General features: G+C 46.3%; 1 long non-coding RNA gene across 1 annotated transcript; it reads right to left on the reverse strand.

Moving 5' to 3' along the window:
• Positions 1 to 23,470: 23,470 nt before the first annotated feature.
• LOC111937637 (uncharacterized) lies at positions 23,471 to 32,875 on the reverse strand. The gene is made up of 5 exons (XR_002868685.2): positions 32,769 to 32,875; positions 31,782 to 31,899; positions 26,410 to 26,541; positions 25,141 to 25,312; positions 23,471 to 23,918 (listed from the first exon to the last, which is right to left on the reverse strand). It is a non-coding gene; the product is annotated as an uncharacterized LOC111937637 (long non-coding RNA).
• Positions 32,876 to 72,089: the final 39,214 nt, after the last annotated feature.

Raw genomic sequence — 72,089 nt, forward strand, 5'->3', positions numbered from 1 at the left:
AGCAAATACTTTTGTTCTTCTTTTGGAGAAATTGGAAGGAAAAAAATATACATAATATCCAAACATGATCTATCTACTTAAATAAAATGCCATAATACCCTGGAATGTAATCACTTTTGACACCCCAGCCTCATTATCAAATTTGCCTGAAATTAGACAATTCATTTGTGTTCTGCTGGAAAGGCAGAGGGTGGAAGAAAGCAGCTGTTACATTTCTTTGCAGAGCAAAAAAAGCCTTTCCCAGGCATCCAGGTTTACCCAGGCAGGCGAGACACATTTCAATCAAATATCTCATGGAGGGCTTTGACAACACATCAAGGTTCCCCTGAAGGTGGGGCACTGAATGGCAGAGAGACAGACAGAAAGAAGAAAGCCAAGAAATGCAGCATTAAATGCTAAACAGCCCCTGAGGTCTCCTGCTCTCTCACAAGGGTCCAGAGAGTGACAGAGGGAGGAAGGAGCAGGGGTGAGGGAGAGTGAGAGTGGCTCAACTTGTGGTGAGCAGAGCATCCCCACAGCTCCAAAGCCTCCTGAATCACCCTGCCCCTGTCTCAGCCAGCTTCTACCCCCAGGTAAACACAGGTGAGAGCCAGCCTCACACCTCACCTTGTCTCATTTGCACAAGCCACGCTGCGTGTTTCAGTTGTGCCCCTGCACACTTTTGGCAGCTGAGATTGGTCCAGGAATGTGCTAAAATTCCCTCTGAAATGACACTGCCATTCATTAGGAGACTGAGAGACTTGAACATGTCCTTAAGTGTTGGCTTTAGAGATATTTCAGCAGCTGATCATTACTTCTACATGTAAAAGGCAATAAAAAGGAAAAATTAAGCCAAGAGTGATGATCTCACTGGCTTTTATTAAGACAGCCATTAATTCTGGCATGATGTGGGTTGATAAAACCTGCTCTCACATGAGCACTGCTATTGTCTGAAGCAGTCCCAGGGAGCTGCTGGTCTGGCTCCAGCCTGGAAATGCAGGATGCAGGGAGAGATCAGAGCTCCTCAGCTCTCTGTAGGATGTGTAAGAACCAGACTCCTCTGATGGGGTCTGCACTCCCAAGAGAGGAAGGGAGCAAAGCTTGGAGAGATAAAGTGAGTTTTTGACTTATTTTACAGGCAGGGAAGAGGAGGTCTGAGAGTTACGGAGGATATTTGGGAAAAGCCTGAATCCAAGTCCTCTTTCCCCACAAAATGACAGAAAATTCCTTTGCAGGCCTGAGTTAATTCAGCTTTCCTTTGAACCCACCATGGGGTCATAGCCTGGTTCCTTAAACCTGTCTCATGGTAGTGTCCCACTACAAAACAGAGATTATCACCCTAGCCTAACTCAGCATTAATCCTTGCTAGATTGCAAAGCACTTTTTTTGTTTTCTCTCTAAAATTAGCAACACCCCTTACCCCCTCCCCCTGATACTATTACAGCAGATAGCAAAATACAAGAAATAACACCAATTGCAAGAGCAGCTCATTTTCTGCACCAGAAACGATACTTTCACGGAATTCCAGGTGTTAAGAGGCTGAGCAAACACCGTTTTCCTCTGACCTGCCTTGCTGCCTGTCTGGAAGGAAATGTCCTTGTCCATGCAGGTGTCTGAGCAGCTGCACCCAGGGGTGCAGTGCCTGCAGCTCCTGCCCCCTGCCCACCCAGCTGAGTTAGGTCTGCAAGGAGTTTTGTGCTGTCTCCATGCCTGCCCAGTGCCAGAGGAAAACCAGGATGTTTTATTAAGCATATTACAGCACTGTCTTGTTGGGATATTTCCTGGCAGTTAACATCTTGCTGGATCAAACACCTTCGGCTTTGCCTGGGGCCCTCAGATCATCCAGGCATTTCACTGCCAGGAAAAATACCCTCAGTGCTGGCGACTACAATTTAATTAGTGCAGCTTTTCTGAGGCAGGGAATCAGGAGACTGGCATTTGAAGAAACACCTTCACCCCTGCCAAATCATCCCAAACAGCTTCACAAAGCACTGAAGGACATTAACAGCAGCACCAAGTCCAGGTAAGCCAGCCCAGCAAGGGCCAGGCACTGCTCTCTCACTCAGCAGGAGTCAATGGGATTCCTGAGGAGTAGGATTGGCCTAAAAAATTAATATTTTGCAATCTAAAAATGTACCTTTCCACCACCCCATTTCACAGGCTGCAGACACACACCTTACACATCAGCTTTTGTGCCCTGAAATGGCCCAGGACAAATTTAATTTGTTAATCTTGGTCCAGGACACTTCCCAATCCAAATCCAAAAAATCCCAAGCCCCTGCTCTGGCATGCAGCAAACTCCAGCTTCTCTCAGCAGCTCTCCCAAATTTGGTGCATGTGGACAGAGGAGACCATGCAGCCTCCCAGCCCACAGCAGAAATTACAGAATGTATGGGACTGGAGATTGTCATTTAATAGAGCTGAGCCAATCTGTTCATTATTTAATGATTTCATTGATAACCACAGCAGAAAGCTGATAAATGCACAGCCCTGGCCTATAAACCACCTTGTGCTCTGCTTATTAAGAGCAGTGACACAACGTATTGAACTGAATATATTGGAATGTAAATAGGGCATACTTTAGCATACAGGTAATTATTGCATTTAGATCCTATTGCTGTTATAGGTGTCTTAGATTAATTTAGCACCACTCTGAGCAGAGGCAGAACAGGGTGTACACCCATGGTGGTGTGAGCAGCTGCTCCTCCTAATGCACATGAATTCATTCTGGCAGAGAGGAAGGGAACACAGCAGCTGCTTCGTGCCTCTCCATCATTATATCTGCCTTTTCTCAGAGCTCTAACCCAGAGCCAGTCACTGCTGTTCCTAAGCCATCCCAGGGCCACATCTCAGCCTCTCTTGTCACTCACTGCCAGGGCTGTCCCACCACAGCCAGCTCAGCAGACTGAGCTCAAATGCTGTCAGACCAGCAGGAGCGAGGTGGGAACCATAAAACACTTTGCTGATGGCAAATATGCTTTGGATTTGTTTAGAAAATGTAGTGGAGGGTGACTGGTTGCTATTTGCCTTTGTCCTTTGAGGAAACTCTGGTTCTGTTTTGCTCTGGGCTGGTTGTGGTGGCCCAATGCTGACAGTTCCACCTTGGTCAGTGCCCAGGGCTCCAGGACAGCACAGGGACGGCTCATCTGCCCTGTCACTGAACCAGTCCCCAGTGAAAAACTCTGCTCTGGCAGCCACCCCAGTCCTTCACTCCTCTCTCCATCCCAGAGTAATTCTGACTTTTCTACTGCCTGAGCAAACAGCCAGCCCTTATTTTTGGAACAGCCCCACAGGGCTGTAGAGCTGGACATTGCCCAGTGGAGCAGAGAGGGCTGGAGGCACTGAGAGCCCACACAAGCCTGGGGTAATGCAAACAGCAGCACAACTGCTGCAGCTCCCTCCTTCCCAGCCTGGACACGAGGGAATTTAAAGGCTTGTAGAACATCCTGTTGTTAAACAGGTGATGCTGCACCAGCAAAATATTTTGGGAGCATTGATGTTGCTCACAGCTGTGCCCAGAAGAGAGTTATTGTGCTCTGGCTATACTTTTAATGTCTCTTGTAATCTGAGTTGATGCTGAGCTGATGCAGGTGCTGACAATTCCCTCTTCCTTCCCCACCCCTGATCCTCTCCCTGCTCTCAGCCCTACTGCTGAATAAATTGCAAGACCAGGGTTCTCATCCTGCAGAAATTGGTAGGGAAATGTATTTGTTAGGGAGTGCTGAGATTGTGTTAGACACCCAGATTACGGGTGCAATTTGAATGGCAATACATTTTGACAAGATGCTGTTATGTATTTATTTGCACATGCTATAATAAAGATGACAATCAACAGATTGTGTCACAAGTGGGGAGGTTCAGAAAGGATTTCAATTTAGCAGAAGAGCCAGTGCCTTGTTAACTTGTGACATCTGAAAACAGCTCCCAGATGCTCACAGACTACCTTGGCCAGCCTGACACACCATCCTCATTTATCTCGTCCTAGTGCAGTGGTCAGAAGCACTCACTGACTGCCTAATGCCTCAAAGGAGAGAGAGATAAAGGTTCATAGAGTCAAAGGAAGCCCATTTCAGCTTCCCTCTGCTTCTCCCTGCCTTGAGAGGCCTGGGTGTCCAAAGCAGAGGTGACCCTGTGACAATGCTGTGGCTGGAGGAACCTGCACATCCTGCAAGCAGATATTCCCACCAGGATTTCAGGCTTACCTGGAAAGTCCTTTTGAGTTTGTGTCAGTAGCTGAGGGTGACTTTCAATTACAAACATGAATTCCTGTCAGCCCGAGGTGACAATGCCTGTGGCACCTTTGTGGCCATTTTCACAGGGAATTCTCTGGCAAACTCTCCCTTAGGGATGAAGGCTGCTGCCACCCCAGGGGGTGCTGATGGCTCAGGTATGATCCACCTGTCTGGGGATGTTCTCACCCCCCTGGCACACAGATGGGTGCTGCTGTCTCTGCTGCTGACAGAAGGAAGTGTGACTGATGGGTTACAGCCTCCAGTGTCCCTACACTACTCACTGCACACTTTGCACTGGGGAAACTGAGGCACTGGGTCTGGGGGTTGTTCTTTGTGCAGATAGGAACTTTTGGTCTTTGGCTACAGTCAGAGGCAAATGGCTGGGAATTCCTGTCCCACTCTGTACTAAACTGGTGGTGATGGCACCCTGGGCAGCCCAGCCTCCCCACACACAGCTCCTGGCCACAGCTGCCTCCCAGACCCCGTGTCTATGTGATTTTCCAAGCTCTGGACTTGCCTTGCACAGCTCTGAAGTCCTCACTATTCCCACAGTGTTCCAGGGAGGTGAAGGCAACATCTGATCTCCAGTCAGGCTCAGTTTCTGTACCTTAAAGGAGAGAACATAACACACCGGCCTACATTAAATTTCATTTCTCATCCTCCTAATGAATAAAGATTAATTAGAAATATCTAATTTCCACTGTTTATACAAAGCACTTTTGCTTTATTTCCTTTTGACTCTGTTTCCAGAACCCGTAGGAGTTCACAAAGCCCCTGGTCCCTCTGTGCAACAGGAAATACAATCAAATAAGGAAATTTGTGTAAACCTTGGGCTTGCAGGAGGAAGATGTGACTCCTGTGTGAGAGCTGGCAATGAACAGGCTCTCATAATGTATTCCTCATTGCTTTCCTCTTCCTTTGCAGACAGTCAATACCCTTGAGAGAAGTTAATTAGATCTGCTTCACTCTGTTTGGTCCTGAGTGCTGAATGCAGGGGAGAGGGAAATCCCAGCAAAGCAAATTGACTCGATTAGAGTAAGAGACCACTGAACAATTGTTGCCATTGTCTGTGATCACAGAGGATGATCTACTTGAAAAGCAAGCGTGAAAATGTTAAAACAATGACTTAAAAATGTGCAATACCCCAGTTCAGAAGCAGAATGTGAGTGTCAGCTTAAAAGGAGCTGTTTCCAAAGGTCCTGGCATCCACAGTGTCTTTGCAGAGCTCTGTGTGGAGAGCTTTGAAACCACTCACTGCAGATATTAAGTATCTCTAAGTAAGCATTTGCATATCAAACTAATGAAGGTGATTGTGTGTAGGAAGCCTGTGCATTCCTGGCTGTATCACAGAACGGATTGAAAACGTGCAATAAAAATCTCACCACACATAGGGTTTTCCTGAGAACTTGGGAATTCCCACCTCTGGTTTGGCTTTGCTTGCAGCAGGCAGTGATTTTGTCAGCCCACAATCACAGTATGCATCTACTGCATTTAATTACTCACCCTTTAGATATGGACTGGCCAGCTGGGAGATCAGCTCTGAGCTTTGGTTGGGACCTACAGAAAAGCTTTCTGTATCACAACTCCCAGGTGTGTTTGTATTGAACCAGCACATTTCACATTAAATCCCAAATCAGGGCCCTGTATGACCTGTGCACACACCTTGTCAAATCCCAGCTGGCTGTCGTTGACCTGGCTACACTAAAGGTGAATAAACATCAAAATGAGGGAAACTTGTCTCAAGTTGTTGAGGAAATCAGTGGGAAAACCTCAGATCCCAAATTCCACCAGCCCCACTCAGCTGCCTTTCCTTCCTGGGACAGGCTGTTACACAGTGCAAGCCTAAAATACACTTTATAGGGCAGAAGAGTCTTTATAAGGACAAACTTCATCTGGGGCTTTGGTGTGATGGGATCAAAGAGCATTTTAAAAGTGTTTTTTTCACACCTTAAAAGCCAAACTCATCCAGGTACCAGGGAGGTTCTAAAGGAGCTGCCTGCAGGTACCAGTACTCATTAGGAGAGATGAGCTGTGAGCAATTTGAACCAGATTTGACACAGGGCCAGAAGTCTCAGAGGCACTTAACTCCTACCAGTGCTGTATCTTGGGGCACAGCTTGTAGAAAAATGTCAGCTAAAGCCCAGGGACTGTGTCACTGTCGAGTTCAAGCTTGCTGGGAAAATCCAGGGGAAGAACTCAGCCTCTGGGAGTACAATCCCATTAGAGACAAGGACATAAAACATCATCTGAGAGGTACAAAGTGCTCACTGGTATTAAGAGGAAGTCATCTCTTATGAGATACTCAGAATATTTTACTGAAGCTCAGCACTGGGAAACTTTGTTATTTCTAGTCAGCTCCACCAAGGGGTAATGGAAATGGCCTTTGGGATTAATTGGAAATGATGGATGTTTGCCTGTTATAAAACACCTGGTGCAGACACAGAGCAAGAAGAATTGTGTGTCCAGCAGCTAAAGCTGAAGGGAGACCTTTTACCAGGAGACTCCACCCCATCTTCTGCCCTGGACCCATCATTTTGGGTAAACACCATAAATTAACTCTTGGGAGGAGATGAGCTGGATGGCTGGAGAGAAAACAAATCACCTGAAAATGCAGTTCCTTGGATGCACAGTATACATGTTCTGGTCCCCCTCGATGTCACTGCTCATCCATCACCCTGGCCTCCATCTGTTGCCTGGGGCCAGCAGTGCTGCAGCCCCAGCTGAGGCACCCCTCCCTCCCTCCCTCCCTCCCCTCAGCAGAGCCACCAGCACGTCTCCAGGCACATCTGCCACTTTTGCCTCTGGTTTCCAGCAAAATGCAAGCAGCTGTAATTCCTGATTGGTGTGACAAGTGTCCCAAGGAGGTACTGGATGACTCCAGTCCCTTTGTGTCCCCAAACTGTTCTAGCCCTTTCCCTCACTCCCAGGAACAGAGATCCTCAGCACCTGCTTGTTTCTTTATTTTTTATAGAATTCCAGAATGGTTTGGGTTGGAAAGGACATTAAAGCTTATCTTGTTCCACCCCCTGCCTTGGACAGGGACATCTTCTCCTACCCCAGGCTGCTCCAAGCCCTGTCCAGCCTGGTCCTGGACACTTCCAAGGATCCAGGGGCAGCCACAGCTGCTCTGAGCACCCTGTGCCAGGGCCTGCCCACCCTCACAGGGAGGAATTCCCTTCCAATATCCCACCCATGCCTGTCCTCTGGCAGTGGGAGCCATTCCCTGTGTCTTGGCACTCCAGGCCCTTGTCCCAAGTCCCTCTCCAGCTCTCTTGGAGCTCCTTTAGACACTGGAAGGGGCTCTAGGGTCTCCCTAAGCCTTCTCTTCTCTAGGCTGAACTCAGCCAGCTCTCCCAGCCTGTATTTTCTATACTTTATATATAAATAAATATTTAATATATATAAAATATTTTACACACACACACGTTTGCACACACACTATACACACACACACATATATATATATATATATATATATATATATATTTATAGTATTTTTCTATACTTGCTTCCCATCAAAGTTTTGTACCAGCAGCCACCACCCCTCTGGAGCAGAATTAGATCTCTATTTGTCTGAGTCCTTTTTAGCGAAAGTTTCAAAATGCTTCTTGCAGGGCTGGAGCCCCAGCTCGGCAGTGCCTCCCCAGCCCTTGAGACAAACCCTGAAGATGCTGCTCCCTTCAAGGCAGCAGGGCCATTAGAAGAGCTGGCTGCTTGCTTTTGCTGTTGTTTTCCAGAGCCAGGCACAAATATTCATTTCAAAAGGAATGCCAGAGGGCAGTCCTTAAGAAAATAAATAACCCACTCCAAACCTGAAAGGAAAGTCTGGGTCCTCTGGAACAAACTCAGTCCTGGAGAGCAGGGTGAAAAAGTAGCATCACCCTCAGGCTCAGCTTTGCTTTTATCAAAGCTTTATGTTGTAGAGGATTATTTTAGTGTTTCTGGGTTTTCTTTCTCTCTCTCTTTTTTTTTTTTTCACTTGTAAGCTATCATTTTCTTTCCTCATGCCTGCAAATCCTGCCTTGGAGAAGCAGTGTTTCTGGGCAGAGTGCAATAAAGAGAGAAACAGTTAGGATTATATTTGCACTTTCCATCTTGGCCTTTTACATTTCTGCTCTCTCATCAGGACTCACTCCAATTCCCAAAGCTCATTTCCTCTAGGAACAGGCTCATCTCCTCTCAGGGGCAGTGCTGGCACCATGGACTCCTGTGTGCTGGGGAGAGGTGACACTGAGGCACAGCAAGCCTTCCCAGAGCCCTGCTCTGCTCTTGGACATTCATGGATGTGGCTCCAGCCATCCCTGAAATGCCCTTTCCTCTCCCAGGCTGACAGCAATCAGGTCTGACTCTGGCATGGGGGGTGTCACAAACAGCACCTTTCAATTCCTGGATCAGCAGGATGCTCTCTTGCTTTGCCCTTTTCAGCATTTTATAGGCTCATTCACCTCCTCTACCCCCAAAGTCCCACTAACCTCTGGGGAAAGGGATGCAACAGCCAATAAAAACAGGAAATACTGAAAAGCTCGAATCATGCTATTACAATAAATTACCATAATTCAGAGTGTAAATCAGGCATTACAATGATGATATGCTGCAAGACAGAGATTGGCATTGGACCTAAAAATGGCACAGCATTAATGCAGTCTGAGGTCAAAGACTGGCTGGGAAATGGTGCACATTTTGTCACTAGACCCTCATCCCTATAATCCTGTGATCTCCTGAGGCTGTCGCTGAGTGATGGAGCAGCACACTGATTTATTTTCCATACTAAAGACCTTAAAGCCAACAAGTGGGGGTAATTGGAAATAGAGAAAGCAGCAGCACCGGGTAACCTTCGAGTGCTTACCTCAAGCCTCCTCCAGCTCTGCTCTGCAGTGTGGTCAGGGACACTTAATGCAATAATGACAACACTCATGGCAGCCCTACAGGGGTGGCAGGAAGGTCCTGCTGTACAGGGGCTGGGGGTCTGTGCTGGTGCCTCCTTCCCCCCTCCTTGGGGCACACCATGACCTCATAAATGCTCATTAGGCCTCATTCTTGATGAACTGCCCTTGGGATCAGCTCCTCTGTCAGCTCCCAGCAACTGCTGATGTCCAACGAGCTCCTTCTTTTTAACCAGGTCTTGGAAGCTCATTTTTCTTCCCTGAATAACAACCCTGGAATAACAATTTTGTCGTCAAAAATGCCTAAGGAAGACCTGAATTGCAGCCAGGATGGAAATGACAGTGACCAAAGCCCATCTCTGGTGACCCCTGTGACCAGCAGCGGTCCCCAGGGAGAGCCTTGGAACCCTCCTGGGCTGCAGCAGCTGCAGCAGCGACCTCCCTCTGCTGGGGCCTCTCCCAGCTCAGGAAATCTCAGGTTTCCTGTGCTTGGAGACCTGCTGAATGACACTGGTGGATCCTGGGCTGATCCCCCCTGCCCTGAGGCTCAAGCCTTTTCCATCTGTGCAAGCCCCAGGAGGGAACAGGTTTCCCAGTCCCCATCACAGAGATATGGGGTGGGGACATCTCCCACCTTTGAGCTGGCTCATGGAGAGAGAATCCACATGTATCCCCCAGCAGTGCTCACACCTGCCAAGGTTCTGCTCCCACGGAGCAGAGAAACCACCTGTCACCTGCAGATTGTAACCTGGGGGTGTCTGCAGCAAGATCAGCACCAAAACGAGCTTCCTCCCTTCTCCCAGGCTGCTGGGGTCATTGATAAACCCAAGGTATCAGCAGAAAACAGCAAGGACAACAGTGCTGCTCTGCTTACCAAGGGACAGTAACTGCTGGTGGCAAAAAATCCGCTGCCCCTCTTCTTTCTGGTTTGTATCAGGGGAGTGGGAAAAGGAGAGAGATGAAGTGGCTCATTTTCTGCAGCAGCAGCAGCCAACAAGTATTTTAATCCACAAGTCACTCAGCTGCAGAAACCTCCTGTTCTGAAAGGATTTTCCATCTTTTAAAATTTTTTATATCCCAGTAAAGCTCTCTCATTTCACACAGATTAAGAGTTAATTCAGGTCAAATAAGGATTAATTAGTCTGTGTAAACCAGCCCCAGACACTGATGCGCTGGAGATCTTTTTTAAATTAGTTGCTGTTACTGTAAGTCTGTATCTTCTGATGGCAAGACCTCTGGTGTATTATAAATTTGCAATCAGGTACCCCACGGGATGTGAGATGAGGGAAAATGTCAGTCTTAACAGTGTTTAAATCCCTCCTGCCGCTGAACTGCAGCCTCTTTCAAATTAGGTCCTGTTGGCAAAATCAGATAAAGAGATGGAAATAAATGATGTGAACAAAGGTCATCAAAGAGTATCATTTAAATTGTTATTGACTGTGGGCACAAAAAAAAAAAGCACAGCATGAAAACATACTTAATAAGAGGAGATAATAGGACCATGGAGACAGGTCTTTTTGATTCAGAGGAGAAACATCAAACAGTTGGTGTGTTTGTGTATGCTTTTTCATCTGGTTTACAGGTAAGGGGAAGATTAATCCAGAATATATTTCACAGACTGGGCCAAAAGCCTTTGATATGCCATATGCACTAACATCAGAGATCATTTGTTCAGACCTTATTGCAGGAGAAGGGCCCAAACCTGTTGCTGCTGGAGGGACTTCCAGGATCTCATGGTAATCTAAAAACATTGAACAGAGCTGCCAAAATCCCCCAAGTGAGTAAAACCTTTCAAACAAAGGCTCCTCCTCTATGCACTGATCTCCAAGCCATGGAGGGCTAAGAGATAAAGGAAGGGAATTTATCTGGCCCAGTAAATGCTCCTAAAGATTTGTCTTGCAGCTTTAGGGATCAAAGAATCTCCTGAACTCTTTGGATAAAAACATTTCTTCAGGTTCCTCAGTGCAGCCTTCCAATACCTCAATGGGACTTACAGACTGAGCACAGGGCTTCTTGTATGGGCTGGCAGTGGCAGGGCAGGAGGGAATGAACTGCCAAGGGCAGGGTTAGATGGGAGATTGGGAAGAAATTCCTCCCTCTGAGGGTGGAGAGGATGTGGTACAGGGAACAGCTGTGGCTGCTCCATCCCTGGAAGTTCCCAAGGCCAGGTTGGATGGGGCTGGGAGCAGCCTGGGATAGGGGAAGGTGTCCCTGCACCTGCTAGGGGGTGGGAGGAGATGAGCTTTAATGTCCCTTCCAACCCAAACCATTCTGTAACTCTGTGACATCTTGGGAGAGCTTGTGGGACTTTTCCTCTCCTGCACTGAAAGTGATGTCCAGCAGCCCAGAAACGGGGATTAAAGGGATGGGGCACCTTGGTGATTGTGCTAATGGAGAGCAGATTATAACTGCACCTTTGCTGGGATTCTTCATCCTCACTCTGAGTCACCACAAGAGCTCTGCTGTCATAACAAGGAGCAAACTTGAGCAGGGGCAGGTCAGGTGTGCAAGTTTTCTTTCAGTACACCAGTGTGATGCCTTAAGTTTTTAGCTTTTATGTTTTGCAGATTCTGTCCTGCATTACTGTGCAACTCTGAACTTTATGTGGAATGCTAGTTAGCTTTCTTCACATTCTGGTCAGACTAAACAATCCTTCTGGGCCTGGGAACCAAGGAAATCATCACAGCCTCAGGCCTGAAAAGTAGAAACAAAAGTGAATTGGGGGAAGAAGGAAACTGGGGGAATGTGACTTCATTACCTGAAGCTATAATTGCCCAATTAACCTCTGATATGCAAATAAACCAAACTTATATCTGCCTGAAAAACTTGTGACCACCATCCATCTCAGGTGTAGCCTCTGCCAGGCTTTTGTACTGCCCAAGGTGCATCCTTTTAATAAATACCCACTTTATTCTCTAACTCTGTCTAGCCTCTGTTCTAGGGAGCCTCTCCAGGCACCAAGTGAAGACAGAATGGCCCAAGGTTTTCCACAGTCCATTGCTCACTCTGGAAGATGTCACCTAAAATGGAAAGGAATAAAGTCCTGCTGGGGAGAATAGCTGACACACTGCTCTGGCTGTAAAGGCACCACTGAAATCACTCAGTGCTGTCCTGCTGGGGGTACAGCTCCTGGAAAAGACAGGAGGAGCCAGGAATTCAAGCCAGGAATTTGCAACATTTCTCCAGACCTCTCTCCTCTTCCCCAGAGTGGGTAAGGCATCCATTTCCACAGCTTGTCTGCAAACACTTGCATTTACCTTGGAAACAGGCCCAGCCCAGGAGAGAGACCAAGACACTTCCGTGCTTTGGAGCCTTTCTAATCTGGCCAGGACAGGAGTCCAGATGCAAATGCCTCTGTAATGGGGATGCACACTCAGCCCTGGGTGTGACCAGAGGAGCTGGGGCCCATTTCTGCTGCTGAGAGTGGAAGAAACAGGATCTGAACAGATTATCCATTTATAAATGACACATAAAATGCCAAAACAGCACGGTGAGACAGGCACACTCATGTCCTGTTAGCTCTCCCCTGCTGCTGCCATCATTTTATTGACAGTGCCCATGTGAGGCTGCAGGATCCTCAGCTCCTGAGCCAGCCAGGGTTGCAGGAAAGCTGAGATGCCACTTGAGCAGCACCTCAGCAGCTCACAGAGGCTTTTGTTCACAGGTTGTAGAAAGATGCCACTTCCCTTTGTTTTACCTACAAAGACAATGGGCAAAGCATTTGGCTTTTCAAAGCTAACCAGGGTAACGACAAGAGTTTGTGACATGGGAACTTGTATTCAGAAAGATCAAATAAAAGCCTTTTCATCTTGAAAATAAAGAGTACTGCTGCTCTGGAGAAGGCTGAGACCAACCTGCCAGGCAGTGGATGCCTCTCCCTGAACAGACTGCAGCAAAGATGAATGCACTGGGTTGGAAAAGCTCTTTCCTGAGATTTTTTGAGGCTGAACACCAGATTTTGCTCCAGGAAAAGGAGGTTCTTACTCTGTCTCTGGCCACTGAGAGCCAGAGACAAAGCAAAGCTTTTCCTTTCTGCCCTGGGATGCTATTCCAGACACAGGGTGGATTAGGCCAGGCATTTTATAGCCAGGTGTGCTGAAGTAACCCAGCACCAGCAGGGAGGTTGGTGCATGCTTTGGTCTCTTATTGTGATTTAGGAGCCACTTCTGCAGTGAGTCCTACCAGCAAATAGAGCCCCACAGAGAGGAGCACCAATGACCACAGCCACTGGAATTTAACCCCCTACAAAATGAGGGAATGTTTTCTTTTCCTGCTGTGCTTACAGAGATTTTAAACCCTTCCTCGTGGGTCTCCCTCCCAAACATTCAATGGCTCCTGGCACTTGAACACCTCCAGGCTTCAGCAAAACCAAAACAGCCATAAAGACACTACACCTGAAGCAGGAAAAAGGGTTGACTTGGAAAGAGAGAGACATTACAGAGGAGATGTGAAGTTGTTTTCTTGCCCTTCAGGGCCATGTCTACATGAGCCAATTTAATACCTATTACCACAAGTATTAGCTCAACAAGGCTTAGGTATTTCCGTGGAGCCAAATTACGTCCCTGAGCTGGCATTTCTTTTCCTTGCTCCAGCTGTAATGCCTGAGCCATGCACTCATGGAGGGGGATACAGCCTTTACCATCATCCCAGCCTCCTGGGGGTTTAAAACCCAACTGCCAGCCAGAATAAACTGCCTGTGGCTGCCATAGAGCACTGTCAGGAAATGTTGACTCATCCCTTGCACCAGGGCCGTGCTGGTAACACTGTGGGTGGTAGGGCTGGGAAGGGGAAGAGGCAGCCAGGTGAGTCTGAGCCCTTCCACAGGGAGATAGGAGCCCCAGCTGAGCCCCTGGTGGGTGCCACAGCACCCACAGTGTGGGGCACAGCAGCTGCCAAAGCCTGCCTGTTAATTTTGCTCCATGGAAAGGGACCAAGCCAGGTCCCCAGGGGCTGTGCTGGATGTCCCTGGATCACACCAGATGCCACATGAGGTGAGGGAGGACAGGCCACATGTCCCCAGCCTTTCCCCAGCCTCCCTGCAGATCAGGGTCCTGCTGCAGACAGCTCAAATATATTTTTCTGCACAGAAGATACCAGAGAAGGGGGTCCAGCACGCCTGAAACGTGGGGCAAAGAGTTTAAAGTGCTCATCAGGGCTTCCTGAGCATTTGGCTCAGGGTCTGGATTGAATTTAGTCTGTCTGAGCCACAGCTGTCCCTGCAGCCCATCGGCTCCCCTGGGAGATCCTGCAGCAGCCCAGGATTAGCCCAGTCCCCTCTCAGAGGAAGAACTGCTGTGCCAAGAGCTGTCAGGGTGCTGCTTGCTGCTGCACAGGAGTCAGTCTCCTGGAGCCCCATAGGTCATCTCCAGACTTCTAAAAATTGTTTTTAATGGCTCATATCATGTCCTTCAGATGAGGCATTAAGCCAGGCTTCCTGGAGGGTATCGAAGTGGAATTTTATGGCTGCACAACAGTTTTTCAAAAGCAAAAAGGATGCAGCAGCACTGGAGCAGAGTCAGGGGCAGCAGCTGAGTCTCTCCATCAAGCAGGATCAAGCAGGACACTGTGCCTGGAGTGCTGCTGGCAGCATGGGAGGCACCTCTCCCCTCGCTCCCTGAACACAGACAGCTCATGCAATGGTCAATTGTGCCATATTCATGAGAGGCTCCCTCAGGAGGCACAGTCCCCTTCTCATTCCCAGGTTATTTTATCTTCAACAGTGTTGTGCAGGCACGGGGACGTTTGAGAAATGCAACAAGTCTCCCTTAGCTGAGCACAGCTGTGTTTGGGTAAAGGCAATCTGAATAAACCAGGAATTTCCACTGCAGGGGACACGATTTCATTTCTGAGGAGAGAAGCTGAATCTGTGAGCGCTGGGTATTATTCAGCACTTAAAACAGAGCCCCCCAAAGCAAAAGGAAGACTGGAGGTGCCATTCATTCAGCAGGCAGCATCAGTACCTTCCCCCTCCTGCACTCCCCGGCAGCACGGAGCCAGAGCAAATAACAGCAATAATACAAGGCTGTAAACCCTGGAAGAAAGCAGACATCTGTTGCCCATCAGATATTACACCTTGGTGACCATGCAGCTCAGTAAGTATGAAAGTGATTACTTATACCTTGACAGCACGGCCGCAGCACATAAATGGGGAGCTTTGTGCTGCAGCCTGGAAAGGCAGAGCAGCAGAAGTCAGGGCTTTGGCTGCCAGGGTGTGCCAGGGTCTGTGCCTGGCTGCTGTGACACAGCTGTGGCACACAGCTGCAGGCTGCTCCAGAGCAGATGGGCCCCCTCAGGTGGATTTGGTGTCACCTGGGCGAGGTTGTATCTCCAGCATCAAACCCCTGACACCGAGACAAAGGTGGTGTTGACCTGCCCAGCTAACTACTAATCTTCCTCTTTTCTACCCACCACACACACAGGCTGTGGCCAAATCCTCACTGTGGATAAGAGCAGCAGAACTCCACAGGACTGGTGCATTTACACCCACGGGCTGATGTTGAGGATCTGGCCCAGCCAGTGCCTGGACAAGTCTGGAAAATCTCTGCAGAAGATCCCCAGTCTCACTCCTCCCATGTTCCTGTTGAGCACCTCACACCTCTCTGCTGGGAATGTGTGATTTATTTGGCAGCTGGGCTTTCCCTCCCGGGGAGCTTCCTAATAGATCAGTGGAAGCAAAGGTTATGTGGAGGCAGCTCCAAGGATGAAGTCACTGGCTTTGCTCTGAGCCCGGAGATTTTAGCCAAGCCCGATGGTTTCAATAAAGAGCAGCTCGTGATTTCGCTGTTTGCCTGAAAGGGATGAGCCAGGTGAGCCTGGGGAGGGGGAGAACAGCCCCTGCACAGCCTGGAGTGCCAAGCAGGGCACTTCCCTAAGCTGTCTGCGACTGAGTGTCAGGCCTGATTAATTCCTGATTACACCCAAGGCATCCCAAAGCCCTCCTGTGGGCAGGCAGTTCAGTCCCTCCCGTGGCCAGAGCCACAGCATTGCCCAGGGACTGCAGTGCTCACCTGCACCGGGGCTCACACAGGGTACCCTCCTCTGCCTCACCAGAAATCACCTCCTCTGCCTCACCAGCAGCACTCAAACCTGGCTGCTCAGGTTTAGAGTATGCTGCCTTAGCAAAAAAATTCCCAAATAATCAGTATGAGTCAGTGTTACTGATAATCTGTACTTACAGCTGCTCATAGGATCTGATCAGATGTATTAGATTTGGGGTTAAGGAATAAATTCTTTATTGTGAGGGTGGGCAGGCCCTGGCACAGGTGCCCAGAGCAGCTGGGGCTGTCCCTGGATCCCTGCAGTGCCCAAGGCCAGGCTGGACAGGGTTTGGAGCAGCCTGGGATGGTGGGAGCTGTCCCTGCCATGGCAGAGGTGGAACTGCAAAATCCTGGTGGTCTCTTCCAACCCAACCCATTCTGTGATTCCATGAGTACAATCACACAAGAGAAAGGATTTCTGTGATTCCATGAGTACAATCACACAAGAGAAAGGATTTCCTAGAGCAGAAATGCATATACCTGTATTTCTCTGGTATACACTAAATACATGTGTGCAGATACACAGAGTAATGAAATAAGTTGTCTTTTTTGACCTCACCAACCCCCTGCCTAATCCACCTCCCTCGAGTTGCATTTCCAAGTCCAAACCCTTTGAACAATTTCCAGCAGATCCTATTGGAGATGAGGGAAAAAGAACTAACATAAAATGTTCCTGTGTCTCAGGAAAAGGTACATCCATAGCCAGGACTACATTGGCTAGAGGGTTTCACAGGCAATTTTCAGGCCAGGTCTTTTTTCATCTTAATTGAGCATTTGCTTTTCATTTTGGAAGGTTCTGAGTTAATGCCCTTTGCATTTTTTTTTTATATTTGTATATAATTACATGCTGTTAGAGTAATTTAGGCCAGATCCACATCCCAGTGAAATGAGTGTGGGTATCTCCAGCAACTTCAGTCTGAAAACAGCATTCCAGCCCTCACAGAACTGATTAAATAGTTAAAAACCCAATCTTGTAAATATTTTTGTGAATGAAAGTGGTTGGCTGTGACTCACAAGCATTTGGAAAACCACAGGGCATTAGGGAAATGTCTGCAATTCATAAAAGCTTCACACAAGTCAGCCTAAATTAGCATTCACCCCAAATTTCATAGTCTGTTATTCATTGCTCCCTAATTTAAAACAACCTGGGGGTGGGGGTGATGCTGTGGGATTTGAGGGTCCAGCCCTGTAAAGCTGAAGTGCAAATATCAAGCCCTTGCACAGGACACGTCACAAACTGCCCTGAAGAATTATTACATCTGAAAACCCTCAGTCAGAAATGTTTCCTGAGCAGTTCACTGAGACAAAAGCTGCACATGAGCTGGTTCCAGCAGCAAACCCAAACCCCTGTGGTCCATAAGTAGCTGCCCTCCCTATAAAGCCCAGTGTCATCCCCTGCCAGAGCCATAAGGATGCCCTTCACCTTCCCATTTCTCTAACAAGCTTTCCAGAGAAGGAGCAAATGCCCCTGATCTTCCTTACTCTAGAGGGCAGGAATATCTTCTACTGCCCTCATCCTGATTTTCATCTTCAACTCATATGTAAACACAAGAGTAATCTGCATTATCTGGGCTGAGGCTCAATGGCTTTACATCAGCTTCCCTCTGGGGAGGTGTGGGATGCTGTCCTGGCGTACAGCACTTGTGAGAGCAGCCCTTGGGCAGGAAAAGGGCAATGCTGGGCATCCAAATCCTGCTGGAAATAACCTCTGTGTCCCACTCACACTCTCAGACTGCACTTTACTGCAGGATGTATTTGGTACAGGGAAGCAAAATATCTGCAGTGGAGGAGCTGTGTGCACTAACACATTTATTTGTCATTATGGAGTGCAGCAGAGCAGATAAAACCATCAGATATTTAAAAATTAGTTAATGCTAGGATGCAATGATTTGGGCATTCCTAATGCAGCTTTAAATTGGATCAATATTTTCCAGTTCATTTTACTGTAGGTTTTTAACCCTGCTCTTGCACTCGTGCTCCGAGCTCTGAGCAGCAGACAGAGGGAACATTTCCATGGGGATGTGACCGGGTGTGTTTCAGGAAGTGCATCAGCTCCTGGAAACTTGCTAGGCACCATCTCTTTTATTCAAGAGAGCTTAATTGTCATCCAGAACATCTGGGACGATCTCTCAGGGGTTTGTGTTGACAGAACATTAACTAACACACGAAAGCTCTGGGATCCCATGACATGATCCATCACTGAGCAAAGACAAGTTTCCTGTTTCACATAGGATGAATTCATTGAGGAGCCAAATCATTAGCATAGAAAGGTCATCTACTTGTCTGTCATTATTGTGTGAGGCAGATAGTCTATAATGTGTGCAGCAGTTCCCCATGGAGCAGCAATCAGCCCCTTGCTACACTATTTGATTGTTCTTTTTAAAGCTGGTGAAGAGCTTTCTCACTGAGATCTGCAGCTGTAAACACCTGAAAGGAAATGCATAAATATTGCCTGCTTCTGACTTCTGTATATAAGCATGGACACCCTGAGATAAAAAAGTTTCTGAATATTACTGCTCTTCACTAGACAGTCAGACTTAAAGATCCAAAGTGAACTCTAGATTGCTTGTAGGAAAATAAGATTTCAGTTTTAAATTGCAGAAGTTTGCACCTGAAACAAAAACTCTGTCATATTTTTCTCCCTGGCTATAGCCTGAGCTGTGCCAGATAGTTCAACCATGTGGCTTTAGATGTCCACCAACAACTGTCAACACTGCTGATTCCTCTGGCTGTATCTCCCAGAAGGTCAGGTAAATCTTGCCAAGCCAGCACTAGCTGGACAATTTTCACCTCATCAGCCAACCTGCTGAATCTGCAAATAACATCAAGAAAATGCCCCCAAAGCAACATATTTTGGAACAGGACAAAAAAAAAAAAAAATCAATCATTTTGTTCTGTCAGTGGTGAGCATATGGTTTATGTCCTTTCATTACAAACTTGGATATCATCCCATTTGGCACTTGAAAAGTAAAAATCCATCCCAGCTATGAATATTACTTTATTGTGACTCGGGCTTTGGAGGTTTGCAGGTTCTCCACTCTTTTCCACAGGGCTTGGTTTCCAGTGCTGCTGGAAACATGAGCTGCTCTCTGTCACCTCCTTTGCCTTCCATCTCCCAAGGGTGGCACCTGATTTCTGGGCAGAACATCTCTGCCCTCCCCTGCACTCCCTGGAGTGTCAGGGACCTTGGAGGTCTTGCAGTGCATCCTCTCAGAGGCAGAACCATCCCTCCTGCCTTTGTGATAACCTTGCAAACAGATCTATAGCACTTCACAGTATTTCATTTCAGAGGTTCCCGTTTAGAAAAGAGGCACTGAAAATCCATAACAATTGAAATATAGTGGAATTTGAACCAAGGTCACACTAGCTTGAGAGATGACCTGCCGTGTTCAAAATTAGCCTTACCCAATGCATGTGCTGCTCAGTTTGCAAGTGATGCTCTGACCCCCTGAAATTCAGAGTGACAAAAAGAAAAATGTTTGCAGGAAGGGGTGGACTGGGCAGAAGGATATGATCGTTTCACCTGTCCTCATGCATAAAACAGGCCAGGCCAAACATTGCTCTGAAATTCCTCTAGTGAGATCACAGATCCTTCTCTGAGCTCCCTTTACCTCTCTGAAGGGTCAAGAAAAAATCCAGAAAAAAAACCCCAACCTTATTGACCTCTACAGGGACAAATTTCCAAGGTGCCTTGGGGCAGAACAAAAAAAAAATCCATGTTTTTCTATGTTATAAGCATGACTGCATTCCTGCCCAGCAAGCAGGGCTGATTGCTTCTCCCAGCTCCATTAATACATTATTGGCATTTTATACATGGAAAAGGTGACCTATTGCTTTGGCTGCTAATAGATCTCCCAGCCAGGAATGTCTCTGTGAACCAGCTTTTTCTCTTTGGAGCCACACTGGTTGACCTCAGAGCGTTGTTTTTCAAAGGATTTTGCAAACCTCTCACAGAACAGCTGCGTGATGAACTTCTCTACCAGTTTTGTCCTAATTGATAAGGACTATAAACAGGTTTAGCCTAAGCCAGAGTAAATAATCTGGTGCTGGGGGAGGCTCAAGGCTGGATGTGGGCAAGGAAACTCGCTCTGGTTTTGCTGTGGCCGAGCTCTTGGGTAAAAGACAGAGGGTTTTGTAAAAGGAAAAAGGGCAGCATGGAGGGAGGTGGGAGTAAGCAGCTGGAGGCAGCCACATCTAAAGGAAATCAGGGTGATTTGGTTTCTCAAAGCTGTCTTCAAAGGACACGTTTAATGCTGCTCCAAAGTTTTCTGAAAAATGCAGGTTCATTAAAATGGAAATTTTCTGCAGGAATGTGCCCACTCCAACCAGGGCTGATCTGAAAACCCTGAAATAGTGAGCTCAGGGGGGGTGGCAGCAAACCCTTCAGCAAACCCCTGGGCTGGAGCACTCAAAGTTAGTTTCCAAAGGATTTTTTGGCATCACAACCAGAAGGAGATTTTTTCACGTTGAAGGCAGCGTGCAGCCATCCCCTCCCTTTGAAACAGGAGCTCTGGTAGATCTAATCCCTTTGCCAATCCGCTCTGGCAGAAAAAACCTGGAAATATTCTACCAGGAGCCTAAGCCTGTGTTAATATTTTTAATTTCAAAACACTTGATTTCCTAATTCCTGTGCTGTCTAGTCATGGACATCCCACCAGCCATCCAGGAGTGCTGCTGGTGCCAGGCTTTGCCAAACCACCACAGATGCAGCAGCCAAGAGGTGCCAGAATCACCTCAAGCAGGGCTGGCAAATAGTGACAAATACACCTGCTCTGCCTTGCATTTGTCCAGTGTCTACTACATTAAAAAAAAAAGAGGGGAAGAAGCCTAAGTAATGGATTTTTTTCTGCTTCATTTTACTCCCACCTTCTCTGCCCCCTGTAATCTGATTTTTTACACCTCATTTATGTGTTTTTATTCAGCTCATCTTTGTGTTTTCTTTTTTTTTCACACCTTTGGATCAGCTCTCTCCCCATGTCTGGCACCTGTGATTATATCCTTCAGCTTCACAATGCAGACTTGCAGAGCAGCATTTAATAACAGGGAGGATTTGACTGACTGGAGCTTTGATAATGGTGGTGGGAAAAGCACAATCACTGCCTTTTTGACAATATACTTTGCGCAGAAAGCGTTCGACAGTGTCACAATCTGATAAAAAAATTCCCAGATTCCACCCATAATTATACCTTCTCTCCTTTACCTATCCACCTTCTTTTCAAAACTAAGCTATTGTGGGTGACACCAGTCTCCAGGAAGGTGGGGGTGGTGGGACACAAACCTGGAGAGAGACACAGAGGAGGAAGAGTTCCATTCCCCACGATTCTGCTCTGCCTCTCTACCTGCCCACCCTCCCACCTGACACCTTTCTCTCAGCCATGGGCAGCACCATCTGGGATGGGGTGAGGTTTTAGGATGAAAAAACATCACCTGGTCGGTGCCATCTCTAACAAAGAAGAAGACTGAAGGATTTTCAGGAATTTAGAAAGCCATGTGAACCAAGAGGTCTCACAGTGTTCGATCACCAGAGTCCTTGTTGGGAGGAGGAGGAGGAGGAGGAGGGACTGTGGATGTTCAGCTACTGCTGAAAATAAGCTGCATGTGTGCTCTGCTGCCTTGGGGCTTCTCAGGGTGATGGACCCCACAGAAGCTCTGAAAATTACAAAGAACATCAAGAAAATGCCCCAAAAGCAACATGAGGGTGGCAGGCCATGGCCCTAAGGTATTCACGGTACTGCCCAGCTTTGGCTGGATTTTGGGTTAAGTCACATGCCCTTAACTGCTCCAAAACCATTTATAGACACAGGATGGACTGTCCAAAGTCCTTCAGGAGATGTCCATGCCCAACTCAGGCAGGCAGAGACTGGGGCCATGAATGTGCCCCAGCAGCACCGAGATCTCAGGACATCCAACTGCTTTTGGGTGCAAGGAGGGGACAGGGCTGGAGCCACCCCCTCCCTCCACCCATGCAAACACTGCTAAGCCAGAAGCTGAGACCTCCCAGCACTGATCTTCTGATTTAAGCCAGTTTAAATAGAAATAAGCCAGGAGTCTGGGGGCTGCAGTGGCTGAGGGGGGTTTGAGGCACTCCCAGTGCTGCTGCAGGCAGTGACAGGCACTCGAGTCCCTGCTCTGCCATTCCCCACACTTTGTCTCGCTGAATTTCCAGTAAAGCAGGATGCTGCAAGCAGCAATGCTGGCAAGGGACCAGCAGTGTTTTTCAGAAGCATCCCTGGGAAGAGAATCAAGTCCAGGCTGTCCCAGCTGATGTGGATGGGATACACCTGATGTTAAATGGCTGGGGAAGCAAGAAGCTGAGCAAACATCCAGGAAGGTTGTAAGGATGGGGGTTACTGGCATCAGCTTCTTAATACAGTAATGTGGAAAAAAATCTGCTGTTGTGATTGTGGAGGGCTTGGCCTTTGGCAGGAGGGGCTGTGGTGGATACAGCACTCACAAGACCCTGCTCTTGACACAGGAGCTGCTGCGGGCAGGGGAGGCAGAGCTGTCCCCAGTGCTCAGACAGAGCCAGACAACAAATCCAGAGTCACAGAATCATGGAATGGTCTGGCTTGAAAGGGACCTTAAAGATATCTCATATTCACTCCCTGCTATGGATGTTCAGGGACATGTTCCACCCAACCAGGGTGTTCCAAGTCCTGTCCAGCCTGGCCTTGGGCACTTCCAGGGATCCAGGGACAGCCACAGCTGCTCTGGGCACCTGTGCCAGGGTCCTCAGCATCCTCACAGTGAAGAATTTCTTCCTAACATCTAATCTAAATCTCTCATCTCTTAGTTTAAAAGTATTCCCTCATGTCCTATTGCTATCTACCCTTGTAAAAAGTCACTTTCCCTGCTCTTTCATGAGCCCTGATTAAATTCTGAAAGGCTGCTGTGAGGTGTCCCCAGAGCCTCCTCCCCTCCAGGTGAGCACCCCCAGTTCTCCCAGCCTTTGGAGCAGCTCCAGGGCCTCCTCTGGAGCCAGCAGGTCCATGTTTTTCATGAGCAGAGCACTCCAGACCCAGGAGCAGCATTGCAGTGTCAGGTATTCACCCACATCTGCTCAAGGATGGAAACCTTTCTAAAAGTTTATGCCAAAACCTACAGGAACATCACCCTCTGACCCACTGCTCACTTCAGATGTTTTCTATGTGCAATGTGTTTAGTTTTTCTTTTATATTAACCTGAATGTAACTTAAAAGCAGAGCTGTTCTCACTTCTGTTCTCTTCCATTCCCCAAACCAAAACACCTAATTTATCATTGAATGAGAGATTTTTGGTAACTCTAAATTTTTATCATCCGCCCAGGGGGGAAAAAAAAATGTTCATCCAAAGCATTACGTTTTGTTTAGGCAGTAAATCCAAAGGAAATCTGTATTTCACACAGCTTTAACAGGAGCTCTCGTTTTAAATAACAGACTGAAAAAGGAAATAGCTGCTCATAAACTGTGAATAGCTGAAGTAGTAGAATATCAGAGTAATGCAACAAACATTCACTGACTTATTTTTTCTCTCTGGGTGGTGATCAGCCCACCCTCCAGCGTGGGCTCTTTGCCTGTAGCCCTAAATCAGCACTGCAGCCACACAATGGGGTGGGGATGTCAAGGATGCAAAGGAATATGAAACAACTCCATGCTGGTCGCTACTTTTGTCATCCCATTGTGCTATTCCTTTTGGGGGAATCGTGTTTTTACACTTTATTACCCAGGGCTGGGTCCTGCTCCGTGAAAATCGATGGCAGCCGAGCTGGCAGTCGTTTGGTTATGGCCTTCCAGGCAGCTCCGACACTTCTGGGAATCAGGAGCACAAGAATAATGCCTTTCAATAAGCAGCTTATCGACCAAGCAGGAGTTAAGTGAACCTGTGGTGTGCTTCTCAAGTTTCTCTCCTCTCACATGATTATTGCACTTTAGTCCTGCTTTGCTTTTGTTCTTTGGACAATCAATCCCTTGGAAGGACTCGCCCCAGCCCAGCTGGGTGTGCTGGAGTAAAGGGACAGTGGATTTCTCCCCTTGGTCCCACCAGCTCTTTCCTCTCTAAATTCTGGGATCACAGGCTGCCACACCAGGAGCCAACCCCCTGGAGATGGATTTCCACAACCTGATCTTCAGAGAGGCTGCACAAGCTTCAGCACAAATATTTTCCTTGAGAAGCACAGGAGACATTGTCCATGCTTCCTCCTAACTCCTTTCAATAATTACAATAAAGGCACTGCAAAGGAATCCAGGGAGGAAAAAAGCAAAGTGCAAAAGCAAAGTCAGACACAGTTTTGATTTTTTTCAGGGTTGAAATGGAGAAGCCCAGCAAGAAACAGTCTGATGAGTCACAGTAAATCCCAAAGTGGGACATGGCAGCCCTTGTGTTTTCTCTTTGGGGATGAAGTGATCACCTCTCAGCTCTGCTCTGGATGTCCCATACCCATTGCAAACAAGGCCAGGTGGACCCACTCAGCTGATGGACTCCAGAGCAGCTCTGTGCTCCAGCTCTGACCTCAATGCCTCTCACCACAGGGCTTCCCACAGACATCCCAAAGCAGAGGAAGGAAATCTTAATGCAATTTATGCTTCAGAAGAGACCCAGCACTGAAAGTCTGCAGGACCTGGGAGCTGTTAAACACCTCCTCATGTAACTGAGTCTGTTCTGCAGAGCCAACAGCTCCTGACCTCTGCCTGGCACCAGGCAAGGCACACAGCCACCCTCAGAGGTTTGATTTCTTTAATGCCATTATCTGCTACATTTTACAGCAGTCACAACAATATCTGACACTGTCAAAGACAGGAAGCATCCATGGATTACAACCTGTACCCTGCAGGTCCTCTGTGTTGTGCAAAGCAGAATTGAAAGCATTATTTAAACTGCAGCCAGGGACCATTTCATTGACCAAGAGAAGAAGAGGTGAAAGCATGTTGTGGGTTTCTCCTGTGCTCAAAAGCTGCTCCTGTGCCTGTGGTGTGCACATCTGCTGTGCAGGGCACCTGCTGCAGGACGTGTGGGAAGATTTTAATTACTCACCATGGCAACCTGGTTAATAGCTGTAATCCCCCACAATCAGCTGGGTTGGTCCTTCTTCCACATCTGCAGAAATACCTCCAGGAAGGACATTCATACTGTAGATCTGCTCTTGGGCACTGATGCCAACTGTGGAGCCTCAGCGTGAGGCCTCGTGTGAAACAGGAACACATCCCTGGAAGTCAAGGACAGACTGGATGAGCCTTGGAGCAACCAAGGTCTAGTGGAAGGTGTCCCTGCCCATGGCAGGGTTTCTAAGGTCCATTTAAATCCATTAAATCCATTTAAGTCCATTCCAATCTGAACTTTTCTATGGCTGTAACAACCAGCCTGCCCCATCTGCGGGAGCTCTTTGCTCCAACTGTCCAGGCCAGGTCTAGGGGCCCCCACCATCCACAGAGCCTCCCATATTCTCACACCTCTGGCAGCTGAAACAAGCTCATCTTGTTGTGCAATGAGCCAGCTTGTAGCTGTTACAGGTTGGCTTATCCTGAACTCATTGATTTTACCCCATTGATCCAAAGTTCAGATTAATTTGAAGCTAAACCTCTCCCATCAGTGTCAGGGAGATGGCCCTCCAGGAATAAATGCTGGAGAAATATCGTGTCCCTCCTGCCAGCAGACACCCCTGAGCCACACACCTGCATCCTGCCCTCCTGCTGCTGCCAGCAGCTCTGCCCAGGAGCAGCTGGGAGAGCCTGTGGGTTGTGCCAGCAAGATATCGACCACTCTGAATTCCTGCAAGCAAGGACAGACCCTGGGAAGCTCCAAGACAAAGTGCAAATTCCCAAAGGAAAACAGAGCAGAAGTTGCCAAACTGCCTGACTGACCCAGCAGGGGTGGATGAGGAAAGTTCTGCCAAATTCAGTCCAGAGCTGCTAAAAGCCATGACCAAACCACGGAGAGGAGACAGGGATGCACCATCCAAGCACAGCTTTGGTGCTTTCACCTCTCAGTCCATAAAGGTGATCTGGGCCACTGCCAGAACCACCACAGCCACCCTTGGCTTTTGAGTTCCACTTCTAAACATGCCACAGTCAGCTCCAGATCCATAGGGACAGATGAGGCAGGCAGGAACAATGGCAGCGTGGTGAGGGTCACTCCTACCATGAGAAAAAGGCTTTGTCCAGCAGCCAACAATTGAGGCTTTCTTTCTCCTTCCCCACAGAATTCTCCTTTCCCACTGTCCTTCCCTGGGGATGTGCAAGAGTTGATTCCCAAAGGCATCGCTCTCCTCTGGGTGGGATCCACGAGTGCCTGGCCCTGCCTCACCTGTCCTGCACATCCTGAGAGATTTGGGCTGCCTGAAGCCACAGGTGACCAAATTCCACGTAAATCCAATAGAAGCAGTCCTGAATGGCTGCCAGGTCCTAGGGAAAATGGGATTAGGCTCAGTTGGCTCTTCTGCAGGGAGGAGGAGAGAAGAAAAAAAAAACAGAAAGAAAAGAAAGAAAAAAATAACAAGAACAATGTTACATTGTTAATAGATTACTCACTCTTATTTTAATTAAACGTCAAAACAGAGCCCTGAAACCTGAGAAGAGACACTTTAGCAGAGGGCAGTCACGGGGAACCAAATCTTAAAAACCATGAAAGACCTGATTTATACCAGAGGGCAATAAAACATCAGTGGAAAAAGAAGTGCAGTGTCAGTAGGAGCAGACTGTCATCTCACCTTTGACCCTGGTTTATACTGGTGTGTTCCTGCTGGTTTTCATCTGGAGTTACTGGTGTAATTGGAACAAATGAGTCCCAAGACTTTGATTGTGGGAAGAAGATCGTGCTTGGACACTGCTGAGCACCAGCCCAAGTAAATATCCTGGTTTTGCTGTGGGCCAGGGACTTTTAACCCCTTCCACAGGCATTTGAACCCCCAAACCCCAAACCCCAGCAGGTAATGAGTGTGAGATGGCCTCAGCAGGGCCTGGACACTAAGGGGTATTCAAAGGGGGGAAAAAAACCCTCCAGGAAATAAGTTTTGCTGATTTTGTGCTGAATCACACAATTACACACAGAGCTTCAGCCCACTGGGAATTAGAGACCCAGGTTATAAAATCCCTGAGAAAGGGACCTGCTCATTAAATCCTGTTGAGCAACTGGGCTGCTCCAACTCTCAAAGCAGCTTCATCCCAGCTGGGCAGAGGCTGTAAGGGTGGGCAGGGCTCTGTGTGTGTGAGCACAAACCAGATGCAAGCTTAATTGTTTCAGCTTGACTCCCATTATGAATGTTGCAATTGTACACCTATCTGGGAGTTGAAATAAATATCCCAGAGAGGAGTTCCAGGTATTTAACCAGACCTGTGGAGGAGCCAGCTCCTCTTTCTCATCTCCAACACCCAACTGAGCTGCCTTGGGTGCATGGTCCACAAATGTTCACTTTGCTTAGATGCCAAGGCAGAAATAAGCTGGGCTCTTTCAGGGGGCACTTACACACTCAGCTGTCATTTAGAGCAAAAGAAATTCAGAAACTCCAGGCATAGAAACTCATGGAAACTACAGGCACGACAAGCAGCAGCAGAGCAGTTGCTTCATTTCAGCAGGCAGTTTCTATTTCTCCCCTTTCTGTTTTGTTTTGCAGAGTGAGGCAGCAGCTGAGTAAGTGTGAAAAGCCATAAGAGCAGTCTCTCTCCCAGGCAGCTGGCTGGTTCAGTGTAGGTTGATGGAATGATAAGACACTGTTTGAACATAGTTGTAGCTATAGGGAACAAGAAAGCTGGAAATTTGCTGGCAGGTGAGATGGGGAGCTGAAAAAGATACAAGGTCAAAGGGCAGTATGTCTTCAGGAAATGCTGGTGTAATACTGCTGGAAAATCTGCAGAGATAGAGTTGAAATTTGTCTACATCTTCTTAAAGATGGGGCAGATCACAGCTCGAGGAATTTGGTCATTTTAAACTTCAAAATCCAGAAGGTGGATGTGTCCTGCTGAACCTGTGCTGGTACTAAACAGGGTCAGCACAAGCTGAACACGTTCCCTGCATCTGTGAGAGCTCAGGGCCCTACATAGGAGGGGAGAAAGGTGGTTTGGGGCATTGGTTATTTTGGTGTGTAGTTTTGATTGTTCATTTTTAAAGCCATAGCAATTTCCTCTGATAAGATATTCTCTCCTGGCTCTTCCTTACATTTATGCCACTTTGCAGAGTGATGAGAATTGAGAAGTTTCATGGGTAAAGGTAAAAAAAGGTTTCTATCTTTACAAACATTCCATGTTAGGGAATCAGAGCTGGAGACCCCAAAGAAAATTGTGGGAGATAAAATTTAATGGAAAGCATTTTTCAGTGAAACACAAGAGAGAAAAAGGCAGACTGCTTTTGATGGGAGGTGGGAACCATAGCACAGCATGACAAGGGGTTTCTTCACTGCTTTCACAGGAGACAGCACAGCCCCAGGCTCTGGCATTTGTGAGGAATTCAGAGCTTTGGTCCTGTGTCTGCTTGGGTTTGGATCCTTGCTGGGAAGGGCTGCCCTGGCCTGGCTGCTCCACATCCCTCCCACAGCTCTTGGCAGTGCAGGGAACTTACAGGGATGCCCAGGGGTCACATATGGGCTCATTAATTGGGAAACATTGAGAACTCCCTAACGGGAAAAGAGAAATCTGGAAGGCTTGTCATGCTTCCTCCCACTCCAACATGAATGTTTAAGGCATGAGGCACCTGAGCAGCCTTGGGAAGCAGTGACAGCATCTCCCAAACAGGAGCAGGGGGTGGTCCCCACCACACAGTCCCTAAAGCAGGCAGGACCTGGATCCAGTTCCAGGGACACCCACCAGGCAACAACCCCCTAAAAACTGGGAAGACTCATAGACATGAACAGGATCAGGCATCTGAGCCATTAACAAAACAACACTCTATAAATCAGGCATTTTGGGCTCTTTTGAAGTGCTCCTAAGAGCAGTAAATTTTAACAGCCTTTTCTTCCCTAATACTACCCTGCATCCCCTAGGTTAGACTGTCTGGACCCAAGGGATTTGGTGGCCCCAGCCACTGCTCACCACAGGATGCTATGAATTAAAACAATATTCTGAGCAATTAATCACAGTGTTTCTCTACTGAAAAGTGGAAGGTGTGAGCAGGGAGAGAGAAGGAGGAGAAAGAGAAAAAAATTGAAAAAGAAAGACAAGAAGCTTATCTAAATCTATTTACATGGAATGATTATTCAATTAATTTTTTCATTACACTTGCCAAAATGAATTGCTTGTGTCTTTTATGCTGTGTGTGAGATTTCATTAATAATTAATAGCAGCAGCTCTTTCTCCTCTGCTTGGCAAGGGGGAGCATTGGTCTTTGGAGGTCACACCCCACACGTGCACAGCCCGGAGGGGTGGCACTGTGCTGCCCCTGAGGTGTGTGGGGATAAACTCGTGCCCAGCTGCTGTCAGTGGGCTTTCACCTCCAGCAGGGTGGTGTTTGCCACTGCAGATGCTGTGTGCAAGCCTCCAGCCTTGCCTCTCTCCCCACCAGGGGTGTTTGACCCTCCCATGTTGCCACCAGACCGCACAGAAGTCGCCTCTGGCAGCTGCTGTGGGCAGGGATCCCGGGATCTGTACAAGGGAAGGATCAACACAGCATCCTCAACTTGTCTGGCACTTCTGGAGCTAGAATTATCAAAATCTGGATTCAGTTCCCAGCTCAGCTACAGATATTTTTTGTCTCTGTGGGCAAGTGACTGAGCCTTGCTCTGCTCTAGTTTGCCATCCACAAGCTGGAGTCAAGTTACAGCCTTTTTTTTCTCACCATTATTTTGACTTGTCTACTTACATTACAATCTTTTGGGAGAAGAGGCTGTACATGCATATCTACCAAATCTAATATAAGTGATCTAATCCTGGTAGATTTCTCTAGGTATTACTGTCACACAGATTCCAAGGGCTGTGTCTATATAGACAGCTTAACCCACTCCCAGGCGCCAGTAAGTGACTTATCTCAGCACTGCGCCCATGAACCGAGCTCTCTGACTGTTTTACATTTGAATTTCAGAACCTCTGCTCCTGTTCCCTGGGATTTCCAAGCCCAGAGACCTGATCCAGGCAACCCACCCTATGCCTGTGGGTGCAGGGCATTGCCAACATTTGACTCCAGAGCAGGATCTACCATCTGTAGAATAATCAGTCTCAAGGAATGATACAAGTTGTATTTATATAGGAAAGTTAGCTCAATCACCACCAGTTTTATTCACTCTAATAAATGAGCTGAAGAGGGTTATATCTTTTTCTGTGCTGTGGGATATTATTTTTTCATTCTTATTTAATTAAGAGCAGGACTCAAACATTTGAAGTTCTCTACCTCCCCTTCAAGGACAATACAGTCCCACCTGCACGGTGAAGAGAGACCTGCGATCTTGGCAGCCGAGCCACTTCCCTGGGGAACCAAGCTGCTCTGGCATTTTTTAATAGATATTTCCCCTCTCCCCATTTCTCACAGACACTGTCAGGCCATGCCATGGCTCTGCTCAGGGCTCTGTGGTCCATCTCAGGCCTAGCTCAGAACATTCTGCCCAGGGCAAACCTCACCCAGGCCCTGGAAGAGAAGAGCTGCTGCTGCCACGTGTGTGTCCAAGGCTGGACACAGGGATACAGGAGGGATGAGCAGATAAAGTCACCCCCACAGCCATCCAAACCCCTGCTGCCCTCCCCCTCCATCCTGCTCTCTCCTTTGGGATGGCTCAGCCTATTCTCACTTTGAGTTCAAGGCAGAAGGCAGAGCAGCAGCCTGTGCAGGCACTGTGTCCGTGCTGCTGCACAGCTCCAGTGCCACGTGTGCTCCAAGGTAAAGAGGGAGCGCTGGGGACTGTGGACACAGCTTTGATTTTATTTTAAAGGCTTTAATATTTGGAGCTGTACTGATTTATCTCAGCATGCCAGCGTACCACTGGTAACTAAGCAACACCGATCCTCTCTATTCCAGGAAGCTCACGGGATTTTTGCCTATGAACAATATTACTTTGTGTATATGAAGCTAAATGGACCATAGGCACTATTTGTAAGTGGAGGATATTTCAGTTCCATACTCTTTTTTTTTTTATTTCTTGTTGCTTGTTATTTTTTTTCTTGGCCTGGAATAGATTTGCCAGAACCACACGTGGGTCTGAGACAAGTTGCAAACTGAGCACACCACGACCTTGTGCACTATGTTTTGCACTGACAAACACTTCCAATTAAGAAGCACAATTACCTCAGAAACACAGGTTATTCTGAGTTGGATCCCACAAGGATCATCAAGTTCAACTCTTAGCTCAGTGCATCTCCAAGATATCCCCAAGAATCCCACATGTGCTTAAGGCACCATCCAAACACTTCAGGAGCTCAGACAGGCTCGGAGCTGTGCCCATGACCCTGGGGAAGCTGTTCCTGTGCCCAGCCACTGTAGATTTGTTATATAAAGAGTGTCACCAGGGCAAACAGAAAACTCCTTTGTGCTTTCCCACCCTGCTTTAAGGAACCCAAAGAAATCAAGTCCAAAATCCAACTAATTATGAAATAACAGATAAAAGGTAAGCACACTGGGAATAGCATTGTGCATCAAGCCTGATGCTCAGAGCACCTTAGAATTAATGCTTTCAGTTCTCAAAAAAACTCCTCACACCACAACAATACTTTAATTCCCCATTAAAAAAAAAAAAAAATCAATATATATTAATGACACATCACCTGGCAACACAAGAGAGGAGATGCCCTCCTGGAGATGCTGAAATGCATCAAGAATTTCAAAGGGAAACAAAATTTTCAGATGTCATTTGGCCGTTTTTATCCATAAATCCAGTTTCATCTGCAGGAGGAAAAATAAACCCTACAGAAACACTTAGCACAGTGGAACAAAAATAATGTTAAATTAAGCTTACAAAAATGTTTCTCTTTTTGAAAATCTTGGCTGGCGACAAATGGCTTGTGCCAAGTTATAAATCAAGTGTTGGGTTTCTTTAACGCTCAGCATCCCCTGATTTATGATTCCATCACAAGCTCTCGATTGATTTCTGACTCAGTGATCCGTCTTCCCCCATAGGTACCTGCCCATTATAACGCCTTTTCCTGAGCAGGCAGCACATTTCACTTCCCAGAAGGGCTTTATAAAGGAGAGGTTGAGTGGAGTCCTGCTGGCTGGAGAGCACAGCCCCGAGGGGCTGAGGTGGCCACAGAGGGAGAGGAGGTGGTTGTGGCTTGCACACAGGAGCAGCTCTACTCCGTGGAGTAGAGCAGGGAGGGGCCCAGGCTCGCTGGCCACTGAGCCAGCAGGACAGGGATGCTGCTGGAAACACCAGGAATGAGCTTCCTGACGTGTTTGGGATGACAGAGCCTCGCTGCTTCCCCAGGGTTTAGTTCCCAATGGCAGCCATCCTTTACAGATGAAAACAAATTAAACCTTACAATCTGGGAGAGTCTGGCTCACCAAAACCTTTCACACAACAGGAAATCCTTTTCCTGTAAAAGCATCCCACTCCTCAGCAAGCCTGTTCCCACCAGCTGAGCACTCCAAGGACATCAGGGCTTACAGCATCAAAGCTGTGACACGTTCCCATGCAATGTCATGGCCAAGGTGCACGTCCCCACCAGGTACAGGTGGAAAGCTGTGCAAGGACTTTCTCAGCTGCAGAGCTCACCAACCCCATGGATATCCCAACCCAGAGAACACTCTCTGACCTGCTCCTGCCAAAACAGGGCAGCTCCTCCAAGCACAGCTGCTTACACTGAGCTCCCTGGGACTAAAGCAGGAGCAGCAGGGAGGGCAGTGAGGAGCACTCAACCCCACATGCAGAACAGCTGGAGGCTCTTAAGGAAACCCAAGCACCTCGGAAATGAGAGACAATGGGGGTAACAAGGGGAAAAAGTAACAAATATTGACCACTCAAAGCCCTTTGAGGTTTTCAGTGTGTTAGAGCTGTGTCCCAGGCAATGCATCAGCCCTTGGGATGGTGAATGTGGCCTGGAGTTCACTGACTAACAGAGCCTTGCCAAAATCAGCCAGGTTACATAGTTCTTCATCAAATGCAGCCTCTCCTATATAAACATCTTCTTGGGGAGCCCAGAAGCTGGCTGTCCACTTGGTGCCTTTCTAACTTCTGAGATAAATAAGCCTTTTCCTGTGTCACTACATTTATTTATTCACAGTGAAAAGGGCCTGTGAACGGCACATGCTGTCAGTTCAGTATGAAAATGATGCCAGCCCCGTTTGCTACGTCCCATTAATTATTTTTATACACTTTTCTTTGCCTTCAGCTGTAAGAGGAACAGTCACCTTGATGTCTTGAAGTGGTTTTCTTCTGCCTGTGAGCAGAACACCCAACTCCAGCCACCCTGCAGTCGGCAGCGCTCGAGCTCAAGGTGCTCATTCTCTCTTCTGAAAGGGGGAAAAAAAGAAAATAAAACAAACCCATAAATCACCAAGCTAGCAAATGAAAATAAATACACTTAAAAATATTTCCATGCTGCTTTTTATTATTATTATTTATAATGGTATTACAGAATTTTGTAAAATTAAAGTAAATGTCAAGCAGAATGCAATAATTTTCCTTGGGGTTTGGCACATTTGTGTGCCTGACAGTTTCACATTTTTCTTTATATCCATGAAGACAGGAGCCTGACAGGGCTATATTTTGTTACCCACTTTGTTCAATTTTGTCATAAATTGGAGTGAACAAAACAGTGAAAATATAGACACCAAATTAATCAAAGAAATTACATTTTAAAGCACCTCAGACAAACGTATGAAATAATCATGCTGTGCCAGGAAAGCACATGAAAACATCAACATTTCCCCCTCCCAAACACACACACTTTGCCCCAAGAAGGGCAGAGACTTCACCCCAGGGCCATTAGTGTTAGCACCAGATGTTGCTCCTTGGCTGTCTCACCTTGCAGAACGCTCAGTGAATTTCACTCCCATGAATTTCTCTCCCTGCACCTGAAGTTTATCCAAATCTCAGCTATTCCATCCCACCGAGTTGCATTTTTTAACACGTGCAGCAGCTGATTTGGTGTGCCAGCTCACAGGGTCACATCCTCACCTTCCAGCAGGTTGTGCTCAGCTCCACACCTCCATCCTCCCACTGCCACCTCCAAAGCCTCCCTTAGAACCCTGCCTGTCCCTGTTGTTGCATTTGCAGTTCTTAGGAAGAAGCACCGTGCATAAAGAACTCAAATTTCCATGAGAATGACAAGGAGAAATGCGAAGTGAGTAGCAAGGGCTATCCTCAGGCCAATCCTTTCTGCCTGAGTAAATTCGATTTGAATTCCTCTTGAAAGACCAGCTCTGCAGCACTTGGACTATATTGAAAAGGTCACTGGAGGCGATGTCAGACATCTGCACTACAAGTGATAGAGATTCATAACGAGGTACTGCTGCAGCTGGAGATCCAAAGTGGCTCTGAGGAATCCTCTCCACTCACCTGGCAGCAGCAGTATTCCATTACTCCCCTTTAATGCCTGGATAGAAGCATTCCTGCCTTCTCTCCTGTCCCCCAAACGCTGGATTGGAAGCTTTAGGAGCTTGTGGGACTCCTTGTGATGAAGGAGTGATTTGATTTGTGATTTGATGAAGAATTCCCCTTGTGAGGATGGCTGGTGGGAATTGCAAGCCTGATGTCCATCACAGAGATGGCCACACTGGCATTCACCTGCCCTCCTCCTACCTCTGGGCTTCCGAGCACCTTTGGGATATAAAGGAGAGCAGGAGCACAGCAAAGCCATGGAGGCAGAACCAACACCACCCAAAACTCACCTCTGGCCCAGGCAGCAGTGTCCTGATGTCCTGCTAGAATTAGGTTTAAAACCTGGAACAGAAAATGTTGTCCTTGCCCATGGCAGGGGGTTGGACCTGGATGATCTTTGAGCTCCCTACCAGCCCAAACCATTCTACAACTCTGCCTCCTTTTATCTCAAATTCAATATTTTTCCCAGTGGCCCTGGGCTAGGAAAACCTGAGTTTTCCCCTTGTCCCACTAAGCAACATCCCCTTGGTGCTGGGACAGGGCCAGGAGTGCCCCAAAGGGCTGGAGAGGGGCAGCATCACCGAGCACAGAGCACAGGGAGGGCTCACAGCAGGGCCCTGCAAATGTGCAACTGCTTCAGTGGTAGATTAAAGGATTTTTTTTTTTTTTTTTCCTCCCAAACTACATACACCCACCTATATATGGCAAATATGCATTTTTAAGCTTATTTGTGTATGCTTTGCTAAATACCATAATGGTCTCCAGCTGTATGGCAGGAGGGCCCATTCACTGACATTTTACTGTTCAGTTTCTTTTTTTCCTTTCTGGATTATCAGTGTATTTCCTCCCATTTTGCTTTGTGCTTGTACAATGCCTGACGTCTCCTATCACACCTGTTTTCTATTATTTGTCCTATTATTTTAATTCCCCATCTATTGTGTGGATTCTGAAAATCATCTGATAAATCCCATTCTCTACTTTTAAAACAGCCTGTGAGATGGCTTTAATAAGTGAAATCTGTATTTTTCCACACCATGCTCAATGAAAGTGTCCAGTGAATAACCCCTGATTGTCAGGTGTTCCCATTCCCATCATCCAAGCACAGGGGATAATTAGCAGACAAATGAAGATTTACAATTCTGCAAGTATTCACAAAGACCATTTGGCTGCTTGATGGGTAGAAGGATATTTTTAAAACTGCCATTTGAGATTCAGCTGTATTGCTAATTAAATGAGAATTTCATAAAAATAATCTGAAAAAAAGTCTCTGTTAATTGGAGAACGATAACGAACAGACTTGCTAAACAGAGGCATAAACGTCAAACAATTGAAGAGGAATAATAAAGTGCTGTGTTATCATGCAATGCCAGGCAGCTTTCCTACTTTTTATTTGAAGTTTTAACTTTTAGCAATTTCTTTTTCTTTTTTTTTTTGTATTTGTGAATGGCATTCAAAAATGTGCTTTGCAATCATAATTTCAGCTCTGCCTTTGCTCCCCAGCCGTGCTCAGGATGGGTTTGGAGCACAAAGGGTGGTGCCATGGCTTCTCCAGCCCTTCAGCATCCCTGAGTCCTGCATGCCTGAGCCCAGGGAGCTGGGACCCTGGGAAACAAGTGGGCTCTGCTTCCCACTCAGCCTCTGGAACTCCAGTAAAAATAAGATTCTAACTGGTTTGAAAGGGCAGAGGTGGTCAAGCCAGCTCATGAGAGAAACTAATTATCAAAGGTTTCCCTAGGTCAGAGTGAGAACAAGAGGCTGGGATGGATTGGAGGCTCATTTACAGTCCTGTATGCCCAATACTTTCCTTTTTCTCCTCTGCTGCACTCAGGTGTTTCTGTAAGCGGTGCATGGCAATTCTGGGCACACACCACACCAGCTATTAATTGGATTTGTGGGCCTCAATTCCAGCACCCTGTGAAACATTTCTAGGGGATCACAAAAGATGGGGACTGTGCAAAGTAGTAAGAGGCAGGTACAGTGTGGAGAGGACCCTTTTGTTAATCCTGCTCTATCTTTCATTAGCACACCTCATTATGACATCCCATAGATTTGTGCTTCAGCAGTGAGAGGCAAACGATGTTTTAATGAATGATGGTGCCTCGAGCTGATAAGGGACTGTCCCTCACTCCCACTGAACAGAGGCTGTGCTCAGCATCATGTGTCCAACTGCACTTAAAGTAATTGGATGAAACTTTGTGTAATAGTTTGCTCACTCCAGGTGGGTGTAAAAGTCATGGGGAAAAATCCCAATGATAAAATACCAATTGCTGTCCCTTGCTCGAGGGTATAATTGTGGTTAGTGGTAGTTGAGGAGCAAAGAATCCAGGCTGGAAGATAATGGGAGGAGGCATGTACAGCACAAGGCAGAGGCACCTCCAGCTCAAGGCTGCAGAGGCAGGGCTGGATCAGGCAGAATGTGCCCAGACACTGGCACTGCTTTGGGAAACTCTTTCCCCTAAGCAGTATTTACTCACTGTGTGCTCAGAGGATGCTCACAGTATCCCTGTGGGGCTCAGTCCTGGTGTACTCATCTTCCTCTGACCTTGAGAGTGGTGAGGCCCTGGCACAGGGTGTCCAGAGCAGCTGTGGCTGCCCCTGGATCCCTGGAAGTGTCCAAAGCCAGCTTGGACAGGGCTTGGGGCAAGCTGGGATAGAGGAAGGTGTCCCTGCCCGTGGCAGGGGGGAACAAGATGAGCTTTAAGGTCCTTTTAAGGTCCTTTTCAATCCATTTCACTCCATTCTGGAGTCTGTGGTTCCTGCAGCTCGGGCACAGCTCTGGGAGTGATGGCCAGGGCCAGCTCCAGCTCCGTGCTGCTGCAGCCCCACGGGCCTCAGCCACATTTTATTTATTTAAAAATGTTTTATAACATTTTCCCAAAGATGTTACTCTTACACCCTGAATGATTACTTCATTTAGCACATACATCAGAACTAAAATACCCAATATTAGCGCATTTAAGTTCATGCTCAATGATGGATTCATCGTTTCTCTTTTCTGGAGCAAAGCCCAGTCCATTTCATCTGAGGACCGAGGAGAAACATTCCCTTGTATCTTAGAGTCTGAGACATCTGCTGTGCTTTGCAGAACTGCTTGTCCACAAAAAAAAAAAAAAACCACCAAACCCTGAAATGCTTATATATATTAAAAAAAAAAAAGTGAAAGCTATAGATCACACCCATTTTTCCCTTTTCCAAATCTTTTTATTTGCTTTCAGAACAGGTGCAAAGGAAGCCTACCCACAGTTCAGTCAGCATGAGCCTGTGTCTGTGTGTCCTTTGAGGTTTCAGATGTCACAAAAAAACAAAAACCAAAGCCCATTACCAGGAACTGCTCCCCAAAAACCAAAGCCCATTACCAGGAACTGCTCCCCAAAAACCCAAAGCCCTTCAGCAGGGAGGGAAGGCTCAGTCCTGCCTCTTTGCCCTGTGTGTGGGGAGCACCCAGATGCAGGGAGAGTAAAAATCAGAGTAAAAAGAGTAAAAAGAAGCAAGGAAAACCCTTCCTTGGGCTTGGCCCTCAGGTGCTTCAGAGGTATATTTCTATTAGACACTGCCATCCTTTTGGGCTGTAACGTATTCCCTCATTGTGGAAAACATGCACATGGCATTTGTTTCTGGAATGATATTGCACAAAGCTGGGTAATAAAAACGCCTCTGATCTCACCAAGCACAAGGCTCAGGACAAATAAAGTCTGTAAACAGTTCTGCACTCCAGGATGTATTATGAGCTGGACCAGCATTTACTCAGGGCTAATGCTGAAGAAGTTCATTTCATCTCCTGGAAAAGGCTCTGTTCCCACAGGAAGCTTCACTCCTCAGGGGAGGAAGGTCACTGTGATCCAGCTCTCAACTACCTCCTTCCTTTTGCTGCTGCAAGCTGGCATCATTCACTGCACACTTCCCTCTCCCAGCAATACCTCCCTGCTCCTTGGAAATGTATAGAAATGTCTGGAGGGGTCTGCAGGCAGCAGAGGTGTGGAAATCACCAGGTCCTCCAGGTCTTCCTCAGGTTTACAGTCAGTTCCTGCTGGAGTCTGAGGCACAGAGTGTGTGCCCTTGTCTCTGGTGCCTGGCTCTGAGATCCAGGAGAACACTGGATTTCATAAAACATTAAATTTATGGGCATGTTTTCATGGTGATACATGAAAACAACTGTTAAAGTTAGATAGAAAAGCTAAAAGTGTGAGTGCGTAGATTAGAGAGTTTTCTTAAGTCACTGGGTGAAAAAGTTTAGAGTTTAAACTAGTTTAGAGAGCAGCAGACAAGATGGAGGATTTAGGGTGTTTTTTCCTTCTTTCTTCTTCATTTTCTTCTTCTAGAGGTTTTTGGGTAAGTGATTGGATAGAAAATGTCACAGTGCAGCACACAGGTGTTGGGTCATTGGGTCATTAAGAAAAATAATATATGTGTCTATTGCTAATTGGATAAGAATAAGTATAAAGGTAAAAGAAAATAAGTATAAAGATAAAAGAACTGAGTAGTTCAGGGCCATTTTGTGCCATCAGAGCCAAAATGTACCAGGTTGTAGTGAATTAAACTTGTGCAGAAAGTCTGGAGAGACCTGCCAAGCTTTGTGATAACATCCTAATAAACACTAAGAAACAAGATCTTGACAAGCTTTGGAGTTTTCTTCCTGACCCAGAGAACTGAGATAAACAGAACTCCCCATGAGGGAATATTCCAAAGGAGCCCAGCTCAGAGGAGACTGAGAAATCCATGTGTGAGAAGAATCAGAGAAGAAAAAACAGAAAAGAATAAGTTATGGTTCCTTCTTGCAGCTTGTACCTAATGGTGATTATGTGCATTACATGATCACATCAAATGGTGTGGCCCCACACCTTTAACCATTTCCTTCACTTTTTGAGCACCAAACCAGTGATTGTGGAAAGACAGAAGGTATGACTGAAAATGGGGAAAAAATAGCGGGGGGGAGGAAAAATGGTCTTTTACAGCCCTGACTGAAAAATGGAAAATCCCCAAGTCAGCCATCCTTTTGGAAACCTCTGGCCTCAAAATACACTTTGTAACTGATGTGTTTTAATTCCAGGAAAAATACTCTGAGCTGAGGCTTAGACCTTGGGCAAATTCGCCTTTTGGCTCAAGCAGCAAAGATCTTGAGCTGAAAATGCCTGCTGCTGACAGGCTGTGCCATGGCTGCGTCCCAAACACTGCTGGCATAGCTGTGGTGGAAAAAATAAAATACATTTCATTCCCCAATGGTCATGCTGTAATGGCATGAAATTAGAAACTCTAATCAATAGTGCTTTACACAGCATGACTCTCATGTCAAAAGAGCCCATGGTTTAAAAAAGAAGAGTCACAAATAAATATGAAAATCAAGGCTGTGAAGCGTCAGTAATGAAGTATAATTCTGTCAAGCAGTCCCAGCCAGTGATTCTGTTCACAAAACCTTCACTCCTTCGTTCTCCACACCTCCCTGATCTTCTCTCTCCACATGATTTCCTGTATTTATTTGCCCTTCTCACATGAAATGTCACAGATTCGAGCGTGAGTGACGAAACTGGGGAGGGCAGGGCTGTGCTGCAGCCCTTGCTCTGCCTCTGCCTGGATTTCAATAATTTCACTTCCCTGTCACTTTGGAAAAGGCCCCAGCCCCTATCTGCTCACCTTGCTGGGGCACATCCTGAGAGCAGCAGCACCTTTCTTCCAAGATGCAGCTCTTCTGTTCCTACAAAATGTAAATAAAATGCAGATTATTATTGCCTTTATAACAGCAGAAGTTAGAGTTATCCTATTTATACCAAAAATTATAGACAGCTCTGCCATTATGTTTTGCTTGTAGAGGTGACACAAGAACCACCAGAGAGATAAAGCATTTTAAAATAATAATCAGGCCCCCAAAGGCATGAAGAGCTGACAGCTACAGGGTTCTCTGTCTGTCATACCAGTCTTTTGGGAGCTGGTGGCATTTTGTTCAGGGACGGGGTTTGGGATTTTTCCAGCACTTGTTTTAAAGTTCCTCTCTCCATGCACTGCTAACATTAGCACAGCTTGGCAGGTGGAGGAGTGCCCTGAAAATAGTGAATTCTTGGAGTGGAGATGTTGTTAATTAGACCTTCCTCCTGCACACAGTCCTGGCTCTCCCAGCAGCTCCTGGGGAAGGAGATCAACCAAAGGTTGGATGCTTTCAGCAGGAGAACAGAAAAGAGCTGCCTGGCTTCCAGACATAAATGAAAGTCCTCTAGAAAGACCTGCTGAATCCAAAGGGTCAGTGGGAAAAGAACCTTACATGGCCTCAAGAGAAGGTCTCGATCTTTGTGAGGGTGTCTCCAGCAGTTTCTGGGTCCTTTTCTTAATTTTTCCACTCAACCACAGTACTTTGGTTAATTGAATTACCTGCAGCCTTGTCTTTAGCACAGAAATGGATGTTTTCCCCTTGAGCCCGTATCAGTGAGGACACAGAAGCAGAGGTTACACGTTGAGTCTGTGGTTCAGAGCCCAGATGGAACCAATGAACACAAACCCCAGGTACCAGCTCTGCACTCCAGACATGCCAAACTCCATCCCTGAGCAGGGAGGGTGGACTGGGTGACTCCATGGCCCCAAACACCTCCTGAAGAAGGTGTCCATGGCTCCCATCACCATGAGCTAGGCCCTGCAGAGCAGTTCCCACAACATTGCTTCAGCTCTCTCTCTCTCTCTGAACAGTTGCTTTCACTTCAGAGCAGTCACTTACATCATGCCACATCTGAAAAGCAGGATGAAAGCCAAAAATTATGTCTTTCCCAAGCTCTCCATAAAACCAGTGACTTGTGCAACACATACAGAGCTTTAAGTTGGGGAACTTCAAATCGCCAATCATCTGTTAATCAGCAACATGGCAGTCCCTGGGGATTGTGGGGATGTTAAAAGGTTATCCTGCTCTCCCTCACATTGCACTGCTGAGCTCCATTACACAGCCAAAGGATGATTTCATGTGTGGCAAAGGATTTTTGATTCTCCGGATATTATTTTAGATGTGGAAACCCAGCTGCTGAATGCTGCTTTTCAGGTTAAACAAAACCTACAGCCAACACTCATTCTCACACTATTAATGAAGATAATCTTGCCCTGCAATTGACTTTTTTCCAGAAATAGCAGGAGAGGGATTTTCAAATCCTTTCAGGTTTGCAAAACGTTATCTCATTCTATTTCTTTAATCTCCTGATGCTGAAAGATGGATCTTTTTCTCTTATGGCTGGATGTACTTCTACACTTCAGCAGCAAACCATGAAAGGGAATCAGGCTTATGGAAAGAAATAATAAAGAATCTGCAGTGTTAACATTTACTTGGGCTTGTCTGGACTTCCTCAGCTTTGAATTCCAACATGATTGACCAGACTGAATGTTACACAAAAGAGACAAACCAACTGACAGGCTTTGTGTACAAAGGACTGCTGGGCAGGGGAAGGGACTGTGCTCTGCTCCAGGGCACTGGTGGACAGGACAAGAGAGCTCAAGCACAGAGAGAGAGGTTCAGCTGGACTGGGGAAAAGATCCTTACATCAGCACCAGTGCTCAGCACTGGGATAACACTGCAAGGTCTCAAGTGGCAGAGTTTGAAGAACATTTCAAGCAAATTTGAAAGGGCTGAAGTTTATCCATCCTTGGAAGTGTTCAAAGCCAGGTTCAGGGGGGCTTGGAGCAACCTGGGAGAGTGAAAGGTGTCCCTGGCTATAGAGCGGGGGTTGAACCAGATGAGGTTTAAGGTTTCTTCCAGTCCAACCCAAACCATTCTGTGATTCTGTGATGACGCTGCCCTGGAGGAAGAAGAACCTGGAAAATCTCCCAAGATCCCTTTCACTTTCTGGTTTCTAGAAAACCCACAGATAAACTGCAGAGCTTCAGCACAAGGCAGAGCAGAGCATTCCCTGAGCAACTCCTACTCCTGGATTGCAGGGAAGGCACAATTCATAGCCTGCTTTTTCATTTCCATGCATCTTAATTGTTCACATAATAATCACAGAAGTATTTAATAATACAAAGCGTACGAGCCAGATGTTCAACTGGTGTAAATCAACAGCACCAGGGAAGCTTCAGTGGTGCTGTGCTGGCTTCATTTGAAGCTCTGGTGCTGCATCTTTAAGGTGGCTCTCAGGATTTTAGTACCTTCTTATTGTTTCCACTAAAACCAAGTCACAGGGTTTACTGCCCACCTCCCACCAAATGCTCAGAACTGAAGATCAAAAAGCCAAAGCTCAAAATAGATTGACTTAAGGTCACTTAAAAAACCTCTGCTCCAGCCTCTGCTGGCCATCACCACGTTTTATCATGGCCACATGCTCCTCCAGCTGACCTCACCCTGGCACAGGCAGGCACAGGCAGCACTCACTTGACCAGAGATCCATGCAGTGCCTTGTCTTAGTCTCAGCTGGCGTGTGAGCTCTGCTTTATTTGCTTCCCACTGCAAAAAAAAAAAAAGAAAAAGCTTTTAATTCACTTCCTCTTGGGAGTTTCTGTGATGCTCATTGATCCAGTCTACAAGTACTTCGCAAACACTAATGGATCCAGTGAAACTCTCCACTAATCTCCTCCTGAAACTTGGCACCAAACTGCTCATTTCTGACGGCTTCTCCTTTTACAGTTGTTTTGCTTTGCTACCTGTTACAGAGCCACTCCAGGGCTCATTAATTGTTCATCCTTTGTCCCTTGAAAATTTTCTTTTTAATCTTTCCAGTCACATGTCGGATACTGATGTGAAACAGATTTCAATTTGCAGGTCTTTCACACCTGCAATGATACTATTTGAACTGATCATGGCATTACCAGTAGCACATGGACATCTGTAATTGAACTGAAAAGCTCTGCAAGACATATTCATCGGATTTCTGATCTCATTTGTTAGAGAGCCTTAGGGAATGAGCAATTTCCACTCCTCAATTTATGACAACTGGTCATAGTTACTTAAAGGGAATAAAATAAATCCTGTGGCATGTGTCCCTTCTGGAAAACAGGTTGACTGTTGTGCCCAGAAGAGAATTAAATTGCCCAGTGACAATATTGAGAGAAAAAAATATATAGATAGAAGAAAGCCATGGTAGTTTTTTGTGGAGGTTTCCAGGTTAATATTCCTTCTGCTAATGTGACCCCCTCGTTGAGATTCTGGGAAATTTCAATAAATTGTGTGGAGACTATGCAAAATAAGCTGGTCTGCTGTATTTGAAAATAACCTATCCTTGTGCTAACTCTATCTGGGGCTAAGGGGTGACCTGCCCCACTTCCATAACTATGGCTGGATTTTCAGCTGTCAGGAACAGCAGGATTTTCAAAAGACTTGCTGACCAAGCCAGCGTGGCTGGGCTCTTTGGGCAGACCTTACAGAGCAAAGACTTTCACCATTTGTTTTTTAAACGAGATGGGAATGTGCAGCACATTGCTCAGGTGCAGGCAGGCAATCCTGGCCCAGGTGCAGTCAGCAGTGTCCCAAGGGCAGAGAAACAGGCAGTGGATTCACACAGAGCCCACTGCCTTCCTGCTGGCTTTGATCCTCCAGCACTCCTGGGGTGTGCACCTCATCCTGCTCTGCCAGCAGCTCCTGGGCCAGCCTCCCTCTGCAGGGGTAGGTGGGCAGCCTGTGCCCTCCTCAGCCACTCTGCATCTGCTGGGGATTCAATGGGAATTAGGAACCCAAACTACTCAAGTGCTTTAATCCAATTTCACTTCCTCGCTGTCTAAATGGCAATGACATTGATGTGATTTTTATCACCTCAGATAGCCCAGCTGCCCACATGAAAACTGGAGATATATTTTGACCCTGTCTTGTCTACATTTGTGGATGGTTCAAACACTTGCCATCCTGGCACCATGTAATTCAAAATGCCACTATCCCAAGTGATGTATTTTGAAGAGAGACCATTCTGCTGCTGTACTGTATCAAGGGAATGACAGGTTCTGGTGGTGTACATCAGCAGGAAGATGACACTCCACTCTTGTGTTTTAAGGGCTCCAGGATATATCATGAAAAGTGCTGCCTGATTCCTGGGACCTAGAGGCAGGCACAAGGTGTTAATGTCAAAATAAAAGAGATAAACCGGGAAAGGTCTTGAATCTGACCATCCTGTGATGATAGCAACAGGCAGGGGGTCAGGGAGGCATTTTCTTGTGGCAGATTGGGATGTTTCATCATCACTTTATCAGTCCAAGAGTGTGTTCCTAAAGCTATCTGTTCAGAATTCACATTTGCTTAAATTTTACTACGTGCTTCACTCCACTGGACTTCCAGTGGATTTGCACATGTTTAATTTTAAGCACCTGCTTTGCTGCCATGCTGCCTGGGGGTGATAATCTGGATTTTGTAAGGCTGACCTTAGTTCTGTATGGTCAGGAGAAAAACAGAATAGGGAAATAATTCAGCAAAAAGCAGCAAAGATATGTGAAGAAAGGACACAATTGTTCCTTTATACATCCCCTGACATCAGAGGAGCTAATTCCAGCACAGGTTAAGCAAGAGACACAGAGCTGGAGTGGTTCCACCAGCCCTCAGCAGCAAGTGGAGCAGAGCTGGTGACAAAGAGAACACAGGGAGCCACAAACCTCTGCAAGGCCCAAATGTGCTCGTGAAACAGGTGACCCCAATGCAAAGTACGGGGTTTAAACTAGGAAAAATAGGGGGAAGAAAAGGTCTAAGATTTCTTAGAGGCCCAATCATAGGGCAACCCCAAATCCCCAAAGTCAGATTTCCCATTTTAGAGCACCCTGCTGAGCGCAGTGGGGCAGATTTATCACCCAGCAAAGAGACACAAGAGTGCTGGCCAGAGCAGGAAGGCCCTGTTCCTAATTCCATCAGTGATTTACTGGCTCAGGTTCCATCTCTGCAAATTTAAAACCTCACACTGGCTCCTAAGGCTATGCTATATAAAATTTGATTGTTACATTCAATGGCCTGTAATAAATTAAATGAACTATCAGTAATAAGTTCAGAGGCAACACAATCTTTTTTCAGTCAAGTATACTTCCTTAAAAAATACCAGCAGCATCAAATGTAACTAGATTTAATTTCATGCTGAAGAGTCTGTGAATATTCATTTTAAAATATTCACAAAGAGCCTAATTTTAATTTGTGTGATGTTTCTGCTAATACCAATACCCATTGAAGAGCCTTAAGAATATTAAGAGGGAATTCTTACAGAAATGCACTGGAGTTTTATGTTTTGAATTACCATTACAGGCTTTTTGGTTTAAGTCCTGTTAAACAGATTTCCTTATTAACAAGAATACGTGCAAATTAAAACAAACCCATTAAAATCTAAAATTCCATGCTAAAAAGATTAGGGACATTTGAGTTATATTTCTTCTGAAGGAATAAATGTAATAAAGAGTGATAGGGAGTAAAACCCAACGCTCACAAGATCGACACTGGCTAGACAGTGGTGAAAAGCTTCACAATAACCTGTTTCGCACAAGGAATCATTTTCCTTGTCTTTTTCTGCTCCCCATCACAAAGACATCATATTTATAAAGCCTTTGTCACAGATCTTGTTGGAATGAGCTGGGCTTTAAGGTTGCTTCCAGCACAAACCATTTTATGATTCTCTGATCCTCCCCTGGCTCCAAAGGTGCAGGCAGGGCTGGGATGGGTCAGGGAGGAGATAAATGCTCCTGTCATGCTTTAACCCCAGCCAGAAATCAAGGACCATGCAGCTGCCTCCTCAGTGGGATAGGACAGAGAATCGAGGGAAAAGGCAAAACTTTTTAGTTGAGATAAGAACAGTTAAATAATTGAAGCCAAGAAAAATAAAATAGTAGAAATACTACTACTACTACTATTAATTATTGTAATTAAATGGGGAGAAAGAGAGAGAAATGCAAGAGAAACAAGTGATTCTCAGTTCACCGGCTGCCTGATGGCCAGACCCTCCCCCAGCAGCATCAGGGGGTCCCAGCTCCTCCCAGCCTCTCTCAGGACGTGATTTTTCATGGTATGGAACAGCTCTCTGTCCAGCCTGGGTCAGCTCTCCTGGCCATGCTCCCTCCTGCTTCTGGTGCATCTTCTCATGGGCAGAGCATGAGGCACTGAAAAGTCCTTGATTTATGGGAAGCAGCTCAGCAACAACAGAAAGATCAGTGTGTGATCAGAATTATTCTCACACTGAACCCAACATAAGAGGAATAATGAATTCTATGCCAGCCAAAAGCAGGTGAGCCAAAAGCTCACTTACACCAGCTGGAGACCTCAGACTTGCTCACCAAAGGCTGTGCTGCCTCATTCACCCTGCCCTCTGATCCCCACCTGCCCAAAGCCAGGCTGCTGAGGATGCCAGGGAGGGTGGTGATTTGAGCTTCAATCATGATCCAGGCCTGAGCTGCATCTCTGGCAGAACATCACCGAGGTTTGGTGCTGTGTGCAGGGCTGGCCTTCCCCTGCACCAGAGCAGTTCACCTGCCCCAAACCTGTCCCAAGTGGGGCTCTGCACAGCCCTGGAAGGAGCTGAACTCAGATATGGATCCAGGGGCAGTGAAAGCACTTCACACTGAAGCTGGCACTGTAAATTACACTTTTCCCTCTGCTGCTTTGACTCCCAGCTGCTGTATTGATCCCCTCAGCTTCTAAATAACCCTCCATTCAATATAATCATCAATGAAAAGTCTGCTGCTCTCATAAATCACATGAATATTTACACTGACTTGTGTAAGAAGCATCTTGTCACCTCTCAGGTGTTTTATACCCCTGTTCCCTGCCTGCTTACTCCTGTCCCTCTCTCCACCTGTTGCTGGAGGGGCTGGGGGAGTCACTGACCCTTTCCTTGGCTCCAGCCAGAAGCAGCAAATTATCTGTGCTAAAACTCTCTTCTGTCAAGCTGCCAAATCTTTTGCATTAATCCTGAAAATTACAATTAATGAGTGCTAAGAGGATCTTCCCACCTCTGTGAACAGCTCTGTTCAGTTGGAATGATCCCTCCTGCTCTGCCAGCATCCAAAGCCTCTTTGGGTGACAGCTTTTGGCTCTGGGGCAGGGCAGGGCACTCAGGAAAGGGCAGGGGGCTGGTGGTGGGGTGGTTTCTGCCTCTTTTTGCTTGATACCCTGTGACAAGGATGCTCTACATCGAAATGGGAGAAGCCTGGGTCAACAAGAGCCCATGGGCAGCAATGCCCACCAGGAGAAAGTCTCAGGAGCCTGAAGCCATCAGATATTGGGAGGCAAAAGACAGAACCAGAGTGCCTGGGGTCTCCAGCCACACTTGGGCTGCCGGATGTGGCAACTGCAAACACCTTCAGCAAGGCTCTGGGATTCAATCTCCCAAGCTGCTCACCTTGCTCTCCGAGGACTGCCAAAAATCTAAAAATACAATCTTTTTAGCTATCAAGAACCAAATCTGGGACTCTCATTAGCATGCAAATACATTTCTCTAGGTGTGAGTTAGGGATCAGGTAACGACTGTGCATGGTGAAATACCTGCAGTAATCTTTCAGATTTGAAAAGAGATCTGTTCATATTTTTAAGCACAGGCTGGTTGCCATTCCTCCTCAACAGCCCCACCTCCCCCTGAGCTGCTGAACAGTTCCAGGAAATGCTCCTGTTCTTGGTTTTTTAACTCTGTCTGTGACCAGCAAGCACTTGTTGGTGTTTAACCTTCAGCAAGCAGTAGGGAAGGGATGCAGCAGCCCCTGGCTCTGGTCGATTCACCACTCAGAGAAACTGAAGCATCTCCTACAGCTGAATGGCTTTGGGAAGCCTTGTGCTCCTGCTTTCACAAACCTCTTCACTGGCATTTCCTCTTCTGGACTATTTATCGTTTTTTCCCCTCTGTGTGTTCACTTGACTCTAGTCTGAGTTTATCCAAACCACTTCACCATGAATGGAGCATTTGTGCATTTCCAGTGTTTCAGTCCCAGAAATAACCCTGCAGAAATCACTAGAACTACACTGGGGAAAAAAGCAGTAGATGTCACATGAGGTTTATTTCTTTATCCCTTAAAGAGGAAATGTTAGATAACTAACTGCTTCCCTGAGTTAATAATTTCCACTGTCTTCAGTCAAATTATTTTCCATTTGAACTAGCAATGAATTTAACTTGTAATTACTAGGTTTAATCCATAAATAATGTATAATATGTATTCAACATATATTATCCTCTATTTTTGATATATATTAACCTCTATGAGGTTAAGCACTTTTCCTCTCACCTTTAAATGCTCTTTAAAATTAGAGGATGCAAACACAACCCAAAATTTAGAGCAGCTCCAGTATCTCCTGTATCCACTGTGCCTGCAGCACTAATTTGGGAATGTCCACACTGTCACACATGTTGTGGGATTCTCAAACAACTATCTATGTTATTTTAATTAATTAAATTATATATATCTTTTACAGGTAATGGAGGTTTTGGTAAGAAAAGAAAGAATATGAGACAATCAGTGTCAGTGTTGGTCTGAAATAAGTACTAGATCTTCATGGGAAACAGGGGCACGGTGTACAACTAAAGGATGTTGGGTTTGGCAAGTTGCAGGAAAGACAGCAGCAGTATCTTACAAATACAAATATAGTGGGGCTGGCCTCAAGAGAAACTCTGTCATTACAAAACAAATTTTGTGTGGCTTTCTATGAAACAGTGATTGGGCCTTTGGGAGGTGGAGGTCCCAGATGAGCAGTGGCTTTCTGAGCACTGAATGACCAGGTGACAGCAGAAGGTAGAGGAGGAAACACCCTCCATCTGAAGCTGCTGTGTCCTGGGGAGGTGACAGAGCTTGGGCAGTGGCTCCTGAGCACAAGGACCACGATGGTGACGGGATCCAGGGTGAGCACAAGGTGTGTGATGGATTTAACCCATCTGGGATGCCAGAGACCCTCTCAACACTGTGCCCTCCGCTTCCAAAGCGAACAGAGCTGCTCCTAAAATCACCAGCCTTCTTTACCTACTGCCACTTCTCGTCTGGGCTGTGGGTAATTCTTCCTCTGAGAGGGCAAAATTGACTCCCTCCTGTGAGCACATTAAAAAGACATTTGTAGATGAAGATGATGCTGGGATAGTGGCACTAATAAAATCAGCAGAGAAACAGCATTTAGCAGCTGGGAGGGGAGGGAAACTTTGTTTTTTCAGGAACACACAGGCTCCTGCTTTGATGTTGCATTCAAGCCAAAGCAAGGGCATGTTTTAAATTCCCAATAATTCAAGTTTCTTTTTAAGTTACCAAGCCTGGCTGAGCTCTTAAAGACAACAGATCTTGCTCCTGGGGTTGGCTTTCCTAGGCAATTGCAGCTCTGCTCAGAATACTATTTAAATACCAATTATTGTAATTCTCGGCAGAAATATTACAGGCATTCAGATTTTTTTCTTAACAGCCAAAGGGAGACATTTCCAGCATCTATCAAAACCTCTTTTATTTTCATCCACATTAAAATCACTTTCCAGAAGGACTGGGCAACGGAACATAATTTATCACCGTAGTTGAACCATTTGTCATGGCTGTCCTGTGCCAAGGCAGCCTGTCTAGAGAAACCCTTGGAGAGCAGGAGGGGTGGCTGGAGGGAGCAAAGGATGCTGCAGCTGAAAAGAATGGAGGGTGCATAGGTGGGAAGCAGGGGAAGCAATATCCCACTCTTTCCTGCAAGCAGCAAATTCCCCATCTCCCCCACACACAAACTTCCCTCTGATTTTATGGTGGAAGCGAGCAAGCAGGGCACACCTTGGAGTGTGAGGATGGAGCTTCTCACCTGAGGGGACCCTTCCCATGAGTCCCTGACAGCCAGCTATGAGGGAAAAGATGGTACTTTGTTTGTTGAGACCCTGGGTCTGACCAGCAGTTTCCAGAAAGGCAAAATGGTTCTCCTGCTGCCAAGAGTCATCATGCTGCCTGACGAGACTGCTCCAAAGCTGTCCTTTTTATTTCCTTCAATAGCTGCTATCAAATCAGGGCAATAGTCCTGGCATGAGCACTGAGTCAGGGGTCCTGTGAGGAAAGTTTTAGTTGTTATTAGCAGGCAGTACTATGAATTGAAAAATGGATGTTAGAGAAGTGTTGCTGTGTTATACCAAAAGGGACCCAGTCGTGGCTCCCTTCTCTGCCCAGGTGACTTGATGGATACTGCCCTGCTCCCTGTGGAGCTGCTGCTCCCCACCTGGCACAGCTCTGCTTCCCCAAGGACACAGGGCATGGCAGTCTGAGCTCTCCACTGCCTCTTCCCCCAGACAGTTTCAGCCAGAGAGTCAATCTCAACCCAATTTGGCAAAGGCAGGAGTTAAGCATGGAGCTTGTGCAGATCTGGGGGGAGTTTGGATAATGGAAAGGCCCCCAGAGGATCCTTGCACAGCAGCACCATGATGAGCCCAGGGATGCCTGCAGTGCCTGGGGCCAGAGAGCTCTCCCTGCCAGGCTGGCACCCCCAGACAGCAGCAGGGAGCTTTGCAAGCAGGGAAAAGGCCTTCCAGGCACAGAACAAGAGCAAAGTGTGAGGGAGGACAGGGAACACAATTACCTGCTTGAGCAACAACTTGTTATTTTAACATGCCAAAGCAGCCAGAACAGGAGAATGTGAATCCTGCTGAGGCCCAAAACCCCATCAGCAGCTCCCTCCCTGCTCTCAGCACAGGGAGACTGGTGCCTGTGCCCCCAGACACTTCCCAAAATAAGCAGAATCCACAATTCAAGTCAAGCTAAAAGCTGTCTCGCTTCCTTCCTCTTGGTTCTTGAGCTGCACCCACTGTGAACGGAGCACAGCTGTGCTGCTGGCCCTCAGACTGCAGAGGAGCTATAGCAAAGCGCTTAATGCATTCTTAGCTTTTAAAATACTATTCATCAGCAGCAATCAAAGAAGAGAGCCAGCATCATGTTGCCAGCTGAATTAATCACAGCTCCCAGGCCCCCTCACAGCCATTGTGCACAGCAGTGGTGGTCCTGAGAGCAGGCCTGAGACCAGGCCTTAGCAGGCACTGCAAAAGGCCAAGGTGGCAAATGGAAATCCTGGCTGCTCTTAATCATGCTCCTAATGACCGTGTCATCAATCATATGTGTTCTCAAGTGCTCAGCAACCACAGCCCAAGGGTATATTTTTCAAGGAATTCAATGCAGTGAGGTCTCTCAAAAGCTGGGTCACCATTATTCCCACTCATGTGGGAGGAGGGTTTCTTCTGACTTTCTGGCACTGATGGTGCCCAGAGTCTCAGAATCTCCCTCACAAGCCCGACTGCAATGAGTAAAGTCAATAAAATTTATGCAACAGAAAATTTCATTGACCTTTAGAAGAAAACAAGAAAAAGAAAAACAACATCAATGGAACAGATTGGGGAAAAACACACTGTTTCTGCCATTTCCCTAATCGTGGTATTTTTCACTGGGGACATGGTCAAAACAGTTCAAAAATTCAAGCTTCCGAGCTTCCTAAAAACATGAGAACATTGAGAACTAATGAGAATTTTAGTGGTTACAGATTTCTCCTACAGATCTCCGAAGGACCCGAGACCTTCTGGCTACGGACACACAGTGCAGAGCTCCTGGTGTGAAACATCCCACACACGAGTGATAAACATCCTGAATTCCCACAAAAGGTACAAAATGAGCCACGTGCCAACCAAAGCAGCTCCCTTGGCTGCCTTCTGGCCCAGGGAGCGATTGCATTGATTGCATTTCACACCCCAGACAGCTCAGCCTGACCTGTCTGATGCCATGAGGAGCTGATGGAAGCCTTAACACTTCGAGGAGAGTTCAAGACGATTTTACGGAAGCACGCCTTGGGGAAATTGAAATGTCAAGCATAATTTGGCACTTGAAACATGAAGGGGAGAGACTTTGCATTTGTTTTCATCTGCATCTTCCCCTCCTCTGAACTGTACATGCTCCATTTCCCGCTCTTCCCTAAGCTTTCATTAGGCAGTGCTGAAATCTGCTGGATTTGAGGAATCTCTGAGGATAAACAAGTATCTGGCATTAACCTGCTCTGTAAAAGTCAAATTGACATGTCTCACTATTCTTCCATTCTTGTTAGGGAAACTAGTCCAAATCAAGCTTTTCCCCTGTTATCTTTTTTTTCCCATCCATTCATTTGATCTTTCATGTAAGACTTGAGGATTACTGCTCACTAGTCCAATTCTTAATAGATAGGGATTCACTTGAAAAAAAAAAAAAATAAATAGGCTTTTGATCTTGAGTTTCAATCTCAGACCTGGTCTCTGGGGCCACAGACACTCATCAGGGGCTGAGCAGGCAGCAGGCAGGCACAGGGCAGCTGGAAAGGCTGGGAAACAGGAGAGCTTGCTCCTCCCTAAAATAGAAGCTCTCTCATAGCTGTCAGCAGGAGAAGGAACAACAGGAGCTGGCAAGCAGGCCTCTGCCAGCTGCAGCTCCTGGGAATGCTGATAATGTGTTCTTGGGAGATAAGTTTTATTTCTCCCCATCAGATGAGTAATTTCTGGTGAGAGAGAGCACAGAGTCCTACAACACTCCAAATCTTTCCCACAAGGGTTTTCTGTGAGGCAACGCTCCCTTGCTGTATGGGGAATTTCTTGCACCAGTTCTGTAAATTTATCAGAAGTTCATTTTTAGAGAAAAGTCAAAAGAGCTTTCAATGCTGCAGAAACATGTACTATTGGAGTCAATTCCTTAAAAATATTCTCAATGCACACCCATTATAACTTAGCCTAAGAAACACAGAGTCACATCAGTACAAGACATTTCAGCTTTTTAAAGAAAAGTGTTTTAATCCACTTGAGCAGAGGGGTTCCAGCCCTTGGAGCATCTGCATGGCCTCCTCTGGAGCCTCTCCAACAGGCACATTTCTCTCTTGTGCAGAGGACCCCAGGCCTAGATGCAGTACTCTAGGTGGGATCTCACAAGGTCAGAGTTCTACCAAAACTGAAGTTTCAAGGTGTTCCTGGAAATCAGAAGTTTGCAAACGACCAGCACAGAGCCTGGCATGTATGAGAAATTCCCATGAGAGCCCATCTCGGAGACAAGCAGCGATAAAAAGCAGGATTTAAAGTCCCTGCACTGTGTCCCCCTCACAGCCACCACCACCCTGCTGTGCTGTCCTGGGTGGTGGGGCAAAAACATTTCTCCTCCCAAGGCAGAACATTGTTTTACGTGAGTAAAAGGAAAAGGCATCTGGGTATCACTGTCAGGAATCGCCCTGGATGCAGCACTGCGTGATTATCTTGTGAAAGGGAAAAAATAATACCACTTCACTGGTTAAGGAGAGTATTCTTCCTGTGGGTGGATAAGATCTCTCTCAAGTGAAAGACTCTGGTATTTATTATGTCAGATTATGGCACTTCAGTTACGGGTTCAGATTATAACAAAACTGCAAAAACAACCACTTACTAGATATTAATTTTATCTTACAGATTCTATTGTAAATGGGATACAGGCCCCTATGTATATACTACAGTCCTTAAAATAGCTCCATCTAAATGCAAATGCAGGCCTCTGTCTAACACAGAGCTGAAAGCCTTCCCATTAACACACCAAGAGATAGGGGAATTAATTTAATGCTTAAAAATTCCCAGGGATAAGAGGAACTTCTTTCTCTTCATATCTAGCATCATTTTCTCTTCATGGCCAAAGCACCCATAATACGATAATTTTTACCTTTCTCAAGCTTACTGAGGGAAAAAACAGCACAATCTCTCTCCAGGAATTGCTGTGCACTCCTGATCAAAACTCAGGTCTGCATATGCTTGGGAAGGGAAGCCCAGGGAAAGACAAAAGATGAAGATGACTTCCTCATATTTTGAAGGAAGATTGTTGGGATTTAATTACTCATCTTTGCAAATTAATCAGAAGCAGAGATAGTGCTTGACAGTGTTCATCTGTCACCAGCACCTCCTTTTTGACCTGCTCTTCCAGGTCCATCCCACATGGGAGCTCAGGCTGTACCCATCCCAACACACACAGAGTGAGAGCCTGAATTCTCTTTGGAGAACTTTGGTGATCACTCAGTGGCACGTGGAAGGTGCTGGCCTCCACTGAAACGAATCATAGAATACATAGATCCAACAGGATCAAAAATGGTTTGGGTTGCAAAGTGCCTTTAAAATCAGCAAGTTCCAAGCCCGTGGCATGGGCAGGGGTAGCACCCACCAGATGAGGTTAAGCAGTTTCTGGACATGCTGAAAGATTGCTGAAAGACAGACTGAAAAGATGCTGTAAAACTTCACACAAAAGTCACTGCCATAAAAACATCATTTTCCCCCAACCGCTCTTTTTACTTCATGGAACACAACAATTTCCAATTAATTCCTTAAATAGAGAAAACTTTATGAAATATTGACATTACCAATATTCTCACAGTAATTATTGTTCATAATTATTAAACAACATGGCACAAAATCCAGTGAGGCTTGTTCCTGATAACTAACCTTTTAGACTTAATTTACCTTCTGCTTTTACAGAGTCAAACATCTTTTAGAGCCTAAAAATTTCTGTTCTTCACAATTTTCACCAGGCTTTATATTAACAAGGACATTATGTGAAAGCAGGATTCTAGCTTCTCTGGGGCTTAGGGTTTTTATTCCTTTTGACTATTTTTCTAGCTCAAATGACATCAGATGATGAACTAAAATTGAAGATTGTACTTAATTCTGCTCTTGTTGAGAATCTGGCTTCAGAATGGGAAGTTGTTGTGGAAATCTTCCCTGACCCCAGCACTACAAATGTTTGCTTTGCAACACACAGGAATCTGGCCTCTCCCCATTCTCCTCAATTTTGGGCCTCATGGATTCCAGATTTGGCTCCACAGTAGAGCAAAAAAAATATAACATAGAGCCTTTCAAACAGTCATTGCAAAGCACTCCAGCTTTACGAACAAGAACTCTTATTTATACCCAGGATCTAAGCTTGAAGGGATCTTAAAACATCAGAAAGAGTTGGTGAGAGCTTGAGACGTTTTCAGTGAAATGTGGGAGATAAAAAGAAGATTCAGGAAAACCACAGGATAAAAGCTAAAGGAAAAAATGCAATCCCAAAATAGCTCTGTTTGGAGTGCTCTTCTGGAAGAGTTATTATACTGTTCAGTATGGCAAAACATCAAAGAGGGAATATTTCAACCAAATTACTTGTGAGCTGAATTTCTAATCTTCTTCCAGATCATCCCAAGCTGCTGGTTTCCTTAATGTGGTCCCGTGGCCAAGCATGGCAGGGGAAGGCTCAAGTGGAGAAGGTTTTTTTTGTGCCCCCAGCCTGGCTGCAGGGGCACAAAGCAGAGCTCTACAGCTGTCCTTGCCCACAGAGCTGCTGTCCCACTCCCAGCACACAGCCCTGTGTCCTGCAGCATCTCCAACACTTTCCTCTGCAAGGGGCTGCCCTTTTCTTGCCATTTGCACACAAACAGCCCCAGTCAAATCCTGAGTGGCAGAATGTACCTCCAGTGCCCTCCAGTCCCACTGAGATCTGTCACTGGAATGTTCCCATGGACCTTTGCTGGCTCCAGGCTTGAGGAGAAACCTCCCTAAATAGGATTTTCCTCTATTCCTAAAGACCAGAAGTGTTTTATTTACTTCAAGAAGCCCTAGTTGTGGCTTTAAATATGTGATATTATGGGTCAAGCTAAGGACCCATAATATTACAGGTTCTAGCCCAGGACATTGTCAGAAGTGGACTTAAACAGCTTTTCATCAACACAAATCCTGCTTCTTTGCATTCCTGTTTCTTCCTCGTGCCCCCCACTGCCTCTCTCTCTCTCATACCCCTGCCCTCATAGAGCGAGTCCTTGAGATTAACCACAACATGATTACAATTTAATTGAGGCCAGCTTAGTGTGGGGACATCCTTTTAACTCAGGAGGCCTCAATTCCACAGAACCATAATGAACTAATAATGAATGTGCTAAAGTCATTAAATCAAAATTCATAAAAGGGTGAATATTGCTTTCTTTTATAATAAAGCAATTAAAATCCCATATACTATAATAGATACTTACTAAGGTGCACTAAGTGTTCTTTAAGGAGGTTAGTGTTTAATGCCACCACACATGAATTTGGGGGATCTTTTCAAAATAGAACTGCCACACTATTAATAGATGATCAGAACTCTTTTTCATGTCTTCTCTGGTTCAGCATTATGCTGGGATCTAAGCACAAAACAGTTTATTGTTACTCACAAATCCACACAAGAGACAAATTCCTCTTAATGACAGAGTCACGAAAACCCAGAACTTTGAAGACTGCTCAGAAGAGAGATTGATGGAAAGCACATTCCCAGGGCAGGTGGGCAGGGGTGCCTGGATGAGGGAGAAGAGCAGATTGGCAGAAGAAGAATTATTAAATTGTACATGCTGGAGTAGGGGATTATCTGCAGAACATGATATAAGAACAGACAGATTAAAGGAACACTAAATATTTATTACAAAGTCCTTCATACATGCCATAGCTGCTGCTGAATAATACAGGCAACAGCCAGTTGCTGAGATTGCTCTCTGAGTTGGATAAAATAGAATTAGAGGCTTTTATCCACTGGAGACTATGTGCTGTTATACATAATAATCAAAATCACTCAGAAAAGAGGGAGAAATAGCTCAGTGATCATTGTAACTACATCAGACAAAACATTATGTCCAGGTTACCACAGGCCAGTGCTGTTCATGCAGGGTGGGGAGGCACCAGGCAACCACAGCTCTTTTCCCACCCGAATTTTGGAACAGATGAGCCCAAAGGGATACAAGGACTTCAGGTCATAAAGGATTAAAACTGGGGGCTCCTGATGAGTTCAGAGGCTCTGCACTGGGTCTTGAGCCAGTTTGCTGGACACCTTAGAGGGAGGTGTAGCCAAAATGATTCTGCTCCTGTGGCCATGACACAAACACAGTGTTTAGGCAGGCTGTTTGCAGAGCTGCAAGGAACAAAATGCTATTACAACCTAACAGTTTGCCTCACAAGCTCACTCCTGCTGCTCACAAACACAAGAGAGAGGAGGGGAGGCACTCCTGGGTTCCCTGAGTAGGCTAAAAATGAATTTATTTAAATGGAATTTCTCCTTGCTGTGGCAAATTAGCTCTCAATATCAACTCATGTCTTACACCTTATACACAGGCAGGAAAAGAGAAGGTTACCAAGCAGAAGTAACTTGTCATCATGCAGCTGCTCTGCACCTCCTTGTGCAGCCAATTCCCTTTCACAGGAGTTCCCAGCAAAATGAGATTTCCTTTTGGCTGTGTAATGGTTACCAAAACCAGAGAGATCCTTTCCAGTTGTGGGGAAGGGGGGAAAAGGGAGCAGAAAGTAAACTGGGACTTTTGAACCAGACAGAGTGATTTTTATCAGGACCTCTGCCCAGTAGTGGATAGTGCCAAGGAATCACCTGGGATAGCAAGATGGAAACACCAGAACCTGTGTGTAGCAGCACCACACTCACAGAAATCACAGATTATGGAAATCATAGAGATCACAGAATGGTTTGTGCTGGAAAGGACCTTAAAGATCATTCCCACCCTCCCACCATGGACACCTTCCACTATCCCAGGTTGCTCCAAGCCTTGTCCAACCTGGCCTTGGACACTGCAGGGATCCAGAGGCAGCCACAGCTGCTCTGGGCACCTGTGCCAGGGCCTCTCCACCTTCACAGGGAAGAATTTTTTCCAGCTACATCATCTAAACCCACTCTCTGTCAGTCTGAGGCCATCTCCCCCTATCCTGTCACTCAGAGCCATGTAAACAGTTCCTCTCCAGATTTCTTGTAGGATCCAGCATTTAGCAGAGTCAACTCTCCCCCCTCAGAGTGCTATTCCCCTTTTTACTTCAGGGGTTTTGCACAGGCAGTTCCCACTTGCAGCAGCAGGAATTACCTCGAGCAATCCCCCAGGAGCCAGGAGAACAGGGATCCCAAGGAGTGCTGCATTTCTCCATTTCTCACCCGTACTGAGGAGACAAGAGCTGACTCACTGCAGGAAACCCAGGTGCTGAATTCATCTTACAAGCTGCTTAAAACTCCAACCAGATGTTTCTGTGTCTTTCCTGCTCCTTATGCAGGCTGTGTGGAAGCACCAGCAGATTTACAAAAGAGCAGATGCATGAGCCATACATGCTTTAATATCAAGGCCCAGGTCATTGGAAAATGCTTTATAACTACTCTGTGTCCACATATTTTGAGCAGAGTGCCACAGGAATATAAAATCAGCCTTGTCCATAATGGAAATGTAGATTGACCGGGCTGGAGTTGGAGTGGAGGCAGCAAAATTCCCACTGAAACTGGCAATTGTACATGTCATAGTGTGTGCCCTGCTCCTGCAATGACTCATGAAAATGTAGATTGAGTATTTAGGCTGGATCTCATCCAGTGCCTGGGGCCGTGTACAAAACAACTCTGACTTTAATGGATATTTTATCAGGGTCCTTAACTTTCCAAAGATGATGGAAGGATCATAGATCGACCAGTAAACACTGACAGGTATTAGAGTCTGGAAAAGCTAATTCTCACACTACATCATTGTTATACTCACAGAGCAGTGAAAATTTTTCTCAGCATCCAAAATTTCTCACTACACCTTCACCAAACACCACAGTCCCCAAAAACCGTGATACTGGTTTGAAGAGCAGACACAATTTAAAATCTCATTCCCAGAATTACGGCGTGTCCCCAGTGTTTCCTCACATTTAGGATTTACTGCTTGCAATTTTTAAAATGCAAACCACTATTTTCAAAGGAAAAACTGAAATCTGATATTCTGATGTGCTCAGATGACTTCAGGAGCTGAGCTTTAATGAGAAATAGGAGGATCAGACTTGTAGATTAGATGAGGTGAATCCCACCTGAGATGACAACAGTGTCCAAATATCCACATATCCACAGGGATAGGATCCACACAGGAGGTCCCAGGTGGTCCAGTGCTTTTTTTTGGCTTCCTTATGCATAAAACTAGAGCTCCTGGACTGTTGTGATTATTCAAATGCTTTAACAGTGGTTCTTAAGGCAACTGGGACACATGAAGGTAAATCAGCCAGCCACAGACCACAGCTCTAAGGTGGATCAGGGAAAGCAGACATTTAAAAATACATTTAAAAATTGAATTGCTCCCTATCTGCCTGTGGATCAAAACATAGGATGAGGATGAACCTTCACAATATCCTTGTGATACTGTTAAAAAAAAAAAATTAAGGAAATTGGAGGGAGAGGTTGAAGTCCCAAAGACTCAAATTTTCTGAAGGTGGAACACCTGAACATGGAACCTTCTAGGTGGGTCCCAGATTACTGCCTCTGATGGAAAAAAACATATTGACTACAAGAACCAGAGGATCCTCAGGGAGAATTTTGCCAGCACCAAGCACAGTGATGCCAGAGAATAACTTGTTTAATATACACAGGACAGACTTGTTTCCTAAGGTAATGCCTGATAATAGCCAGTTATTAATCCCTTCAACTGTAAATTGGATTTTCCAGGTACCACAGACATCATTGACAGGGAAGTCACTGAAGCCTGACTGTAGAGACTGCAGGAGAAATCCTGCTCTCACAGCAGTGCAGGGGAGCTCTGTCCCTGCCTCCTACAGGGACACAATTCCACAACTCCTCGTAACCTGCAGAGATTTCTACCAGCTGGACATCTCAGGGTTAGCATTTCAGAGACTTTCTTCCATCAAACATCCCAGGACATTTATAAAGCCAGGAAAAGGTTTACAGCAAGCACTGGATGCTGCTGCTTCTCTTACACCCACTGCATTTCACATGTTGCATTTCCTGACAAAAACAGTTCCCTTATTTCTGAAATAGCAAACACGCAAAGCAGAGCTCTAATGTGTGAATTATACAGTGCTGCAAAAGCTATCATCGTGTCCAGATTTTTTTTGGCATTTCAATGTATAAATATTATCCCAAGGAGCTTTTATACTAATGGATAATTGCCTGCAGTGCACACTTAACCTTTGTCCACTTGAGTTGACTTGGTGGTGCTACCTACATACATCAAATATCAATTCATCCAAATTGGCACCACATGAAAGGCATGTGGCCAAATTCCCTCTCTCCTGCAAAGCTCAGCTCTACAGGATTTGAAGAGTGATGCAAAGGAGAGCCCATGCCACTTAGAGTAATTGGACTAGATCCTCCAATAGCCCATTCCACTTAAGCCAGGGAGATATCCTGAGTTTGGGCTAGCAGGAAATCAGACACCATAAAAAATTGGTTACTGGACCCACACATATTCTAATTAACTGCCAGTAAACAATCTCACCCGGTGTGGCACATCATTCCTCTATCAAACATGAAGCTTCTTGGGGAAAAAAAACCCAAATTACATTTCATAAGGGCACAAAAAGGCAGTGCACATCCTCCTCTATGTGTAAAAAAAAGCTATGCTGATCTCCTTGTTCCAGGGAAATAAAATACATCCCTTAAATTCTGAGAGAAGAGGATCATGCAGGGATGCTAGAAACGGCCATTAGCTCCACTCCAACTCCTCCACCTGTGCTCCAGGGGAAGTGGGACACTGCAGGTCATCAGCCCCAGGGATGGTGAAGGTGGCAGGGAAGCCCAGGGATGGTGAAGGTGGCAGCTCCAGGGATGATGAAGGTGGCAGGGAAGCCCAGGGATGGCGAAGGTGGCAGCTCCAGGGATGATGAAGGTGGCAGCCCCAGGGATGATGAAGGTGGCAGGGAAGCCCAGTGGCAGCCAGGGATGATGAAGGTGGCAGGGAGCCCAGTGGCAGCCCCAGGGATGATGAAGGTGGCAGGGAAGCCCAGTGGCAGCCCCAGGGATGATGAAGGTGGCAGGGAAGCCCAGTGGCAGCCAGGGATGATGAAGGTGGCAGGGAGCCCAGGGCTGGCCCCATGTGAGGTGCAGGGGACACACCACACCAGACACCATGCTTGCCACTAAGTTTGGAGATGCTCTGCCTGCCCAGACCTGCCGTGGAGACTCACTGGTGGTTATTCCCTGCATTTGTATTCAGCAGGGAGCTGGTTTCCTCATTCCAAGGGCTGCTGCTAAAGGGCATTAACGATGCAGCAGATGTTGTGTGCCATCTCTTGCAAGAAGGACAAGGTGTTTTGCCTCAGTGAGTCCAGCAGGGCTCACCTGGCTCCCCCAGGCTCAGCACAGGTGCTCCCAGGAGAGCAGGGACACACGGCTGCACTCTCAGCTCCACACAGCCCCGGTCAAGATCTACGTTCCCTGTGTTATCTTTGCACTCATATGAAGTGCAATTACCTCCTCATTTTGCAGCTCTTTGTGGCCATTTAATCTCTCCCATTTTGTTTCTGACATCTCCAATAATCCAAGCCTGGCATTCCTTACAGATACTGCAATTACAACACGGAGCAGCTCTTGACAGGATGAGTTGTACTTTGCTTCCTTTTCTGTAGTGCTCAGGCCACCGGGCCTGGCTACAAGTAATGGCAGCAGAAACCATCCCTATGATTTATGTGGGTCCCTAGCAGATAGTGATACTGCTATATATCTGTCTTAACCAATGAAATGGCTGGAAGCTCCTCAGAATACACCAGAAGAGCTACAATTTACAATTTAAATTTACATTGTCAATTTACAATTTACAATTTCCATGTGATTCTGTTTTCAGTAATAACTCCCATGTGATTTTCCCTTCCTCTCCTCCGGTTTAGGTTGGAGACTTTGCTGTAGCCCCTCCTGCCTCGCTGCCCCACATCACACAGTCTGCAGCTGGGGGAAACAGTCCTTGGGTTTTGACATGCCCAGGACAATTTGGCTCGTGGTGCAAGACATGGGAAGGAAAACAGTTCCCAAAATACCCCTGATAAACAAACTTTTTGCTTCAGCCAACACAGAAATGGGCCAAGCAACACCATCTGTCTGATCACAAAATGACAGAATGGTTTGGGCTGGAGGGGACCTCGATTCCCCTCTGGTTCCACCCCTGCCATGGCAGGGACACCTCCCACTGTCCCAGGAGCTCCCAGCCCCGTCCAGCCTGGGCTTGGGCATTCCAGGGATCCAGAGGCAGCCCCAGCTGCTCTGGGCACCTGTGCCAGGGTCTCACCATCCTCCCAAGGAAGGATTTCTTCTCAATATCCCATCTAATCCTGTTCTCTGGCAGGGGGAAGCAATTCCCACTCTTCCTCTCACTCCGGGCTCTTGTCAAAATCCCTCTCCAGTTTTCTTGTAGAGAAAGATCCTGAGGATGACTAAGCAGCTTGCAGAAAACCTCTCTACACAGTGCAAGGCAACATCAGCTATTTTTCACTACTTTCCCAGCTCCCAGTACATGCCAGGATGTGTCACATTCCCTTTTTTTCCTGGCCAAGAAAATATTGCCTCCAGCTGCTCTATCAAAATCCAAAGGGACCATTGGCTGGCTATAAAAACTGGATGGGCCTCACCTCGTGGTAACCCTGCAGCTCATGCCCCTTCTTTACACCATTTGCAGCAAAAACCAAGGCCAGGAAATCTGTGCACAGCTCCCAGTATAATGGGTTTCCTGATCTCTGCTGTCAGTTAATCCCTAGCCAAGATGGGATCTCAGAAATAATTGAACCCTTCAAGAACAGGTTTGATTTGCAGGAGGGCTGAAGGATTTAGGCATTCTCCTGCCATTGAATTTGTTTAGACCTTGTTTATATACATCAATCCCACACTTTGGGATGTTTGCAGGTAGCGTTTGGCTACCTGCAGGAATCAGGAGGGATTATTTTCCCCTGCTGATTCCAAATTTGCCTTTTCAGCTTCCTCTTTATTTTCTGGCTCTTCTCCAAAGTGGCCAGCTTTAAATTCATCTTCAAACCTGGGATAAGGAAAGACTCATACCTACCTAAGGTGTAGGATTTGTAGCAAGACAAATCCCAGCCCTCAGCACTATCATTCCCTGCAGCTGCCCCTGGTGCTTGCTGAGAACCAAAACACCTCTCCAAGAGAAGCCATCACACCTTGTCAAGGAGCCACAGCAGCAGGGAGCTGCACACAGGCTTTAAACACAGCCTTAGCAGGGGCTCAAGGAGGGATTTTCTGCAGCTCACAACAAGTGTGGGGATGTGAGGGGCTGGGAGAAGAGGCAGAGCCCAACATCTGTTCCTCAGCCAGGCAGCGCCACTCTCTTCATGTGACCTTGAACATGTGCCACCAGCAGCACTCTTGGAAAATCCACTCTGCACTGAGGATAATTGAACCAACCCACCTGGCAGGTGTTGGGGAGGCTTCTCCTCCACGGTGATTTGTGACTGTCAGAGCACCATGGACGTGCCACGAGGGACCAGGGTTTGTGTAAGAGGAGCTCAGCTGAGATTAGCACTGCTGGGGCCCCATCCAAGCAATGGATAAGGGACTGTGCCTGCCTCTGGGAATATCTAATTCAAGACCACACAGCTCCTAATGAACATGATTACCCTGCCTGTACCTTGGCAGAAAGCATCTTAATAGATGCAGTGTCATTAGGGTGATGCCTTTGTCCTTTGTAATGCTAAATGCAGCAGTGTGCTTGTGTATATTCCCTAAAATCAGGTTAAATACTATTTTTAAGAAATCAGTGAGTACTTATGGTGTGTACTGAAGATGCAAAGAACATACAGAGCTTGTGGGTGTTAAGGAAAGCTCCCACACTCGGTCTCCAGAAGGATGTATGGATACCAGATGGATTTGTTGCCAATATTATGACTGGACTGGTTACACCAGTATGAAGTTTGCTTTCTTCTCACCCTCATTACAGTTCAACAAACTAATCCCTTTATTGATGACATAATGTGCATCCCCGCGCTAACAAATTATTTGCTGTGTGCAATTGATTTCTGCTGCTGTAATCACTACACACAAATATCTTCTGTATCATTGCTCTGTAGAAAAATATGCCTTCCAGCAACATTATACAGAGTAATAGTGCGATTACTCAGCTTCCATGAAGTTATCTATCTGTTTAACCTCTGTGCAGCCTTTACAGCGGGTTTATACAGATATGCTCCAGGAATTTATCCACCTACACTTTGTAAAACACCTTGTTAAACCACCTTCCATCTCAGCCTGAGGATGAACTTCCAAGTACTTCACAGACAGGACTGTGTCTAAGAGTAATTGCTTAATTTAGGAGAGCCAGCCAGCTTTCCTTTTTGGTGATATTACTCTTCCAAAGTGAATTTCATACAGATGAAAGTCTCAAATCAGCAGCTCTGTGGGCTGGACTCCTCTCCTGAGTACAAGCATGTTTTCCTGTGATCAAAATCTGGTCCCAGTCCAGGTAATCTGCCCCTTACAGCAGCTCAGATCCCAGTTTGATACTGGGAGGATGGAGAAGGTGTAGGAGCTAATGGGACACTGCACCTACAGTCTCCTGTCCCCCAGGACTGTGTCCAAGTGCACCCCACAGCCCCTTCTTGTCCCTCTGCCCCAAAACAGGCACCCCCAGCCTGCTGAGCCAATATTTTGTCCAAGGGGGAGAACTAAAGGAAGTGAGCAGAGCCTGGATTTGAGATGATGGCAAACTGCCACTGCATGGCTGGGTCAGTGTCCAAGCCCACCTGCTCCACAAATATTCCACATAAAGATTTGCTGTTCCTCACCAGCCCAGCTTCACCACAGCCTCGGAGCAGAGGCAGCTGCTGCTGCCTGACATTTCCCTGGATCTCTGAGCATCAGCTCCTCCCTGGCAGCAGCAGCAGCAGCACAGACAGGGTGCTTTATGCAGCTGAGGATCCAGCCCCTCTTGTTTATCCTGCTCTATAAAACTGTCTTGTAAAGGTCGTTACTGGCCCTGCTCGTGTTTGTCACGAGCCCATTTCGCTCCAGTGTTTTCAGATGTGACTGATAAGCACTCGTGCCTGAAATGATGCAGATTCACAGCCCCTTGATATTCCCAGGTACAACAGTTGCACACCAATCAAAAGCAAATGCCTTTCAATCACAAGAAGAGAAATGTTTCTGCTGCATTATGCACAATTACGTGCTCAGCTGTTATGAATAACTCTGAAGCTGCTGCTCCAAGACTATTTCAACCATATGTGCCACTTGCTCAGCCACTTTCTGCTCCCTTCTCAGGGAGAGAAGAACAGGAGAGACAGTTTCACCCTGAAACAGCCATTATTTAAATCAGCTACAGCCAGGAGGATGATCTGGGCTCTGTACAAATGTAAAATACAAACCATTAAGTCAACTCTGAGGTATCAAACTGAATCCAAGTGAGGATCATCCAGACCCAGCAAGCCCCACCATTCAAAATACACTTAGAAATCTACAGAGCACAAGTGATGTCCTCATCACAAAGCTGTCTCAGAAAAATCTCCCCTTTCCTGACCCAAAACTCTCTGCCACAGGTACCTTTGCAGCTAACAGTGCCTGGGATGTCCTGCTGGATACCCACAACCAGCAGGAATAAGAACCAGTCAAGGAAAAAATTAATAAATAAATATATATATATATATATATATATAGGCTATTTCCATTTTTATATGTGTGGATGAGGAGCTGGTGCAATTAGCTCCATAAAAATGGAGTTTTCAGTAAGGAATGTTGTTTATGCTTCTAATTTTAAGCTGTTCAGTGATGCATTTAGGCCAGTGGTGTGTACCTTGTGAGTGCTACACACATGCTCACATACCCTGCTTGTCTGACAAAGGAAGCCATCAATAATTGCTGAGCCTGTGAGTAGGAATTGTCTCTTGAAAGGAACTAAGAGACCTCAAGAGCACTAAGGAAAATAAAAGTCAACTGGGAAAGACAGGAATCTGACAGTTTTGCCATCTAAAGATGTCTCTGGGTTTCTTAATTGCACAGGTTGTTTCTGATTACATGAGGTAGCACCAGAAGTAGGTTACTCTGCAGAAAGAGGTGACAAAATAAGCAAAATTCCAACTACCGTGTCTTTGATCTAGACTCTGGTTCACCAAGGCTCTCATTTCTGATAAAAATAGAAAAATTTGCATCATCACATGGCAACACCACCATCAACGTGACTCCTTCATCCTCTGCTCCCTGCCTCAGGCTCTGGCTGCTCCCTGGCACCACAGTGATGACCAAACTGGAAAGAGATTTCAAAGACTGGAAGCTAGAGTACAAAAAACAGACTGGTCCAAAAGCTACTGGTTAAAATATTCTGCTTAAAATATACTGGTCAGTCCTCTGAGGGATGGGTGGAGAACACAAGATTTGAGATTAAAAACTCATAAATATATATATATATATAATGTAAATAAAACTCACTATATGCTAAGTCCTGATGAAGAACCTGGCCTTCAAACAACTCCACATTCAAAAATGAGCCAGCAAGACTGGAATATATTTTTTTTTTATTTTCCCTTTTCCTCCTAAATTACTTAATTCCTCAGAACAGTGACAGACAAAGGTATCAAACACTCTCCCTCCCAGGACCAAGGATTTTTTCCCCAGCACTCCAGTGCAGCAACCTGGGGTTGGTTTTTACAGACGCTCAGATGAAGTATCTTGCATGATTAACACTTTTTTTTAGTCCAAATTCAAGCCTGAATAAGTTGTCAACTTCTTTCTTGGTTCAAATTCATCCAAGTCCTACAAAAGCAGCCCACATCCTGCCCCAAGTACATTGTCCTCATCCCACACCCTTCCAGTGCTCAAATCACATCCAAAAAAGAGGTTTATTCACCTCCAAAAGCAAGGTAGGGCACACCCAGAGCACCTCAAAGACATAAAAAGCTGGACAAACACCAAATGCACCAAGAGGCCAAGAAAACTGAGTAAATATCAGCATTATTTTTGATGCTGCCACACTTAAATCCATTTTAGTGTTCAGGTTTGGGTAGGAGTTTCTGAGGAAGCAACACTGGAAAGTGGCTTATGAACAGCAGAAAGTCACAGGGTCAGTGAAAACCACCCAAAAACCATCCACATGTGCACATGGGGGGGAAGAGAAATGCCTGGGACAAAGGAGGAAATTAAAACTGTGGAATATGAAATTATATCCCAGAGTCCTGCGTGATTCCAGGGCTGCTGAGTTCAAGACAATGAATAAATAAGAGAAATTGAAACCCAAGCAAACCTCTAGGATGAGACAAAATTCGTTGCAGCGTGTTAGAGCAGATTTGAGGAAGGAAATGTGTGTGCCAACAGCAATTACTATGGAGAACTCACTGAGCACAAGTCTAGAAGACTGGAAAATTGGAAAATAACAAACCAAATGTGGTATCAATATGCAAAAAATGAGAGCAAGCCTGGCACAGGAAATTACAGGGCTATCAGCTTAATATTCATTACATATAGGAAAACACAAGGTCCCCATTGTATACAAGAGTGTAATTAAATCAAGGGGTTCAGCTGAAATCAACTGCTTGTGATGTTTATGAATTAGCAGCAGATTTGAAATGCAGCCTCAGCCTCCAGCCCAGGGCCTGGGGTTGTTTGGTACGAGCTCCAAACCAGCCTTGGGGGGGAGTTTTCTCCCAGACAGCGAGTTTAAAATCTCTCACTCAGAGGTTTGGGTTTTTTTTTTTTGCCTTGCATTCAGTGCTGAGGAGGATTAGCACAAACAGGCCATCTGAGGACAGTGTCTGGGGGAAAATGTTATGGGCTTATTTACTGATTAGTGCTTGTTTGCTGTTTAGAGCAATGGCAGTGAAGCATTATCTGTAATTCCTCCCTCTCCTGCCCTGCTTCCTCCAGACAGGAACATCTGCAGTTACCCTCATGTTTCCTGGGAAATGTGGGAAGCAGTGCCAGACACTCACAGCATCACAGAATGGGACCAAGGGGGTCACTGGGTCCCACCTCCCTGCTCAGGACTGTCCAGAAGGCTCTGGAATATCTCCAGTGAGGAAAACTCCACACCCTCTCCAGGCAGCCTGTTCAGGGCTCGGGCACTGCACAGAGAAATTCCTCTTCATGATGATGTGGAACTCCCTGGGCATCAGTTCCTGCTCATTTCCTCTTGTGCCATTGCTTGGCACCACTGCCAAGACCCTGGCTCCATCCTCCTGACATCCATCACCTTTCAAAGGCTCAGCACTTGATGCCAAGGGAAACCCCCTGCTGCATTTCTCCTGCTCAGTTTGTAAAGTCACCTGGGGGTTTTATTTCCAGGGGCTCTGCAGGTGGAGCAGCATTCACCATCCCAATGCCTGCTGAATGCTCTGCTGCTCCCCTTCAAGGCCAGAGCCAGGGAGATTTACAGTGACACCTCCACTGCTGCCCAAGAGGCTTCAGAAAAACTTGGAATCAGCATCCCAAGTCCTGGGAAATACCAAGGATGTGGCTCAGCCTTCAGGTGAAGGACTTCTCTTGTTTCCCAGAGCAGCTGTGGCTGCTCCATCTCTGGCAGTGCCCAAGGCCAGGTCAGATGGGGCTTGGAGCAGCCTGGGGTGCTGGAAGGTGTCCCCAGGGCAGGTGATGGAACAAGATGAGCTGTCAGGTCCCTTCCAACCCAAACCAGCCTGTGATGCTGTGAATTAAATGTGTTCAGCCAGGCAGATGCCCCAAGTAATGCACATTAATCCTCACCTGCTTCTCCTTGGAAAGTACCAAGTAGGAGCATTAAAAAGCATTTCAAACACTCCTCCAGTGCACCTACCTTTCAGAAAGGCATTGCTCTACCCTTTATTACCCTTAATAACTCCAAGGAAAAGTATGAATGAACAGAAAGGGCCTATTTTGAGTGTGCAAATACCAAAGATGGATTTTGAAACACAGCAAGCAGTGCCAGAGAAAAAATACAAGTCTCTTCACTTTCATCACAAGTTTCTTGTATCAAGAAAAACATATGGAGGAATGACGCAGAACCTGACTGTGTTTTTTAAGTCAAAATGAGATCTTTGAAGAAATATCCTCTGATTTTTTGTGCTTACACCATCAACACTGGATAAAAGAGCTTGCCACTTTTTTACAACAATTTAAAATGAAAATCCCACAGCAGCCCAAACCTGGAAAGGATTTACAGTATAGATCCTGATTCTAAACCTCATTTTGTGCAGGGCCAAAAGCTGGACTTTGATGATCCTTGTGGGTCCCTTCCAACCCAAGATATCTATGATCAGCTGTGCAGAACCAGCCAGTTCTTTGGATTATGTGGATTTTCCTGATTGCACATTGAACAGGAATTGAGGGAAAGCCACCACAGCAAATCCTGGCCACAGGGATCAGCCCAAAGTGCTCCAAGGGCAGACAGAAAGTGAGGAAAGGTCCCTTCCCCTGGTCATTTCTATCAAGAGATATCTCTCAGCCCCATTCCAGCTTCTCTCTGCCCCACAAAGGCCTAAGCTGAGTTTTGGCATCAGCTTGTACAGCACCGATGGAACATGGTTTAGTTAAAATGCACCTGAGAGGGAGGAAATTAAAATCCTCAAGGCCACAAATTTAAAATTGTTACTTGATAGAACAACAATTTATAAATAGAAAGACCTATTTCCTGCAAAAATCCTGTGTACTGGGCATTGGAAACTAATTAGTGGACTGAATCACCAGGAAAAAAACTGTTTTCCTGTTACTCAGGAGGAGATACTACTTTTCTAGCACTTCTCTTTTGGCACCGGTGATCAGCATAACCCTGTGGGCACTCCACAGCCCCTCCTTGGTGCATTTTCTTCCTATTCCAATAAAATACCCTAAAGTAAGGACAAAGCTCATCATTAGCCATTGCTGTACAGCTGCACAGTGTCTTTTTCCTCCTGATTACAGGAATGTGGAGCAGGAAGGTGTCAGTGCACCTAAAATGCTTTATTACAAATGCCAGCTCCACCCAAGAAGATATTCCTAGAATGATAAAATGGTTTGGGTTGGGACCTTAAAGCTCACCCAGTCCCATGGGCAGGGACACTTTCCTCTGTCCAAGCCCCATCCAGCCTGGCTTTGGGCACTTCCATGGATCCAGGGGCAGCCAGAGCTGCTCTGGGAAATCTGTGGCAGGGCCTCCCCACCCTCACAGGGAAGAACTTCATCCTAACAGCCAATTTAAATCTCTCCTGTTTCAGTCTGAAACCATTTCCCCTTGTCCCATCCCTGTTAGCTGTGTAAAAAGTCACTATTCCTCTTTTTTTCTTTAACACCTCCTGGGAAGGCTGCAATGAGCTGTCCCCAGAACCTTCTACTTTGAAGCAGAGACTTTCCTACTAAATTCATTAAGAAGATAAGAAAAACCAGAATACCTCAGGGCTCACTGGAAAAGTGCAAGTGACCCCTGTGCAGGGCCTGGCTGTCACTCACTTGTCAGAGAACTGCTCGAGTGGGATCTGCCTGCAGGAAGTTTTGGCTTCAGCTCCAGTACCAGCAGTGCACTGCCACAGTGCACTAAAGCAGGGAAAAAATCAGCACAAAATAAAGTTCTCGGAATGGTTAAGACCCAGATTGGCAAAGAGCAGAGCCCTTTCCCTTGTGACTTGCTTGTTGACACCCACACAAGAAAAATTGGTGCTCCCTGCTGTTTCTAAATGAAAGCCAAGCCCCCAGGGGATGCAACGTGGATGGAACTTTCTGGATCTCCTGCTGGTTTGCCCGGTGGTCCCAGGACATGGAGCAGACCCACACTGCAGCCTTTCCAAGCACTGCTGGGAAAAGCCCTGGGACAGCTCAGAGAGCAAGAGGGAAGCAGAAAAACCTTTGATAAAGGGGAGAAAAGCTGCAAGACTTCTACACACACAGGATGTGATGCGACTGCTCTCAATCCTGAGGCCCCTTTGGGCATCCTCTGGTAGCTGGGACCATGGGCTGTCCCCAGGAGCCACCACACCACTGCCCAGGGCCACCAATTACCCCAGGGAGCCACAGAAGGAACACAATTCTCCTGGTTCCCTGTAGAAATCAGTGTGAGGAGATACAAAATAGTCCCACAAGAGCCGCCCCGTGGAGTGTGGGGCTGTTCAGAGAAGGAACTGTTCTTTTATTACCAAATTAACTTTAAAAACCACATCCAGTTCACTTTCCACATCAAAGATCATAATCTCCATGTAAAATAGAGGGTTGATGAAAAAGGAAGTACTTAGAAAACACGTTTTAAAATTTAAAACACCACTAGCACTGATTCTGCTTGCTTGTAAAGAACTCTGGCTTTTTTGTCTAATAAACTACTCCAAGATCTTATTTGCAAGCTACCACTCTTGCTACTCTGGGGTTTGCTGGCTGCTCACTTACTCTTTGGGGATTTCATATTCTTCTAAATTTTGTAAATGGCCACTAAACTGGACATGAACATTATAAAACACATTTCAATCACCCTCACAATTTAGACTAATTCATTGGCAACTGTACAAAATGCTATTTACAAGGTACTTCCATCAGCTGCTATCTGGCATTAAGTATTTTGAATCAATCTACCTTCATTTTCATCTCTTATTTTTCATACAAGGGAAATTATTGATCCAAGCTTTTCAGCCTCATTTAATATACTGGAATAGGCTTTAAATTTTCCCATGTAAACCTCAGTGGATATTAGCAACCCTGTCTTGCTTAATGCAACACAAATCAGTCTCCCTGATGAGACCACAGTATTGAACATGATATCATGGCCACTTTACTCATTGATGGGTCCTGAGACAGGCACCTGCTGGAAACTCCCCAGAGACTCCCAGTGGAGTGTGGTTTGAATTACCAGGTGCCTTGAAGGGAGAAATCAGAATTTTCAAGGTTGGAAAAGGCTTTTAGGATCATGAAGTCTGATTGCCAAGGTGGCACCACCGTTGTGCTCACCACTAAATCCCAAGAGCCACATCTACACAGATTCTGAGCACTCCTAGGAGTGGTGACTCCTCCATTCCCATGGGAGCCTCTC

The sequence above is a fragment of the Cyanistes caeruleus genome, chromosome 21 (assembly GCF_971803275.1).
Source record: "Cyanistes caeruleus chromosome 21, bCyaCae1.hap1.1, whole genome shotgun sequence".
NCBI classification, from domain to species: domain Eukaryota; kingdom Metazoa; phylum Chordata; class Aves; order Passeriformes; family Paridae; genus Cyanistes; species Cyanistes caeruleus.